General features: G+C 34.4%; 6 protein-coding genes and 1 pseudogene across 7 annotated transcripts; 4 read left to right on the forward strand and 3 right to left on the reverse strand.

The window, feature by feature from the left end:
- Positions 1-2290: 2290 nt before the first annotated feature.
- On the reverse strand, positions 2291-3817 carry MTACP2 (mitochondrial acyl carrier protein 2). Its single transcript, XM_047299279.2, has 2 exons — positions 3514-3817; positions 2291-2674 (listed from the first exon to the last, which is right to left on the reverse strand). The coding sequence occupies exons 1-2, from the start codon at positions 3721-3723 to the stop codon at positions 2498-2500; spliced, it is 387 nt and encodes a 128-aa protein (XP_047155235.1). The 5' UTR covers positions 3724-3817; the 3' UTR covers positions 2291-2497.
- A 750-nt stretch (positions 3818-4567) lies between these two features.
- On the forward strand, positions 4568-9028 carry LOC124826451 (NAD(P)-binding Rossmann-fold superfamily protein). The gene is made up of 12 exons (XM_047299277.2): positions 4568-4800; positions 4884-4939; positions 5032-5065; positions 5511-5609; positions 5728-5876; positions 6343-6381; positions 6526-6618; positions 7120-7218; positions 7401-7487; positions 7915-7998; positions 8531-8596; positions 8734-9028. The coding sequence occupies exons 1-12, from the start codon at positions 4734-4736 to the stop codon at positions 8818-8820; spliced, it is 960 nt and encodes a 319-aa protein (XP_047155233.1). The 5' UTR covers positions 4568-4733; the 3' UTR covers positions 8821-9028.
- Positions 9029-9309: 281 nt separating this feature from the next.
- HCF109 (high chlorophyll fluorescent 109) lies at positions 9310-19983 on the reverse strand. 2 transcript variants are annotated; one of them, XM_047299275.2, is made up of 7 exons: positions 19700-19949; positions 19472-19549; positions 17870-18090; positions 11715-11918; positions 10932-11147; positions 10498-10684; positions 9310-9705 (listed from the first exon to the last, which is right to left on the reverse strand). In XM_047299275.2, exons 1-7 carry the CDS (start codon positions 19854-19856, stop codon positions 9401-9403), a joined length of 1368 nt encoding a protein of 455 aa, XP_047155231.1. In that variant the 5' UTR covers positions 19857-19949; the 3' UTR covers positions 9310-9400. The 2 variants fall into 2 exon arrangements, with proteins under 2 accessions (XP_047155231.1, XP_087967486.1); XM_088111360.1 differs by lacking the exons at positions 9310-9705; positions 10498-10684; positions 10932-11147; positions 11715-11918 and adding an exon at positions 15487-16334 and having other exon boundaries at positions 19700-19983.
- Positions 19984-32530: 12547 nt separating this feature from the next.
- On the forward strand, positions 32531-46418 carry LCAT3 (lecithin:cholesterol acyltransferase 3). Its single transcript, XM_047297889.2, has 11 exons — positions 32531-32797; positions 32884-32975; positions 33068-33195; positions 33944-34079; positions 34174-34225; positions 35300-35400; positions 35967-36146; positions 37097-37254; positions 37654-37708; positions 45573-45626; positions 45916-46418. Exons 1-11 carry the CDS (start codon positions 32593-32595, stop codon positions 46093-46095), a joined length of 1341 nt encoding a protein of 446 aa, XP_047153845.1. The 5' UTR covers positions 32531-32592; the 3' UTR covers positions 46096-46418.
- A 7090-nt stretch (positions 46419-53508) lies between these two features.
- Positions 53509-54285, forward strand: LOC124825296 (homoserine kinase-like). The gene has a single exon (XM_047297886.2). It carries the CDS (start codon positions 53519-53521, stop codon positions 54248-54250), a length of 732 nt encoding a protein of 243 aa, XP_047153842.2. The 5' UTR covers positions 53509-53518; the 3' UTR covers positions 54251-54285.
- Positions 54286-54763: 478 nt separating this feature from the next.
- LOC148199175 (putative starch synthase 4, chloroplastic/amyloplastic pseudogene) lies at positions 54764-55555 on the forward strand (annotated as a pseudogene).
- A 691-nt stretch (positions 55556-56246) lies between these two features.
- On the reverse strand, positions 56247-60748 carry LOC124825303 (AP2-like ethylene-responsive transcription factor BBM2). Its single transcript, XM_047297890.2, has 9 exons — positions 60293-60748; positions 59576-60131; positions 59262-59344; positions 59082-59090; positions 58873-58961; positions 58460-58533; positions 58321-58371; positions 57970-58046; positions 56247-57541 (listed from the first exon to the last, which is right to left on the reverse strand). The coding sequence occupies exons 1-9, from the start codon at positions 60531-60533 to the stop codon at positions 56634-56636; spliced, it is 2088 nt and encodes a 695-aa protein (XP_047153846.2). The 5' UTR covers positions 60534-60748; the 3' UTR covers positions 56247-56633.
- Positions 60749-60948: the final 200 nt, after the last annotated feature.

The following is a 60948-nucleotide window of genomic DNA, read 5'->3' on the forward strand; positions in this document are numbered from 1 at the left end:
ACATATTTCACAATTTGGGGAGCAATTTGTTGTGAATCTTGAAAACAAGGACTGCAGTTGTAGAAAGTGGTTAATTATTGGCATTCCTTGCACTCATGCCATAACCGCAATGAAATTCTTGAATTTAAATGCAGAAGACTACATTAGCCATTGGTTTAGGAAGTTTACTTATGAAGAGACCTACAACACCATCATTTATTCTATTAATGGTCAACTTGTGTCGGACATAACTTCATATCCAGATGTATTACCCCCAAAGAAGAGGACAATGCCAGGAAGACCCAAGAAGAAACGAAGGCTAGAGCCTTGGGAGTTGAAGAAGAATGACACTGAATTAAGAAAGGGTGGGAGCAAAAAAGCCTGTGCTGTCTGCAAACAACTTGGACACAATAAAAAATCATGTCCACAATGACCTACAACACCATGTGCCTCCACCAGATGTGTCTGCTGACCAACCTACTCAACAAACACTAGACACAATACCTCCACCAACAGATGTGCCTATTTCTCAGGAGTCTGCTGAATGTCCTTATCATGAATGAAGCCCTATTTCATTCCATTCTGAACACAGTCTTTTAATCTGTACTGATGAAGGAACAATGTAATATGACCTTTTTTTTTGGTGTAATGTGTATTGCTCAAGACATATTTAGTGATGAAGACAATGTAGTATAACTTTTTTTGGTCTAAGTGTACTTGATAAAGACATTTTGGTGTATTTTGTACTGATCAAATAATACCAGGTTTCTATTCTTATGTTATTGACTGAGTAAGATTGATGAAGTAATATCAGGTTTCTTTTATTGATGTCATCGTCATATGTTTATGATGTTTATTGACCATTGATTTATGATGTTACCTTTGCACTTCCTTTAACAACAATAACCCATATGAAATTTCATAAATCAAATAAGACAGTATTAAAGATCATTAGAAGTCAACTTTATAATTAAAACAAACAACATTCCAAAGATCATTCCAAAGAGCAAATTACATTCATATCAACCTACTTTCATCCTACTTTCATCAACCTAGTTTCATTAACATTGATATCACAATTACATTACAAACACATGTAACACACACCATCCCCATTAAAACCTTCATCCTTTTCTCCAAAATAACTACACTTTTCTCCAAACAAGCAAATTTTAAGCTTTTCAACATCTCTTTCTTCCATCTTCATCACACTTTGTTCCATCTTTATCAAACTTCTACCCACTTCTTCATTTCTTACACTAGCACTACTGTCTTCTACATTCACCACATTTCGAGAATCAATTACTTCTTCAGTGCACCACTCAAAGAAGTTGCATCCAATGAAATCTTCACTCCCAACCCGTGGAAGAACAAAACACACTCCCTCGTCAACGAAATCAAAACTCCCACCCTGTGCAAAATCAAAACCACACAATAACTCACATTTGTGCTTCCATTAAACTCACCTTGAAGTTAGGGCAACCCTAAAATCTTTTGCCCTTGTTTTTAGGGGTTATGGCAATGCGGAACATTGCAGGCTGGCCACAAAAGCAACTAGGTTTTACACCCAACATGCTCCCACTGCCAGAACTATGTTCAAAGCCCCAACCCGTACATTTGCAAGCAGAAGAAAAAACAAATATTCCCTCACTTCAACAGTGCTTCCACAACTCTTCGTAACGAAAACGAAAATGTTCAACACTTTCGAAATCAGGATTACTCTAAATAATAAGTTTTAGGACTAACAACATCACACGTGGCAATTTATTCACACAACACAACACCAATCAAATTTAATAAACAATGACTCATTTTAACAAGTTTATAGACCCGATTGAAACCGAAAAAAACATGATGACCCACTTGAGATTGACACACAAATACGAAAACCAAACGAGGGTTTAAACCTATTAAAAATTTTGCACATGTTAAAGTTTTTGAAGATAAAATTGACATAAAATTAAAAACAAAGATAAAGTTGATACGCTCCACAAAAGTGGAGACATAGAACGTAGATAAGTATGTCGTACATCTCATGGGTGGAAAGTTCAACTTCTAATTTTTTTTTTCGTTTTTCGTGTTTTACATTCCGTTTATCCGTGAAGAGGAAAACAACAGAACCAATGGGTAAAAGAAGATCTTCCTTAGAACGGGAACAACTCTTCGCACATGAAGCATCCAGCCATGTATAACATCGATCTTGGTGCGTGGATACTAAACAAGAGTATGACTATTACAAATGAAGTAAAAAAAAAACAAAGCAGAAGAGAATAATAGCACAAAGCATCTGTTGCTGAGGAGAACTAAAGAATAATCAGAAATTCAACACAATTCTTATTGACATGAATAACGGAGGAACACAAAATGTGAAGTTCGGTGACGTCAATACCACCAAAGGAAGCTGGCACATTCCCAGCAAACACTCTTCTAAGGGATGAGAAAACAATATCACTTTGGTAGCAAAAATGTCTGATGCACCTAAACTAGATAATGGGAAACAAAACAAATAGTATACACTCTACTTTGCCTGAGGATGGGATGCAATGAAGTCCACAGCATGTTTAATAGAGTTGATCTTGTCAGCCTCATTATCAGGAATCTCAAACCCAAACTCTTCCTCAAGAGACATCACAATCTCCACAGCATCCAAACTATCCAATCCAAGGTCATTTTGGAAGTGAGCATTCGGGGTAACCTGACAAATACAAATCCAAAAGTTAGCTAAATAAATAAGAAAAAATGGTTTCATTCATACATAGCATAACAGAGTCCGGTGATTAAACAGTGAAAACAAAAATCCATCATCAAATAAAACCATCCATTTATCCTTAAAATATCATTCTCTCTCTCCTATATAATCCTTATAAGTAATTTCTTAAGTATTAGAACGCATGCTAAACCGGCCCATAAACTAACTTAAATACGTATACTAAGGGACTAAATGTGTTTTCGAATTCCTATTTCTGTGGAACCAATCGTCTATTTGCATTTTCCAATTCACAAAACGGAGAAGCAACAGCACTTACGAGTTGGTAAAATTATGGGGGTTACATACTCACATTCACAATTAAGGTATTACTTTTACAATTTTAGATTTATTTAGATAATCTTCTGCATAAACAGTTCTGAAAAAAAAAGGTAAAAAATAAAATGAAATAAAATAATTTGTTCCCTCACCTAAATTTAACATTATGCACAATGAAAACCACCTTGTAGAGATGTCGATCATGCCTTTTATAACTTCAGAAATGGCGAAAAAATTAGTGGTTTAATTATTCTAATATTCTAAATTAGCATCTCTTCATACTGCTCTAACTACGCGAGAGATGCAATCAGTAACCGTTACGGTCAGGAAACAGTTGAACATCATTGACGTTGCAAGTGAAACGACTATGCGGAAAAGAAAGATTGAAACTAACGTGAAGAAGAAAGTGACGTGGCATTTGTCTAGGGTTGGCAACAATTGAAAATATAACAGGATCAATAAATTAGGCGTGAATTGAAGCGGTAACAGACGGAAATGGAGAGTAGAACCTTGGCCGGGTCGACTTTCTGGAAGTTTTTGACGCAGGAGATGACGCGATCTGCGACCTCGGACTTGTCGAGAAAACTGCCACGAACCTCTTCACAAAAACGGCGAAGGAAGACGGTGGGAGCGAGGGTTAACGGAGAGTTGCGGGGAAGAGCGTCGACGCGCACTCTCAGGTATTTGATCAATGGTAAAGTGCTCCTACTCGCCGCCATGGATCTGCTGCAACTGTGAAACCAACCTAGAACTCACTCTCTACCCTCTTCTCGTCTTTTCGATTCTCTCTTCTTTCTTATGTTTTGTTGATGATGGATCACAATAACCAAAACACACTCTTCTCTTCCATCTGCACAACCTGGGCTCTACAATTACGACCTCAGGCCCAACAGTGTGTGTGGCCCAATCTATCTCCAGGAAATACGTTTGCACCTCCATTTTTCTTCCTATACCCCAACATTTTATAATCCCCATTTTGCGCTTCGTGATTTATTTCTCTTGCCATTTTTGTGCTTCAATAGGAATTATGTGCATTATGTGAAGTGTTGGAGAATTTAGTTATGTTATGGTAGACACAACAAATGTATAGTCTAGGATATATTTTCAAATTTATAATCTAAAAATGAAAAAGAATAATAATTTCTTGAATTGTACGATAAAATATTTGAAATTACGTAATACAAAATTGTATTTTCGGATTCTACAATTTAAAAAAAAAAAGTTTTGTAGTTTGGATTAACACACTTTAAATTCTTAACTTTCAAATGTACAATTTTGTTGAATCATTCAATTTTTGTTAGAAGAATTCAGTACTTTTACATTAGAAATTGCAAGCTTACTAAAACTATAAAAAAAGAAAAATGATAATTATAAAAGTTAATGACATTTTGGAAAGTTTAATAACCCTTTGTTAAATTATATTGGCCAAGGTTAAATAACAATAATTTCTCCTCCTATTTTTAAATATTTATCCCTTCTATGTTTAAAATTATATTCATTATTCTCTTTATTTCACTTTAAAATAGCATATTAATCAATAAAAAAACTGCAGATGTATTGTTTGATATAATCGCCATTAAAGTATCAAAAAACAAAATCGGGCTCAGTGACGATAGCTTTTGCGTTAGAAAATCGCGTTGGAATTTCAGTCACCAGCAACCAAAACCAGAAATAACTGCACAGCTTAAGCTTCTGTATTGTATTGTATTGTTTTGCATCGCCCAGCCCCATGTTGGTGTTCTTCATTTGCGTATTGGTTTTCTTCATCTTTCTGTACAAATTCCTCACCGCTTATGGTATTTCATTTTTTTCACTACATTGCTTTCTCTTTTCATTTATCCTTTTTTTTTTGTTCTAATTCTCGTTTTTGATTTAATAGGCGATTTCACTTTGATGTCTAAGAAGCAACCTAAACGCGAAGAAATTGAAGATAAGGTTGCGAGAATCACACATACACATCCTTGAGTGTTTTCTTCTTCGTGTCTTACATAAATGACTTTGTCTTTTCATGTTTCATTTCCACCCAGGTTGTTTGGATTACTGGCGCTAGCCGTGGAATTGGTATGACAAGAACTCTTCTTTTTTTATTTTAATTTGATTTTTCCATTTCAGTATTATATTTCTGTTGGGTTGATTCATTCACTCACGTTGACCTTGGACTTCGATCAAATAAATATTGAATTCTAATTCGCCCAGAAATCACATTGATAAGTGAAGGAATCAAAATAATTGAACTTTGAAGAATGTAATCGAGGATGATTAATGATTGCAACCCACTTTCTAACTCATTTGTTTGAATGCGCACTCATTAGTATCTAATCTGCAATGCCTTATAGTGCCCATTTTTACTTATTTTATTTTATTATTTCAGATTTCCTTTTTGCTTACTTTGTTCTGTATAATCCTAGAAGGATTCCTTCAAAAAGCCAGAACTTTTCCCATAACTAATTTTGCTTGCAGAGCTGATTTCTTCTTCTTTTTGGTTCCTTCAATGATGTATGTAAAGGGGAGATTTTGGCTAAACAGCTTGCAAGGTTAGGGGCCAAGCTTATAATCTCTGCGAGGAATGAAATTGAGCTAAGCCGAGTAAGGACACAACTGAAAGGTATTTTTGTGTTGTGTTACTGGAAGTTTCATGTGCTAAATTAGTTTGTAAGTTATGTCCAAATAATGACATAATTCACATACCGTGATCTATTAATGTGTGGTTCGCATACCACCAGGTAAGCATGCACCTGATGAAGTCAAGATTTTACCATTGGATTTATCCTCTGGAGAGGATTCTCTAAGGATAGCTATTGAGAAAGCAGAATCCTTTTTTCCGGATTCCGGTGTTGATTACATGATCCATAATGCAGCTTTTGAGCGTCCTGTAAGTGACTTACTGCTTTATCCAATGGTTTATTTAGTACTTCAATATGCTTGTAAGTTAAAATAAGAGGAAATAGAGGTTGACTGTTATCCTTTAATTTAGAAGAACAATTTGTCAAGGCAGCATTATTAGTCACTATTTCATTCTATAGGGTGTTTTTGCATGCGTGTCTTTAGCCCTATGAGTTTGGAAACATTTCATCAGCAGAAATTCCTACTTCAAAGGTGATACTTTTTATTGGTTAGCATGCATTTCAGGATATGTGTAGCAACCATCTACATTAAACGAACACCAGCCCCGAAAAAATTTCATCGGATGATGCTAGCTTATCATTTCATGCCAGTATAATATAGTTATGATGCTTTTTTGAAAGCTGATAAAATTTCTCTTCACTTATCTGATAAAATTTTCTGATCATATGCTCATTGGATTAACTGTATTGTTAATTGATTATTTTGTTGTGCAGAAAACATCAATTTTAGATGTAACTGAGGAAGGTCTTAAGGTATTTTATAAAGGAGACTCTCACTCCTGTTGTTTAATTACCAATCCTTTACTTTAAAATTTGTTTTTATCCCTTTGTTAGTTTTCTTCCAAAACTTTAAAAGTAGAAATCTGAAGTTTTATATTACACTTTTCTCCTGATTAGGCTACATTTGATGTCAATGTTTTTGGGACAATAGCTCTTACAAAGCTCTTGACACCTTTCATGTTAAAGAGGGGGCATGGTCATTTTGTGGTGGTAAGCAGCAATTCATAATAATATCTTATTTTGGTTATGAAATCTGAATGGCAATAGTATATTAAATGTGTGTTTGTTTTCACGTTTATTTCCATTGAATGGCAATCCATGGATTTCTTCCATTCATGTTTGGATGCTTTGAAAAATGCACTAACCGCAAACCAGGCACACTCGTCTTAGCAGTAATCAGAAACTACAGCAGCTGGAGCTTTCAGGAAGATGTTTGTGACTGCATTGATTTATTAACCAAAACAAGTGCAACTAAAAAGAAGAGAGTAGTCACGAACTAGTCAGCTTTGCTGCTACATATTATCTGTCAACGATTGATAATAAATTTAACTTTTTTGGTAAAATTATATTGACGTGTTATATGTTTTTGCATTAATTGCTGAATATGCTAAGAACTAATGCACATATTTTTGGAGAACTTATTCAATATTTCTTGTAACCCCTTTCCCATTCATAAACTGATAATCTTTTGTTCCCTTCATTTGCAATAAGATGAGTAGTGCAGCAGGAAAGACACCTGCCCCAGGTCAGGCTGTATACTCTGCTTCCAAATATGCGCTCAATGGTTACTTCCATACCTTGCGTTCAGAGGTATGTAGACTGTGTACAGGAAGGGATGCAATTTACCATGATAAACCATACTATAGTGCACAACTGGAAGATAAATGTAGGTTTTGTCTAATGAGAAAAAAAAAAGGGTATAGTGGATGTTGTTTTATTGTAATTATCATACTGTACATAGTCATGCACTACTAAACATTTAATGGTGACAGCTCTGTCAGAAAGGGATCCGAGTTACTGTGGTCTGTCCTGGTCCAATAGAAACGTCAAATAATGCTGGATCAAAGGTTCCATCTGAGGTTTGTGTATTTGTTAATTCATGCATTACTACTGCAAAGAAAGACAAAACTTGAGTGAATTTTTCTTTACTTTCTTCCAACCATAGTACGTAGTACGTGTATCTTTGGAGACTTCTAATACTATAGAGTGATAAATGAAGATACACAACATTTTTTTCTGAGCTTATACATGCATGCTTTTCAAGAATGAAGAAAAAAATTTCCTTGCTCATTTTTAGCAAAAGTTGATGAATGTAATTTTTACTAAAGAAAATGGCATGTATTCAAAGAAGCAGCATAGTGGAAGATGTTGGAGTTTATATTATTCTTTCCCTTTTGCCTTTTTATTGTTGATATTGTTCACTTTAACTAATGTCATGTGTTCTCTGGATATATCAATTGAGTCATTGACAGATTGTTTCATTCATGTGAAATTCTGACTCCACAGAAGCGTGTGTCATCTGAAAGGTGTGCTGAGCTGACTATCATTGCTGCAACCCATGGCTTAAAGGAAGCTTGGATATCATATCAGGTAAAAGCATTGATTAGAAATGTACTTCTGTTTCAATATGTCGCCATTTTTAAACATTTATTCTCTGCATTTTGTGCAATGAATCTGCTTCATACTTGTTCTGCCGTTTTTCGTACACGCCACTTTGTTTGCCTCTTACACAAGTGAATCTCAGGTGTCTGTTTAGATAAAGCAACTTCCTTACAATTTGTCATTAAATGTGTCAGTGTGACAGTGTCTTGAGGTACATTTCATGCAACTGTTCGAATAATTATGTAATTGACGTGAAGATGTAATAATGCTCCCTTGTCAATTTGTTACATCATGGAATTTAAGTATGATGCTGGGAATATTTGTTCATGCTTTACTTTATGGAATCTAGAAGAGTTTTTGTTCACTCCTCCCGAAATATTGAATGCTTTCATCAATTTAAAATTTGGTTGCATCTAAGCATTTGGCTTCTCACGATAAATAGTCTAATTGATGTTTTCAATTAGCATGAATTAAAATTTCCAGTTTGCAACTTTAATCCTTAAATTTTTTTTGCGTGCAGCCTGTGCTTGCTGTCATGTATCTTGTTCAGTACATGCCATCTGTTGGTTATTGGCTCATGGACAAGGTATTTTCTATTAATTATATAGTATGCATTTTTGTAACTTTATTACGTATTTTTTTTCTTTCTTTTTTTTGCTTATGTGCTACTGGACATCGATCAAAATGAATACAAATATTGATACCTTGTACAAATGACTGTAGGTTGGCAAAAATCGAGTAGAAGCTGCCGAAAAGAAGGGAAACACATATTCTTTGAGCTTACTGTTTGGAAAAAAGAAGGCCACTTGATGCCCATCTGTGCATGGTTTTCAAAGATTTGCATCAAATATATTTTAGTTAAAGGTTCTCTATCAAAATGAATAACACCCTTTCTGGCAATTGACAGAATAGTGTTATATATTATTCCAAAACGAACAATGAAGGTTTATAAACTTTCAGTGGGCGAGCCATTCTGCAATACTCCACATTACTTCTCAAATACAGAACATTTTTTTTATGTGCGCGAGCCTACGGTATATTTTTGTTGTTGAAGATGGAGCTGCAGAAAACTTGGATGATGTAAGGAGTCTAGTTCAGTAAAAACAAATGGCAGGTGATACTCAATTTCCAAATATCACTGGAAGAAGCCATTGAAAAGTGTACTGAACTCGATACTTCGAGGTCCAAAGTTGCATTAGTTGTCCATTATATACAACACCCAGTTAAGATAATATTAATAATTAATGCAGTCATAACCAACAATTAAAATTATCAATGGAGAATACTTGCAAAGCAGCATACTATCTAAACATAATTTTGCATTGGAATTGACTACAGAGAGCACCTAATATAACAACCAATCCGTAATCCATGAATACAAGGGGGTATATTAGTTAACCCCGCTTGTAGACAGTGACATATTGAGCTTGTATTTGAGGTAAGATTTGATGAAAGGGTCCAACTCGCCATCCATTACAGAGATGACATCTGTGGTTTCATGCCCTGTTCTTACATCTTTGACTAGTTTGTATGGGTGGAATACATAGTTCCGTATTTGTTGTCCCCATTCAGCCTTGACTGCGTCCCCTCGAATCTGCTTAATCTCTGATGCGCGCTGCTCTTCAGCTATAACCAACAACTTGGCTTTCAAACGGCTTAAAGCTTTGATCTTATTCGCCAGTTGCGATCTCTCCTCTGCACCATGCTTGTTTAATTTTAAAACTTGCAATTAAAAACACATGTTTGAATTGGATGCAAACTAGAAAAGGCTCAAGTAACCCTCAAAATTTAACAAAAGCATTGGTGGACATACACAGTCCATACCAAATATTAGTGAACCTAGACATACACAGTCCATACCAAATATCAACCGGAGTCCATCTTTAACAAAAGTCCAAATACACTACATAGTACCATTCACGCAGTATTTTGATCTGTTAGATGTATGCAAATGTGCAATGCACAAAATAAATTATTGATAAAACGTTTTAACACAAACCAAGTAATCATAACTGAAAATTCAGAAAGTCACCACAAACAGTTTCAAGTTCGATTATCATATACGTGTTCCAAACAAAGAGGGCTGTAGTGATTAGCTTACTGGACATTACTGGGATCACTTTGTGCTTATAGATTAGTTTCCTAAATGACTACTTCTAGATTCTGGTCATACTGAAAGGGTTAGAGTGGGGATCAGAATTCCCAAAGAGGAACAATTAGCGGCATATATTTGAAACTTTGGTTCATTGAAGTAGATTGACACTAAATTATTTTCAAAGTATATTGTCTCCAAATATGAGTTATCTTTATCTTAGAATTTATGATGTATTTGAAACTACGAGCAGGCATATTGCCAAATGCAACATGGAAAAGTACTTTAGAAAGGTGTGTAATATATCCAGAAAAATATACTATTGGGATTAAATAATTCCCAAAGGAGCTGAACAAAATAAATAAATAAATAAATCCCAAAGGAGAAAAACGAACCTGTGCAGCGAACAGTGACACCAGTTGGAATGTGTGTAATCCGAACTGCAGTTTCAACCTTGTTGACATTCTGACCTCCCTTTCCACCTGCTCTTGAAAAACTAATATCCAGGTCCTCCTCGGGAATTTCAACATCCATAGATTCCTCTGGAAGAAGAGGCATAACCTCAACACCAGAAAAGCTTGTCTGTTTATAGATATTAAAAAATTAGAGTTTAAAAGAAAATATTATGAATATGATAATTAAAGGGAAAATAATATTAACGATTCATCAAATATCTAATAGCAAATCTGTAGAAAATGAATAAGAACTTTTTTTTATTGTATTCGTGAGGCAAGGAGGGGAGGAGTGGACATTACACTAGCATCATTGTCATTCACAAACACGGTATTTCAGCTATCTGAAATTCAGCCACCAAAATGTTGGTTATTACCTGACGAAGCCCTTTGGCATTAAAAGGTGATTGACGAACAATGCGATGCGTTCCTTTCTCCCCAGACAAATACCCATATGCATAACGACCTTCAACTTCAACAGTGGCAGACTTAATTCCAGCTTCTTCTCCGGGGGATTTCTCAATCACTCTGGTCTTGTATCTTTGTTTCTCACTCCATCTCATGTACATTCTAAGAAGCATGTCTGCCCAATCCTGTTCTGGAGATGATAAATTTTGTACAGAAGTTAAAGCTGAATAGGCAGAATCGCCATTAAGTACTCAAATTTCAAAATATGATACAAATAAAAAAAGGAACTGGAAAGATGGATACGTTGGTTTCATCATCTCACACTAGACAGGGCAAATATCCTGTAAGCTGGGATGGAAATAAAATCAGTAAAATAGGCCCCACATATAACTACTTTTTCTAAACGGTGGAATTTTACTTCCGTAACAAACCCACGCCCCATATATTGGGAGATCGACTGTCCGGATTTATTGCATGTGATATGACTGTTAATAATCAATACTTGGTAGTATAGATCAACAAATAATGCCAAAAGGCGGGAAAGGTTAAATGTGTTGAGACATATAGGTAGTATTCTAAAGTCATAACTCAACAGCAGGACAAGGAAAAAGACAAATTGTAGCTTTTCTGGGCATTCAAGTTCTGACATTCTACCAGTACAATCTATCAGACTAAAATGTTTTCTTTTCACCTTGAACTAGGAATGGCAGAAACAAGTTCATTACTATATCTGAATAAAGATAGCTATTTACCTGGGCATCAGTACCACCAGCACCTGCTGTAATAGAGATAACAGCGCCTTCTTTATCATAAGGACCAGAGAGAAGTTGAGTCAGCTCATATCGATCTAGTGATTTATTCAGTTCTTTAATAAGATTGGTGGCCTCATCAAAAAGTCCTCTATCAATGGATTCCATTTCCTCAGTCAGCATAACTATTGTTTCTGCATCCTCAACCTACATTCATTGTGACGAAGATCCATATTGGCACATAGCTTAATTTGCATTAGAGTAGAAGTGGGAACAATATGAGCCCGCAGAGAGAAACGAAAGATTTAGGCATACACCATACATATATCATGATCCAGCCCTCTTTAAAAGCCAAGTCTACAGATGGGATGATTTCCTTTTCCCCAGTCTGCTAGTCGATTAGTTCCTTTCGGTTTTGATGTTCTTTTACCACTAAGTTTTCTTTAATTTCCTTTATATAACTATTGAATAAAATATAATAATTTTATCAAATGTTATACCAATTTGAACACTAAATGTTTAAGTTTCTTGGCATGATGGAAGGACTTCGCATTGAATGGCTCTGAATAAACTTTCAGGTCAGGTCAAGCTTTTATATTTTCAAAAAAGCCCCAGTCAACCCCTCCTAAGATGTGTAACAAGTCCGGCTTAAACCAATGTCTTGAAGATAGGACCTGTTTAGGCAACTGCATAGTTTAGTCTAGTCTAGCTTTCTAGCTACTCCCATCCTATTACAGTAAATATAATAAACATATTTAGCACATATGGCCAACATACGGGACAAAAAACCTAACAACTTTTATAATAAGTTCATCACTGAAACCATCGGATCAATCTGAATGAAACCCGTGAACAAATCTATTTTTAAAATTTGCCATTTTCTTTTAAATGAAGGAATTAGAGAATAGATTATAAAAAATAAGGGCAAGAAAGAATAATTGGGAGATTTAAAGAAAGGGTCAGGGACAATTTTTGTGCATCACTTAGAAAAATAGATCAATCCTTTTCCTTTCAAAAGAAGAGGCACCCAAAATGCAGGTACACAAACAACATTTAAATATTCTAATTTATTTTTACAATTGTAAACGTAAATTCATTTTAATTAGTAATGTAAAAATAATTTTAGAGAAGAGCGTGGTTGTAACACCCTGAATTAGGCGTTACAATTTTTGTTCCATAAAATACATATATAATTTTTTTTTTACCACCAACAAAATATTACGTTATTTATTACAGCACAAGTCTTCTGAAAATAAAATTCCATACAGTTCATAAACTTCTGAAATTTAAAATTTCACACAGTTCGAAAATTCAAACGTAGATTTATTTTAGAAATTCCCCATGTCTCCTTTTTCCCACAGATCTCTCATCTTCTAAGCAAGTCTGGAACCATCTGCTAATTCATCTAAAATAGTTTCTGCTCCCGTATAATATCACACATTATACGTTCATTGCATTCACATACACAAACACAAACAGTAGGGTGAGCTAAGCAAATCAAGAAATATACATTATCCACAATCCTACTAATATCACAAGTGTGGCAATCAGTCCAATACATGCATCTCGAACATACTCAAGAACAGACTATTACATTGATACTATATAATATTTCTCAAGTCAGAACTATCAGTATATTTACTAGAGTCAATGCAACATATTATTAACCTGCCTACTTAAGCAAAGCAGTCAACAATCCTTCTGTCTACTTACCAAATGTGATACTGACTACTTATCAAAGTAATCTAACGAGGTGATCTACTTACCAAAGTAGTACAACAAGGTGATATTGTCTACTTACCAAAGTAGCACAATAAGGTGATATCGTCTACTTACCAAAGTAGTACAATAAGATGATATTGTCTACTTACCAAAGTAGCACAATAAGGTAATATTCCGCCTACTTACCAAAGTAGTATGGTTTATGTCAAATTAATCTCTCATTATCTCACCTACTTACCAAAGTAGCGTCCGACTTCAAACATCTTCCCTCCCGACTTACCAAAGTCGTAGGAAAATAAATAAATTTCGAATTTACAATTATGACAATAATTCTTATACTATCCATCAAATTTTACCATAAACTTATTTACAATTCATGATTTAACTCAAATAATTATTACCAACTCAGTAATATTCAATATAATTTTATATTCTAATATAGAATATATTATATTACTTATCTTCAAATTTTCAAAATACAACTATACATCCAATTTAAGAATATAATTATTCAAGAATTTATCCAATACAAATAAATTTACTATTTCGTGGAAAGATTACTCTTCACTCATATCAATAATTAAAATCTGGACCAATCAGACTAACAAACAATATGTTTAAATCATATGGTAAAATTTTCAGTCCAATCTAACGGTTAATGAGGCGGAAATCATAATTTATGTATAAATGATCCAAAAACATAAATTAAGCAGTATTGAGATCCCTGAGAAGATACGAAACTAATATCTATAAATCTGTATCTCCGATTTAAAATCTGAACGGTCAAAGTATGACACTATCTTTTAGAAACAACATATTAAAATTTCAGGGTAATCTAACGGCTAACTAAGTAGATATGGAGGTTTTACCGAGGTAACTCAGAGACAGAAGTTTAAGTGGTTCTCGGTTAAACTCAAAATGCGGAATGAATTCCTCTAAGCACAAACATCTAATTCCAAATCTGAACGGTCAAGATCACCTAATATGTCTTATGAACTACATACTAAAGTTTGGGCTCAATCTAACGGTAAATGAAATATATATAAAATTTTTACCATTATAACTTAAGAACATAATTTCAGTGTTCATCAAATATTTCAAACTTTCGAAATTTCTTTCTCTAAACATAGACCTTCAATTACAAATCCGATCAGCCAAATTGTATTAATATGTCTTAGGGATCATATATCAAATTTTGAGGTTGATCTAACGGTCAAATAGGTCAGAATCTATATTTTACCGAGACAACTTAGTAACAGAACTACAGGGGTAACTAATTTACTCAAACATGCAGGATTTATTTCTCCAAGTACAGACTTCTATTTTCAAATCCGAACGGTCAAAGTGTAGAAATAGGTCTTAGGATTCACATATTAAAATTTTAGCTAAATCCAACGGTGAAAACAATTAATAGAAAAATTTCACCACAGTAACTCGAAAATAAGAAATTATAATCATGAAAACCAAATTTTACACAAGTCAATAGATACCTACCATTACCAAAATTTTGACATATTCATACTCATATTCATGATCATAACAAGAAAGGATTAGCTCCCCTACCTCTTCTCCTTGCAAGCAATTCTTCACTCTTGATACTCCTAGACCACCACCTTTGCTTGTTTTCACTCTCAAATTCAAAGAAAATTCTAACTTAAATCCCTCTTCTCTTCTCCTCCTCTCTTTTGGCCTTAATAAGCTTATATCAAGAGAATGAAGCCTCTTGGAAGATGCTTGCAGTAATACAATGGAAAGAAAAAAAACAAACAAATGAAAGGGATGGGTCCCCTTAACCAAAACATGCACCCATGTTTCACGGGAGACAAAACATCAACCTCCATGCTTCAATATTATCTTCTTATTTTCTATATTAGTATTAATTTCTTTTTTATTATTATAAATTTATAATTATGTCCCTCCTTTTAATCTTTTTGCCAGCACAAATTGCATCAAATTCAAATAATTAATACAAGAAAAACCAAGCTAAACAAAATGCTAAAAAAATACAAACAATAGTCTTTATCTTACATATGCAGAATATGTTTGAAACTAATTACACTAACCAAAAATTTATTTATTTATTATTATTATTTTTTTCGTACTTTCTACATACTAATGCACACCATAATTAATTATTCAAAACCACAACATACATAAAATTACTTTTATTTTTCTATAGGTCTTAACCCACAGGTCCCTGGATCCTCTAATAAACTTGTTCTTCTGAGTAACTCCACCTTTTATGTCAACTCGGTTTCGGTTTATTTCCAGTAACTCCACCTTTTTTGTCTTCTCAACTAAGGCTGGAAATTTCTTGATTTCAAGAGGTACAATCATTCTCTTCAGGTCATATCTCAGACCCTGCTCAAATCTTTGACACTTCCACCCTTCCGTCATGTGCTGACTATAAAAACGGATAAGATACTCAAACCTATCGATGTACTCTTGCACCGACATCCCATTTTGACGCAAGGCCAAAAATTCTTGCTCCCTTTCGATCTTGGCACTAGTCGGGAAGTACTTTTCCAAAAACTTGTCCTTGAAACTATTCCAAGTAATAGCCTCTTCATCATATTCCATCAGTCGCTTCATACCATCCCAACAGTACTTTGCTTCCTCTTTCAGTATGAAGGTTGCGTAATCTAGTTTTTCCTCATCTGTGCACTTGATCACATGAAAGATCTTCTCAATGTCCTTGATCCAAGCATCTGCTTTATCTGGCGTAGCCCTTCCATTGAACCTTGTTGGGTCGTGCCTCAAAAAGTCATTCAGCCTCGAATAATTCCTTGGTTCCTGAGTGGTATGCTGCCTCTCCATTGCGTTGATCATCCGATCAACAGCCCGATTAAAATCATCAATTGGAGGTGTTTGACCAACATTGTTAGATCGACGTGCCATGTTCTACCATATATGTCAAAAGAAAGTAATTCAAACACAAGTCAAAACAATGCATATCTCTACCTTTCAAACCAGTGCTCTCCAAAAGAGCTACATAATCATCACAACAAATCACAAAATCACACAACACAAGTTAACGAGCTCACTTCCCAAAAGCCCCAAAAGATTTTCGAAAACCATTGCTCTGATACCAAACATTGTAATGGTATCAGAGCCTGGTTTCGATCCAGGGACCTGTGGGTTAAGACCTATAAAAAAATAAAAGTAATTTTATGTATGTTGTGGTTTTGAATAATTAATTATGGTGTGCATTAGTATGTAGAAAGTACGGAAAAAATAATAATAATAAATAAATAAATTTTTGGTTAGTGTAATTAGTTTCAAACATATTATGCATATGTAAGATAAAGACTATTGTTTGTATTTTTTTACCATTTTGTTTAGCTTGATTTTTCTTGTATTAATTATTTGAGTTTGATGCAATTTGTGTTGGCAATCTTTAGTTAAAAGGAGGGACATAATTATAAATTTATAATAAAAAAAAAATTAATACTAATATAGAAAATAAGAAGATAATATTGAAGCATGGAGGTTGATGTTTTGTCTCCCGTGAAACATGGGTGCATGTTTTGGTTAAGGGGACCCATCCCTTTCATTTGTTTGTTTTTTTCTTTCCATGGTATTACTGCAAGCATCTTCCAAGAGGCTTCATTCTCTTGATATAAGCTTATTAAGGCCAAAAGAGAGGAGGAGAAGAGAAGAGGGATTTAAGTTAGAATTTTCTTTGAATTTGAGAGTGAAAACAAGCAAAGGTGGTGGTCTAGGAGTATCAATAGTGAAGAATTGCTTGCAAGGAGAAGAGGTAGGGGAGCTAATCCTTTCTTGTTATGATCATGAAAGTGGTATCAGAGCCTAGCCTCTCCCAGTACGGTGTGGTTCGAGGACGAACCATGCGGAAGCTGGTGGGCATGTGACACCCGGACACTGACGAAGGCGGGGAGTGATCGCCGGTGCAAGAGACATGAGGTGCAAGAGACATGAGGTGCAAGGGGCACAGACAAGGAACGGCTCCTGGCAGACCTCGAGTGGAAGGGACACATGGATGAATCGAACATACACCGGAATGAGAGGGATCTAGAGACTGTATAGGTATGGGACTATACAGTTGAAGGATAGCTTAAAGGGATTGATTTGGCTACTCATATCACCAAATGCATTTGCTTTTCGGTAGCCTAACTCATAAGAACTCCATGGTTAAGCGCACATTGGAAAGCCTCGTGGTGATGTGTGGGGGCAGTCAATACTCTCTGTAAGTTGCCGGATGAATCGAACATACACCGAAATGAGAGGGATCTAGAGACTGTACAGGTATGGGACTATACAGTTGAATGATAGCTTAAAGAGATTGATTTGGCTACTCATATCACCAAATGCATTCCCACTAAACCTTGGGGTTCCCCATTCAGCCAGGACTTTTAGAAAGGACATGCTGGTCCTTCCTAAAATAATTGTTGAGAATCAATATAAGTAAATCTAACCTGGGTTTTAAAATCATTGAGTAATTTTATCTTCTCTTTGACATCAGCCAAGGTCGAAAGAATGTTTTGAGCTTTGGCCCGATTGTCCCAGAAAGAGATATCTGCTGCTTGCTCCTCCAAATTGGCAAGTTCTTGCTCCAATAGTTGTAGACCAGAAGACTCTCTAATCTCTTCAACACGTTGCAACATAATTTCAACATCCCTCCTCAGGGAGTAAAAATCTGCAAAAATAACACCAAGTTATGTGCTACTTTATGGCAGCAACAAATCCATAATTGTTAGCAAGTTTCCTCTGATTAAACCATTCATGAACTATTATGAATTATATGATTATGATCATGAAACAGCAAGAGGGAAAGAAGAAAATTTCAAGCGCCTTATATCTAAAGAAGTTCACAGGATAATATGCAAATCTACTTATTTAGTTACAAACTATATCTTAGATTGCATCAATTTGGAAAATTGAAAATAATAAACATCCAAGGTTCAAAAGTGGTCTTTTTGTGTTGGCATTCCTTTAATTAAAAGGCTTCCGACTCCCAGTAATTGAATACTAAAAATCCAAGGAACCCCTTCCACTCAACTACAAGTTAATAGAACAAAACAATTGAACTTGTCACACAGGGGGCTTGGTTTATAATTGGAAAGAGATAAATGCCGAAGCCATGTTAGCCGTACTATAAACACTGAGTGTGTTTATCCAATATGCACATACAGAAATGAAACCACATCAAATTTTCATTTAGTTAAAGCAATAGTTTATAGCTTCTAGAGGAACGCTACATGGCCATTGACGTGAAAAAAAATACGCTATAGTAACATCATGTCACCTCAAATCCAATGCTCGGTTTGCAAAATTTATTTTGAATGAGATTGATTTTGGTCGTGAAGATTAATTCTCAATTGATGTGATTTACGTTTGAATGTTTTAATTTAAAGACAATATAGTAGTACAGCTCAAGACAAAAATTTTATCCAACACAACAGCTGACCGAACATTTTCCAACTCAAAATCAATTCTGGATGCATCAATTTGTTGACGTTAAACCAAACATAGACATTTTGATTGATTTTTCGAAGGGATCCATTAGGGAGATTCAACAACAATAAAGTCACGTCTACATACACTTTAAATCCAAAACCTTAACACATCCCCTTCAACCCAAACTTTAGACCTGTTTTATCAAACAACAAGACACGCTTATGTGAAACCTCTGTCAAGACTTTTGATACAAGAAATCATAAGATTCTTCTCCTATTTGATTCTCATGTGAGCCGGTCATCATGTTCAGTTGTTCATCTTTACCTCAACATCGACTTAGCCTCGTACTTGAATTCCCAATTCATTTGCCTATAACAATTGCCTATAACATTTATGTGAAATCACGATAACTAATAAAGTTAACAGCCAGATTAGCACTTCTAGAAAAATATATGGCAGATGTTATCTTAGAGAAATTATGCGAGAGTTTTTACAAATTAGTTTATACATAAGTTAATTTAAACTTTTGAATTCAAAACACTTACTAAAAGGTTAAACTAAAATAAGATAAAAAAAATAAAAAGAACTTATATTTTTGACTGAAGACGCAGGTAAAGTACCTTGCAGAGCCCATTCACTGGCATCGGTGTTCTCTCCTTCACCGACACTCAACTGGTTCTCCGGCGCCGCGAACAGAACTGCCACAAAATCCACAAACACAAGAATGTATACTAATTCAGAGATCGGAATATTATAAAATGTGAAAATAAATTGAATAAACAAAGAAAGTAAATAGGAGGAGAAGAAAATGAATAGTGAAAAAATGGCGGAAAAGAAAATGAAATTACGAGACGGTAGAGAAACACGCGAAGAGGAGAGAATGGTGGCGCGAAAAGATAAGAAGGGGAAGTGCTTAGAAGGATTGGGGATTTGTTTTGGAATGAGAAGAGAGCGTTTGCGCGTGGCGAATAGAATGGTGCACAGAGGCTGAGAAACAACCTCCATGGCTATCGAGCTCGAAAGGTAAGGAAGGGAACAACCAGATAAGACACTGCTTCACACTCTTCACTGCTTATTTGGTTTGTCAAAAAATGGATATTTGTGTATTAGAGTTCAATAATAGTAGAAAATTTACTTTATGAGATATAATAGCACGACTTAAGTTTATAATGGTGAAAATTTGGATTTTTGGGTGTGTTGATGATATGGGTTATGAGAAATATAAAATGGTAGTCAAACCTTTGAGAAAAACACAAATGAAAGATAAAGATGTTGCAAGAAAAATAATTTAGTTGTAATTGAAAGAGGTGAATTGGGAAATATTTGAAGTTAGGAAAATAAGTATTTCAATGAAGTCTTTTTTGTTACAGCTAATTAGGTGCAAGTGACCAATTTTTGTAATAATTTATGATATTCGAAATTAGTTAAAAATGTGTAATGAATATTTGATCAATTGTTGTTAGTGGTTTATAATATAGACAAGTATGTGAGTTTTAATTAGAGGGGCATAATTACTCCTAAAAATGTTGAAGATTTATTGATACTTATATTTGTATCAGAGTTTCATTCATATAAATGTAGTTGATTCCACAAATACAAAATATGTAATATAAGTATTAGTATGTTAAACATTTTGTAACTATACGATTGATTTCATGTAGTTACAATATGAATGTGATTGGTTTCACATAATAGTAAAATGTTTACTTGAACTAATCTTATATTTTCATCTTGAATATAATATATTTGAAGTCTTGAACTTTGAAGGATTATTTAAATATTGGACATACTTTCCATTTTTTTATTTTGGAAAAACTACTTTTGGTATTTGTATTTGTTTAAATAAGGTTTAATATTTATTTTGATTTTTATTTTTATAATTTCTATTTAATGTGGTTCTTACCTTTTTTAGTGTTCAAAGTGTTTTATTTTTTTTAACTTTTGTTTAATTTAGTCATTTTTTTTACAGCATCTAAATCGTTAACATAGTGTTTATCTGAGCTCAGTGAATACGTGGCTGTCATTTTGTCTAATATACTTGCCCATGACATTGAAGTAATTAAGATTTTCTGGCTTTCCAAGGCTGGCAGTGAAGTAATTAGGGTGTTTTTGGTTTCCCATGTCAGTGAAGCAATTAAGGTTTTCAGGTTTGGGTTTTCATTTTGCAGGTTGTTGCTATTTCGCAGTGGTTCGTGATGGTTCTGTGTTGCAGGTGCATGGAGGACACGCGATTATGTGGTGGTCTTCTCTAGTGACGCGACAAAACGTTAAACTTGAAATTTGGGATTATTTTTGTTTGAAGAATATGACAAATGGCATTGTGCATGGTGAATGCAGATAGGTTTTGTTGTAGTTTGGAAAGGGAGATATGTGGTAGTGCGAATAGGAATTGCGATTTGAGTTTGCAGGTTTGGGATGTGATTCGTAATTTGGGTGCTTGTGATTTTGGGGTTTTGTTTTTTTTTATTTTTTTTTATTTCAGGTTGTGATTTCGAACAATGATAGCTTGTGGTAGCTCTTTGTTGTTATGTGGTGGTTGACGAAGATGGAAAGTGCAAGGATGGTGAATCATTGACATAGTGGAAGGAAACCATGATGATATGGTGGTGAGAAATTGAAGATGATGAGGTGGAAAAAGTGTTGTTGAAGCTTACAATAAAGAATAAAGATTACGAACAAAATACTTCCTGAGGCGTGTAGATCATTGTCCTTAAGGACTTATCCGCAGTGTATTGCGCAAGCCCCCCAGGATACAACAAGAACTTCTCAGAATTTCTGAGGATCTCAAAACTGGCAAGGATCTCTTAAAAAGAGAATAAATAAACCCAAAATATTTTTAGGAAAAGAGAGAGAGAATGAAACTAGGAGAAAAGAGAAAGAGAGAAGAATGATTCTGATCATATCTTCTGAATGAAAGAAAAGCTCTATTTATAGAGCCTATGATGGAACTAACCCTCCTTAGCTTGAGGAGTACTTCACGTAAAAGTGGCACCAAACCTTAAAATTAAAGCACAAAATCGGTGGTTATGGAGAGAGAAAAGCAACGTTAGAAACAAACATGAACGTTGCACACCAAAAGTGACGTTGGCTGCGAGCATATAGGAAAATATCTCTAAGGCAAAGACTTGCGGTCCAATCTCAACTTCCTCCGCAAGTGATGGCACATATCTTTGCAATATTTTATTAATAAATAATAACAATCCCCCACATATTGCAAAAGATAAGAAACAATGATTGAAAGAAAGAAAGAAGAAAAAAACCTGGGTTTTATACGATGTAATGCATCAGAGCTGGTATAGCAAGCTATATGAACCAGTCCTAGAAAGAAAAACTTAACACACAGTATAGTTGGTATAGCAAGCTATATGAACCAAAGATACTTGAGTGTGTTAGAGGTTTATCAATCACAGTATACCCCAACAATCCTTGCTGTTATCGTTGTGGTGCGCTTACTAGGCCATGCCCGTGCCCGGTATTCATGAGTGCTCTAGAGATCATGCCAAGATCTCATGCAAGCGGCCCCACTTGACACTCATACAGGTGATTTCATCAAGTGTATGCTGCAAGTCATACACCACCCGTAAGGGATATGAAGATCATTAAAAACTTTGTTTAATTACAAAGTTTAACCTCTAAATTATGCAGTCTCTAGCACTTTCACACACACACCATAGGAATGGACATATTTGATTTGAAATCAAATTAGTGCTATCAGAACTAACAAATGACTTGTTTTTACCCATATGAACCTTATTCATGGGATCTCCAATCACAAAGGTTGGGTTACCATCACTTGTTTGTTTGCTAGTGGCTTAAGTCTCATTCCCCTCGATGTTTCTAAGATCATATTTCTTCCCAAGGGTTTTGTCAAAGGATCTGCTAGATTCTGTTCTGACTTCACATAGTCAATGGAAATAGTTCCACTCTTTAGCAGCTGCTTCACCAAATTATGTCTCAATTGAATATGTCTATTCTTTCCATTGTAATTCTTGTTTTTAGCTATAACTATTGCCGATTGACAATCACAGTGTATTGACACCGATGGGGTTGGTTTCATTCCTAGTGGAATGTTTGCTAAGAAGTTTTTCAACCACTCAGCCTCACTACCAGCCATCTCAAGAGCGAAAAACTTAGATTCCATTGTTGATCTTGCAATAATAGTTTGTCTGGCTGATCTCCATGTAATCGCACCACCCCCAAGAGTGAATACATAACCACTAGTGGATTTTGTCTCATCTGAATCAGAGATCCAGTTAGCATCACTATACCCTTCTAGTACAGCGGGAAATCCACTATATTCAATGGCATAATCCATTGAACCTCTCAAATATCTCATAAGCCTGGAAAGTGCATCCCAATGTTCTTGATTTGGACATTGAGTGTACCTACTCAGTCTACCTACTGCATAAGCAATATCAGGTCTAGAAAAGCTCATCAAGTGTAGTAAGCTCCCAATTATCTGGGCATATTGAGGTTGAGATAATGATTCTCCTCTATTTTTCATTAATTTAGAGTTAGCATCATAAGGGGTACTCACGAGTTTGAAATCATAATACCCAAACTTCTTAAGAAGTTTCTCAATGTATTGTTCTTGAGATAGTAATATACTATCTCTCTTCCTTATGATTTTAACACCTAAAATTACATTGGCTTCACCCATGTCTTTCATTTCAAAGTTCGATCCTAGAAAGAATTTAGTTCTAGTAACAATCTCATTGCATGTACCAAAAATTAACATGTCATCCACATACAAACATATAATGACACAATCACCATTTTCAAATTTAGAGTACACACATTTATCAGCATCATTAGGTGAAAAACCATCACATAGCAATACATTATCTAGTTTTTCATGCCACTATTTTGGTGTTTGTTTCAACCCATACAAAGATTTTAAAAGTTTACAAACTTTATTCTCTTGACCAGGTACTACACACCCTTCAGGTTGAGTCATATAAATTTCCTCCTCTAAATCACCATTCAGAAAGGCAGTTTTAACATCCATTTGGTGTATCACTAGCTTATGGATTGCTGCTAAGGCTAACAACACTTGAATAGAGGAAATCCTAGTCACAGGGGCAAAAGTATCAAAGTAATCTATGTTGGGTTTTTGAGTAAAACATTTTGCTACTAATCTTGCCTTATACTTCTCTATAGATCCATCAGGATGATACTTTTTCTTAAAGATCCACTTACAACCAATGGGTTTTGCTCCTTTAGGCAAATCTACTAAGGTCCAAGTATTATTTTTCTGAATTGATTCAATTTCAGTCTTAATGGCTTTATCCCACTGTTTTGCATCAGGAGTACTAATGGCTTCTACGAAGTTACTTGGATCATTATCAACTAGATAGGTATAGAAATCATTACCAAATGAAGTTTCCTTCCTTTGTCTTTTAGTTCTTCTTAATTCCTCACACAAGGCATCACTATTATTATTATTTTCTATAGGTTGAGACGTCTCACTAACCTTTAAAGGAAAAACATGTTCAAAAAACTCAGCATTTTTCGTCTCCATTATAGAATTTCTTTCAAGTGTATCACTTTTAAGAACTAGAAACCTATAGGCAACACTATGTTCATCATAGCCTAAGAACATACAATCAGAGGTTTTAGAGCCTATTTTCCTTTTCTTAGGATCGGGTAACATCACTTTAGCTAGGCACCCCCACACTCTTAAATATTTAAGGTTAGGTTGATAACCTTTCCACAACTCATACGGAGTTTTACCAGTTTTCTTATGAGGTATTCTATTTTGTAAAAAACACGCAGTAAGCAAGGCTTCTCCCCAAAGGTTATCAGGTGCACTAAAACTAATAAGCATAGCATTCATCATCTCCTTAAGAGTTCTATTCTTTCTCTCAGCTACTCCATTAGACTCAGGTGAGTATGGTGGAGTTACCTCATGGATGATACCTTCTTTAACACAATAGTCATTAAATAACACATACTCACCACCTCTATCTGATCTAATCCTCTTAATTTTTTTATTTAATTGATTTTCTACTTCTGCTTTATAGGTAAGAAACACATCAAAGGCTTCATCTTTATGTTTGATTAAGTAAACTTTGGTGTATCTAGAATAATCATCTATAAAGGTCACAAAATAATTTTTACCTCCTCTAGACATTGTTTGTTTCAAATCAGCTAAATCAGTATGAATTAACCCTAACAGTTCAGTTTGGCGTTCTACAGAGAAACATGTTTTCTTTGTTATTTTAGATTCTACACATATATCACACTTACTACTCTGTTTATCATGCATATTAATTAATCCTAGTCGTTGTAATTTCATAACATAGGAAGAATTCAAACGTCCTAATCTAGCATGCCATATATCATATGAGTCAATAATATAAGTAGAAGAAGATGATTCATTAATATTTTCAGAAATGTTAAGTACAAAGAGACCTTGATCACAATATCCCTTCCCCCACAAAAACATTTTTTTTTGTCATTACAATCTTGTCAGATTCGAATGACACTTTAACCCTCGCTTTTCCCAGTAGTGCTACAGAGATTAAATTAACTCTGATTGATGGCACATGTAGCACATCACTCAAGGCCAGAGTCTTTCCAGATGTGAGTTTGAGAAGAACTTTCCCTTTTCCCAGAATAGGAGTGGTCCTGGAATCACCGAGGTAGACGTGTTCTTCTCCATCCCCTACACTAGTGTAAGAGGTAAAGGCACTTATGTTTGCACAGATATGCCTGGTAGCACCAGAGTCTACCACCCACTTGCTCACATTTGTCATCAGATTTACTTGAGAAACGACCGCAACAATAATGTCATCTCCTTCGACTATATTAGCCTTAGGAGGATTGTCGTTTCTTACTCTACGCCTGCACTGCGGTGCATGATGGCCCGACTTCCCACATACGAAGCAATTTCCTTTCTTCTTAAAGGTGGAGTTAGATGTGTTGGGGCGAAATTTTCGAAAATTATTTTTCTTATTGTGATCAGGTTTGTGTTCGTACCTTTTTGGAGCAGGTTTGTCTTCTACCATGTTTGCTTCTACAGACAATGCTTTGGCCCTCACAACAGCACATTCTTTCCTGTTGGTATCTTCAATAATTATGTGAGTGATCAGCTCTGAAAGTGACATTTGCTTGTGCCTGTGTTTTAGTTGTTGCTTGTAATCAGTTCAGGAAGGTGGCAGTTTCTCTATCAGAAGCTCTCAAACAAACTCATCTGGAAGAAGAACGTTCTCTGCTTTGATATCTTCGAGTAGCTTGTGGTACTCATTAATTTGCGACTTTATGTCCTTATCTTCAACCATTTCCCAGCGATAGTAATTCCTAATGATGAATCTTTGCCTGACTATATCTTCAGCAGTGTATTTGAGAATCAACGAATCCCAAATTTCTTTCGCTTCCTTATAGGAACAATATACATCGAACAAATCGTTAGAGAGTGCACTAAGTAAAGTATGACGACATACCTTGTTTGCATGAACCCAGTCTTCAACTTATTTTGAATTTGGAGGAAGAGTGGAGTCGGGTTTTGAAGAAGAAAGGGAAAAAGCGACTTCATACATGTCTAAGAGGGTTGACACACGTTCTTGCCAACGCCGAAAATTCTGACCAGAGAAGACTTCAATTTTTGATACATCCAGGAAAGGTTTCGCGAAGACCGTCTGAGTTCCGGAAACAATATTCTGATTCTTCGGGATTGAGTTGTTGTTGTTGTCAGCCATAAGTCCTTAAGATTGTTGTTGAAGCTTACAATAAAGAATAAAGATCACGAACAAAATACTTCTTGAGGCGTGTAGATCACTGTCCTTAAGGACTTATCCGCGGTGTATTACGCAAGCCCCCCAGGATACAACAAGAACTTCTCAGAATTTCTGAGGATCTCAGAACTAGCAAGGATCTCTTAAAAAGAGAATAAATAAACCCATAATATTTTTAGGAAAAGAGAGAATGAAACTAGGAGAAAAGAGAAAGAGAGAAGAATGATTCTGATCGTATCTTCTGAATGAAAGAAAAGCTCTATTGATGGAACTAACTCTTCTTGGCTTGAGGAGTACTTCACGTAAAAGTGGCACCAAACCTTAAAATTAAAGCATAAAATCAGTGGTTGTGGAGAGAGAAAAACAACGTTGGAAACAAACATGAACGTTGCACACCAAAAGTGACGTTGGCTGAGAGCATATAGGAAAATATCTCTAAGGCAAAGACTTGCGGTCCAATCTCAACTTCCTCCGCAAGTGATGACATATATCTTTACAATATTTTATTAATAAATAATAACAAAAAGACCATGGACAACCACGTCAGAAATAATGATCACGTCTTCGACCAAGACTCACGTCAATATTGTGATTATTTTAAACGTTAAAAACACATTAAACAAAAATTACGAAAATAAGGATCTAACCCATATTAAACCTTTAAATAAATTACTTATTGGAATAATATAATTTAAGTTAATCTCAAATTTTAATTTTAATTTTATTTAAAGAACTCCTAATTAGATTATAGACTTTTCATTTATATGATAACTTGTTCGTATGTGTCGGCACACAAAGAGAGATCAAAGGAATTTAATTGTTGAAAAAGTTAGATTGTTAAGATTGGTACCATGTCGTGGTCATGAAAATTTAGCTTATAGGAGTGACTTAAATTCATTATAATTATAAAAAATATACGTCAGATTCAATAAAGGTTTAGTTTTTTTAGCACCTCGTTTGATTATTCGCAAAAGTTTGAAATTTTCTAAATAAAATAAATGGATTCCTAAGTCTTATATTTAAAAAAAATGTATACCTGTTGGAGAATTCCTAAAATATAATTTTTAGATAACAATGGAAACATCTCTTTAATTTTTTTTTGCATGGTTAATTAATGAACCATGCAAAAAATACGAGTAAAAGTAATTGTTTTAATAAATACGAGTAAAAGTAATAAATAAAAAAATAACATCATATAATCAAAGTGAAAGATTTATTAATTTATGTAATTAGACTCAAATCTTATTAATATTATGTATTTTTCATAAATCTTTTATAAATCTTTTATTTTTCAATAAATCTTTTTTGAGTGTAATCAAGGTTAACAACAAAATTTTTTTACTTATCAAAGTAATTGTTTTAATAACATTTTGTGATTCAAGTAAGTATCAAATGCAATAATTATTTTATTAGAAACTATTGCCAAAGTAATATTTTTATGGATTTAAAATATGTTTTATTTTATTTAAATCATCCTTAAATTGTTACATTATTTTATTACAACATAGTTATTTTTTCATAATCAAGTAATAACATGATTATACCATAACTTTGTGATATTTATTGTGACAATACATATAAATATGAAGATGTTACAAATGGTAAATTTAAATTTCTTTATATAGTATCTACTTATTAAACTGAATAAAATTTTTATCTTAACTTTTGGTTTGTTAATTTGTCATACATTTATGTTATACTGCCACTGTGACAATAATATAATGAACATCCACGATAAACACAAATATCAAAAGATTAAATTGTGCATGTTATGGTAAAGTATATGTAGGTTTACTTTTATTATTATTATTAAGTAGTATGGCATTTATGTAATATTAGATATTTGTCATCATCAAGACATTTCTATAATTAATTAACTATATTAAATTCAATATTATAAGTTGATTTTCACGGTTTGCCAAACAATAAACCCATCACAAAATAATATAAATTTTTTTACAACGTTAATGTTAATTAAATCTTTTTGTTATCGTAATAACTAATTTACATTATTATCTGTGTAGAATATTTAATTAAATTTTATTGCACAGTATAAATAATAAATTTATGTGAAATACTTTTTTTCCAATTATGTTTTTTCTATTAATAAGAAAACGGAAACATCATTAAAGATACCACTCTCAGACCAATTATTTATTGGTGTGCGATAATTAATCTCTTAATTATTAATTAAGACGCGTGTTAAAAAATGTGATAACATTAAGGAAAGTGTTAAGGGATATACCATTTAGAATTTTATAGATGCTTTGAACAAGTAGGTATCGTACCAGAATTTTCTACAAGTGTGTCACAAAACACGTGGCTTGTGTTTCTTTTTAATTTTTTATGTTAGGAATGCACGTGTCTACCTATTTAATTGTTTCTTGGTGGAAAAGGAATATCATATCTTTTAATATTAATTTATTATTTTCCTCCTCTCATTTTCTTACATTTAGTTTTTTTAAATAATTTATTATTTGCCCCCTCAATTTTATAATATTTTCCTTCTGACCCTGCCATCTTGTTTTTCTTACAAAGCTTCGCACATCTTTTCCCTCACTTACTGAATAATTAAATATATTAGCAATAACTTAATTCTTAACTATATAAATGAAAAACTTTATTTGAAAGAAATGAAACTTACTTCAATGATCTTCACTTTCAACAAAAAAATAAAAAAAATTGAGCCCATTTTAAATATTTATAGTTGTAAAAGTTTTAAACTTTTCTAGACACTAAATTCGGATTTTAGTTTTAAAAAATATTTTTTTAGAAAATAGTTTACCAAATCAAAAAATTAGGCAAAAAAAAATCCATAAAATTATACGTGCTTTATTATAAACAAATTAAATTTATTATAATGTAAATAATTTGATTTATATTTATATTGAATTTGAATTTTAAAAAATCATGCCCTATTCTATCAAGAAATGTGGAAAGAAATTGTTTGGATGAACAAAGAAAAAGTGATTGCACATATTTTGGAGAAAAGTGTGTGCTTGGTTGTGTTCAAATTAAAGAATATTGATTATTTTGTACAAGTAATTCCTATAAAGGTGTATAGTTGAGGCATGTGATATATTTAATGGAAGTGTTGAAATTTGATAAAGTATATTGTGGGTGAAATGAATGTTATGCACGAGGCATGTTATAATACTTAAATTCTTAAAAAGTCAGTAGTAAATATTTGCAAATATTTCTTATGTCACGAATATCAATGTTATATATCTTATTTTTTCTCAAAATTTATATAATATATATATATATATATAATTAAAGAAAAATAAAATAATAAAAGCCGAAACTTATATAAAAATAGGTATAAGTAATATAATTTGTATTGAACATTAAGGTTTATATTCATCATATATTTAATACTACAAATGTTATTAATACAAAATACTCAAATATATCCTCTATTTTAATAGTATAAAATTATTAAAATAAAACGTTACAAAAGATAATAATAAAACAACTAGTTAAAACAAATTTACCACAAGAAAAATATTTACACATGTAAAATCAGTTAACTAAGTTTCTATTTCACTCTCACCCCTCGTTAGAGTAACTAAGAAACATATTTATATGCTCTATCAGTAAGATGATCATCGCAGAAAATGACAAACAAACACAAAAGCAAGGCTAAACTAATATTGTAAAAGAAACAAACTTAACATATTAAAATTTCATTATACATTTTATTCCAAACAATTCACACCAATCACTGTAATCATGTAATTAACCTAGATAAAATCATCTGAATAAATGTATTGATATCAGATTATATCAAGTTTTGCACATGTAGTGGTGAAACAACTGCCCCCAAGCTACCACACAAGGTTAATCTGTCTACCACATTTGGACAAAAAACACCAAATCATATACTAAAACCTCCTACTACTCCTCACCACATAATCTCCTTCTTTATCTAAGTTGCCGCGATTATCGAAACGTCATGATAACTTCCAAGGCTGAGTCCTTACATCAATACATTACTTACTTGAAACTACCACTGAGAATTTCACCATAAAAATTCTTTCCAAACCATACCTGAGTTCAATCACAAATTTCAGACCATTATTCATTGAAAATCGATTCATGCAATTGAAGTTGTAAGCTTACGAGTTTAAAATCTAACACAAAATAAAATGTTATATCTCTAATGAAAAATACTTAATATGAGTATTTAGAAGAGTGTGAGTTTCTTTTTATGAAAATTGTGTACGTTTTTACATAAAATACCAAAAAATGAACATTTAGAAAAAAAAATACTTTTAGGCAAGTTATGCCTTATGAAAATGACTTTAACATTGAATTTGAAAGAAGTCATATGTTCTATAAACAACTTTTGATTTATATTTTTGTAATGAGAAGTCATGTATTTTTTATTATATTTTTGTGTACATCTATTTAACCAAAGCCTTGAAAGATAAAAATGAAATTTAATTTTCTTTTCAAATTAAAAATTTTGTGCAACATTTAGGACGTCAAGTGTTATAATTTAAAGTAAATTGGTGATAAGGACAAATAGTTTTTTTATTTTATAATTGTTAATTGAAAGTTGTGATAAGTGTACATTATTTTATTATTCCTTTTGTGTATGATTTATAAGGAGTAACCATAAAAGGTTACTATAATGGTATTTTTCACTTTAATAAAGGTAGACATAAGAGTAAGAATATGTTATACGTGTGATATAGTGAAAATAATAAGGCTTAATTATTTGGATGAACCCTATTTTGGGACAAAGGGTCAACTTGATCTTCGCTTTTAAAAAAAAATCAATTTTATCTCTAAATTTGTTAATGTGCATCAATTGAATCATTATCATTAGTTTTCCAAAAACAATGTTAAGAGTGTAGTATGTGGAAAAGGACAATGCATACATGTAAAATTTTGTTAGTGTACAATGGAGAGGTTGAAAGATTCGCAAGATATCCAGAGAGCTTAGTTAATAGTAGGAAGAACTCAAACAACTTGACAAGACATTCATAAAGTTTATGGAGAACTCAAATAGCTCGGTAAGACATTTGGATAGCTTGACTAAGTTTATGGAGAACTTAAATAGCTAGGCAAAACATCTGGATAGCTCGGTAAAGTGCATGAAGAAGTCAGATAGCTTGACCATTCGAAGAGCTCGACAAGTCAGACCGAGCTTATTGAACTTCTCACCGAGCTATTTGACTTCTTGATGCACCTTATCGAGTTCTAGAGATGTCTTGTCGAACTATTTGACTTTTCCATACATTTTATCGAACTCTCTGAATCTGAGCTATTTAAGTTTTTCATGCACTTAGCTTAGTTCTTCGAATGTTTTGTTGTTTGAGTTCTTCATACTTTTAGCCGTACTCCCTGACTGTCTTGTTGACCTATCAACCTCTCACAATATAATTACAATTTTTTACAAATATATATTATCTTTTTCTACACCACAACACTTTTAACATCATTTTTAAAAAAAAACTAAAAAAATAACTCGATTGATGTACATTAACAATTATAGGAATAAAATTAAAATTTATTTAAAAATAAAAACCAAATTAAGAGAAAGTAAAAATCATATAAAAATTTAAGCTAAATAAAAAATAATATAAACCAGCTGAAAAAAAGATAGGAACTTCGATTTTTTAACGTTAGGGACTAGAGTTGTAAATTCGGACACTCAACAATGAGCCAAAGCAAATAAACCAAAGAAGGAGAATGCAGATGCAAAATGGATGTCCGGATGGAGTACATTGCACACATACGCAAGCAGTTGAGTATTTTCCCATGCACAAAGGATAATGCCTAAAAATCCAGAATCCAATGACATCTATTTCCAGCTTGGACACAAAAACAAAACTCTTCTATTTTTATTTTTTCCATTTTCTCTTCACCAATAACCAAAATTAATAATAATTCTATTATTTATTTATTTATTCGTACGTTAATAAATAATTGGTTCGTGTGTTCGCCCGGTAGTTGAAACTCCACACCAGCTTCAGTGAGAAGAAGAAGACGAAGCCATGCGTTTTTGCCCGTGCTTTGGATCCGACGAGGCCAAGGCGATCGCCGATCGCGACCCGGTTCTGCTGGTTTCGGGCATGGGCGGCTCCATTGTGAATTCCAAGCCCAAGACATTCGGGTTCACAACCCGGGTTTGGGTCAGGCTTCTGCTCGCTGATATGGAGTTCCGGAAGAAGATTTGGTCCCTTTACAATCCCAAAACAGGTCCTACCTCTACTTCTTCTCTTTCCACCATTTCTGAGTTTTCGGTTAAGTCGTTGTTGGTCTCGCAAATTGACGCGAACTCTCAGGCTACTGTGAAACGTTGGACAAGAAGTCTAAGCTTGTGGTCCCTGACGATGATCATGGCCTCTATGCGATCGATATTTTGGATCCATCGTGGGTCAGTGACTGATTATACATTATTTTACTTGTAATTATTTCGTTCTTTGGTGTGTTCTTGTGGCTGAGTGTTTCTCTCGTGTTGTCTGGCAGTTTACGAAATGCGTGCATTTGACAGAGGTGTATCATTTTCACGACATGATTGAGATGCTTGTTGCTTGCGGTTACGAGAAGGGAACCACGCTGTTTGGGTTCGGATATGATTTCCGCCAAAGCAATAGGTAACGCTATGAGCTATAAACTTCATTTCCTGAATTTGTTATGTACCGTGGGGAGTGTTTTTTTTTTTTTTTTTTTTTTTTTTTTTTTTTTTTTTTTATAGACTCTAATAGGGGAAAAATTACAAAAAATGAACTGGGCGTCTTCCATGACTTCAAGTCAACTTATGAATTATTCGGATAAATTCTTCCTTAAACACTTACCTGATAAGAAAATAGGAAACAAACTTCTTCTTTAAGTTAAAATTAATCTTCGAATTTGGATTTAGGACTTAATTCAATCCTACGAAATTTACTTGTAAGATAAACAGTGTCTCCGCTTATCTACTTTAATTTGACCGTAACAGTGAGATCTAAACAATCATCTTTGAGGTTGTAATTAAGGTAACCCCTCTACAATTAATGTGATTTTCCAATAATTAGGTTAGGTTTAAGTTAAAAATGGAGAAACTAATGAGAAAATTTTTACAAGTTAGTTTATGGATAAGTTAACTTTCATTCTGGAAAAAATCATTTCATTTTTTTCTTTTTATTAGAGAAATTTGTCCAAACAGATCCTTATGCCCTAGTTTTACTATGTCTCATTTAAATTTTCAAAAAGTCCTGTTACATAAGTTGATTTCAATTTACAAGAGAAGTTCCTTTCATTTTACCGTCTGTTTCTTTTTTCTGCTATACATGCTTATGGAGGAGTTTAGGGTCTAACTTCACACTATGTACTCATTGTTATTATTGTTATTGTTGATGGTAGGATTGACAAGTCAATGGAAGGTCTTAAACATAAGTTGGAGACTGCTCACAAAGCTTCTGGTGGAAGAAAAGTCAATTTAATTTCTCATTCCATGGGAGGAATTATGATCTCGTGTTTCATGTCGCTTCACAGAGATGTGTGCATAATTTTTCTCTATGATCTTGTCCTATGTATATATAGGGAGGGAACTTATATTGTAACTAGTGATTGTTTTCATTGTTCCTTGGCAGGTGTTTACGAAATATGTGAATAAGTGGATTTGCTTGGCTTGCCCTTTCCAAGGTGATTCCTTTGCAGTTGCGTGTTTTCCTTTCTTTTGGCCCCTGTTCTTTTTGGTAAACTGCACTCATTTGAATTGGTCTATAATAGAAAATTTAAAAACATTAGGTTTGCTGAATATAAACTTATCATATGTTGAGTTTCAGAGAGAAGATTCTGTCAATGAAAATGAATTCACTCCCCAAGAATTTCTGAGTTGCATCAGGTTTATATAATCAGTGACATTAGCTTCTAACAGAAGGTACTAACAGAATCTAACTATCTCTTGGTTAGTTAGAGAATTCAACTGTCATAGAAGCTACTAAATTACTACTTAATAAGTAAAGTAAACTTGTGGAGTAAAACTATGCCCCCAATACCCCTGCAAGCTCATGAGGGGTGAGAAGCATGCAAATCAACCACCTTGAGCTTGGACTGAAGAGCACAAAACCAAAAGGGAGAGAGCTTTAGTGAAAATATTTGCACATTGATCAAGGTCTGGCACATGAACGGAACCATAAGAAGCTTGCTGACAAAATTCTCTTGAATGAAAAATAGGTCCAATACCATATGATATAGTCAATGTGAAAACTCGTAAGATGAATTTGAAATAAATTCTTAACAGCGTGTGATTTATGGACAACCTGCTATTCGTCAAATTTTGTTAACTACTTATACTAATTATTTACTCTTTGTATTCAAATGGATGTTTTCATCTCATTGATTTGATTAGCACGGGCCCTATTAAAGTACATAATTTTATGTCTCTGTTCTTTATAAGAAACTCGATTTTTTTCTGACATTTTTCCACGCACTGGATTGAAATAAACACTGAGCCATGATTGTCTTACAACATTAGTTACCAAGAGAAACCAGTCTCTTTTCTTGTCGACCTTTTTTATCTAGGGACCCTACTATAAATATACTGCTGAGATGAAAGTTTTAGAAAAATCTGCGACTATGAATTTATCGGAATATTGCCAATGCTCTGCGTCACAACTTAAAGAGCTTAGGATACTTTTCAATTATATGCATCTATTTCCATTTTCCCAGATGTCTTAAACCATCCTTGCTTGATTATGAATTCCACATGAACAGGAGCCCCAGGGTGCATCAATGATTCTTTATTAACTGGATTAGAGTTTGTTGATGGCTTTCAAAGCTACTTTTTTGTGAAAAGGTGGACTATGCATCAATTGGTAAATTCTTGTTCCCAAGTAAATTTTTGTGAAAAGGTGGACTATCTTTGAATTGAACTTTGACTGTTAGAAAAAAATATTTTTCCAAGGACAGATTTTCTTTGTATTTTTAAAATTTTAAATCAGGGCCTTGGGGGCGTGGTCCAGTTCAAATGAACTGCCTTTTCAAAGGAATGGATTGGATGGTGACTTATCTTTGAATCCTTTGGAACTAGTGGATATGAGCTACATACGGGGCAGAATGACTGAGGGGTTCTGGAGTTGTTTTCTGCTATGAAGCTTCTAATGGCTAAGACCATTCCCCATGTATACACTTTCACACTTTCTCGGAGTGCTTCTCACTACAATTAACTATTCTGAATTAGCTATTGAAGGCCCCACACTGTTGAACCTGGCACCCATTACAGTGATTCACTGATGTCTGCAGCTCATATCTATTAGTTCTTCAGATCCAAAGCCTGGTCACAGTCTTATTCATTCATTTGAGAATAGTCACAATTTTCTTACTTCGTGTAACATGTGGTAAAACCACTAAGTTTTTTGGAATGATCTTTCTTACACATTAGCTAGTGGAGTGTCCATCAGTCTATGAAATGTTGGCAAATCCATCTTATGAGTGGAAAAAGCAGCCAGAAATTCTAGTCTGGCGAAAGCATACAAAGGACGGGGACAATAACACCAATTTGGAATCTTATGGACCAACCCAGAGTATATCTTTATTTGAAGAAGCACTGCGGAATAATGAGGTAATCTATTTCAACTTTTCTTTAGGTTGATGAGTCTAAGATATGTGGGCATATATGCTTTAAAATGTTCAAAGATTTATATGGTAAAGCTTTGACTTTTCTTGTATGATTACTAAGTAATTTGTTGGCATATATTAATATTCTGTTTGTGGTTTGACTTGTTTGTTGTATTCTTGAGGCTTTTTCTTTCATGTTTCTTCTCGTATCCTTTTTCTGGTTTTGGAGGATAACTTGTTCTCCCTTAGTTTTAGTTATCCCTTTCTTTGTATACTTTTTTTTTCTGTAAAAGAATCAGCATTTCAGACTATATGATTACACTTTTCTTTTATAATGTAAAAGAATGTTATTAAGGCAATATTAGTGATCACTAAATCTGATTTATAGATATATTACTGCATCAATTATTAAGGTGTTTTTGGCCCAAGGGCTAATTCCTTAGCGTCACATGTGAAGTTCTTGAGTTAAGCTCCTAACCATTTTGTGTCACGGCACTTCATGAGCTGCTATGCCACACTGATGTATACTGGTTGACCCACCTAGGCACTGCAGTTTGTTTGACTGGTTCTGAAAAAACCAGCCTATTTGCATATTCTTTGACCAGTTATGACCAATTATGATTATTAGATAAGAACTGAGCCTTGGATGAGTTCCGAGGTCAATCAGGAAAACTGGTTGTTTTGATCTGGTCCTGTTCTCAGAACACTTGTTGTATCTCACTTGACGTCTCTTTAAAGGAAGATCTGAAGTCAGCATGATATCTATTGCTTAGTAAGCTAAACAAATGTCATTATGCAAGTTTTATCTCTAATGCCAAGTGAAAAATGATTGTGTTAGTCATGAAAACCATTCAATATGACAGATGTTATCTTTCCTTTTCTGATACAGAAAATTTATCCTCGTGCAATTTTCCTTTTGCTTGTACCAAGGACTTATGGGTGTTATTTTTGCAGCTAAGTTACAATGGGAAAACAATACGGCTTCCCTTTAACTTTGATATCCTTGACTGGGCTATTAAAACACGACAACTTATCGCAAATGCTAAATTGCCAGATGGAGTCAGCTTCTATAACATTTACGGGACATCGTTGGACACACCTTTTGATGTTTGGTATGTTACTAAATTGTTGTTGGAAAATAGTACATCTATAAACCCGAAGCATTAATTTAGGCTTTTGTTTTTTTACCGAAGCATTAATTTAGGTTGAGAGATAAGAAAATTGGTTGAAACTGGATGTTTATTCTCCCTACATCTTTGATCTGAATTTTACAAAGCCCCATATCAGTTTCTTATATTTTCACGTTATCTGGACTTCTTTTTATTAAGTTTAAACCCGTTTCCATATTTTGGTCTACATAAGAAGGAGAATCTTGTCATTAGAATTTGAGCTTGATACGAAGGATAATATTATCCTCTTGATAGTTTAGATGCAATGTCCACTTCTCGATATTCAAAGGTTTCTATATTATGTTTGCTTCTGAAATGTCCTGATTTTCGTGCTAAATGCAGTTATGGTTCGGAAGATTCTCCAATTGAGGACTTATCCGAAATTTGCCACACAATGGTGAGTCACTTAAATCTCTTACATGCCTAAAAGGAAGACCGCTAACGAGACTCTTCTATCTATATTCTTTAAAAATAGTCATTTATTCTTCATCGTTGTTTTATATTTTTACTGAGAGGCTAGTATTTGTCATAATCCTAAATGAGACCAGAAAATCCTGAATTTTAAAAATAAACTTAAATCAATTCTAGCTCTTGGGAGTTAGGGCTTCCTCTACAGATTGAATAGAAAACTATCAACAAGAACATGATTACTTTCTTGTAAACAAAATAAAATCTTCAAATGATAGTAAATCTAGTTTTATTGAACATTAATAACTCATTACTCACGAGTTATCTCTTTGGTGCCCCTATGATGGACCATTAGAGGTATGCAAGGGAAAAAGAGGAAATTTTCACTAATCACCGTATCTACTATAGAAGGTATAAAGATGTGAGGTTTGAGTTTTACAAAACAACCTTATATCCTATTCATATGATCACCTCATTAAATTATTCAAATTAATTTCTTATACAAAAGAACCTAAATTGATTGACTATAATCTCAATCCCGTGTAAATTATAAATGATCAATCAACATTATAGATCAAAAATGAAAAAAATCCCAAACTAAAATCATTTTGTTCCTAGCATTAATTCCAATTAAGTGCTCTTTACAATAATATAGTTTAAAAGCATTTCAAAATTTCAATCAAATCTTAATTGTTTAAGTAAACTGTGATCAAACTAATAAATTATTGAATGTATATAATAACAGTATAATTGAAATAAATCTTTGATAAATTTTAAATATGGTGTTTACACGAGTTTAAGTCATGTTACATCCAACCCTAACAAAAAGGGAAATTAATCACCAATGTTATAATTAGAGAGTAATTTCTTATGATCAAAAGTTGGTCCGTGATGAATGCTTGGAGAGATGTTTTTCAGTCGTTGCTTTGAGAATTTAGGATCTTCTTTACCCATCAAAAGTTATCTAATCCCTCTCTCTAGGTCTTATTTATAAGAATCCTAATGGCTGAGTTCACGAACTTCTTATCTTTGCAGCTAATATAATACTTAAGCGACCAACGCGTCTTCGCTTGAGCAAGCAGAAACCATGCTTTAAGCGAAAGTCTCTCTTTATATCTTCTCGCCAAAATGATTGAGTTTGTTTAAGTGAGAAGATTCTTGCTTTAAGTGAATTTTCTAATGTTGTTAAATCAACAAACCATCAAAGTTGCTCCATTTACCAACATAGATAAAAAACTCTAAAAAAATATTTTTTAAACAATGAAAGTCCAAAAGCTTAAAATATATGCTCAATGATTATTGTTAAAAATATGATTGTCAATGGAAGGCTGAATGATCTATGATCTATTTTTTTCGTTTCTGTTTGTTAGAAATGGTATGAAAAACAAGACAATTTGTTTTTAGTTGACTGAACAATTGGGAAAAGCTCCCTAGAAAGCAATATACTGGCTCTAGATGTTTTGAGAAGTCTGGAGCCACACCTTATTCTACTCGATCATTCACCTGAAGTTCGTAACTTGCAGATCTTAAAGGGTCTGCACACCTCCCAGTACCCAAAGTCTTTAGTTCTCTAAATTTTGACCAGAGATCTCTCTTCTCCACTATTATTTATAAGTAACATTCCTTATTTCTTCAAGCAGATATCCTAACTAATTAACTAACTAAAGGGTATCCCTCATCACTCCACCCCTTAGCCAAGCAATTTGTTGTTGCTGAAATAGAGTCCCATTTGTTGTGGCAAGGTAGTGATTATGCAGAGAAGAGAGTAGAGCAGAATGCAGAGAAGAGAGAATGTGAGAAAGTGAGTGGTTTTTTCATTAAACAACAAAAGAGAACATGCAACGTATATAATAGAGAATGAATATGTCAAACTGTAACAATGAAACAGTTATGACAGTTATAGTTTTTGTTTTAAACTCTTCAACACACCCCTCTTAAAACAAAACTTCTACAAGGTTTAACTCCAAGATAATCTCTAACTTCACAAATTTGCTTTGTGAGATGGGGTTTTTAGATAGATTGATAGCCGATCTGTTATCTATCAATAGTTGGATTGGTTTGCAGCATTCAATCATCAATTCATCCAACATCGTTTCTATCCAGGCACACTGACATGCGGTTTCTGATGAGGCAATATACTCAGCTTCGCAAGATGAGAGTGCTACAACACTCTGCTTTTTCGAACACCAGCTAAACGACGCTCCCATGTATTTAAATACATAGCCGAACGTGCTCTTTCTATCCATTTGATCTCCACACCAATCCGAATCACTCCAAGCTTCTAACATTCCTTTCATTCCGTCAAACTTCTTAGGATAGAAAAGACCATAATCTGCCGTCCCCTTTAGGTAGCGCAGTATATGTTTAGCAGTGAAGAGGTGAGATTGTCTGGGATCACCCATGAATCTACTAAACAGCCCAACACCATAACTAATATCTGGTCTACTATTGCACACATACCTGAGTGATCCTACAATCTGTTTAAACAAGGTAGCATCAACTTTCTTGTCATCAGCTTGGAGAGACAGCTTGGTATTGGCCATCACTGGTACGCTCATGCTGTTGCAATCTTCCATGCCAAACCACTTCAGAATTTCACCAATATACCTACTCTGATGCACAAGCATTCCATCAGATGTACGCAAGAATTCCAACCCAAGGAAGTAACCCAGACTACCAAGGTCAGTCATCTCAAAGTCTCCTTTCATTCTTGTTTTAAAATCTTCGATAGCCTCTGCTGTGCTTCCTGTTATGAGTAGGTCGTCTACATATAAACAAACCAATAAAACACCTTGCTGTTCAACCTGTTTCACATAGATTCCAAACTCAACCGTGCATTTGTGAAATCCAAATTCAATGAGCCAAGAGTTGATGTGAGTTTTCCAAGCTCGGGGTGCCTGTCTCAACCCGTACAAAGCTTTATTCAATTTATACACTATCCATTCTTCACCTTCTTTCTCAAATCCAGGTGGTTGTGTTACGTAAACTTCTTCTTGTAGAGGGCCATTCAAGAAAGCAGATTTTACGTCCATTTGGCATATCTCCCATCCTTTTAGATTTGCAACAACTGCAACAAGTCTCACTGTCTCCAGCCTTGCAACTGGTGCAAACACCTCATAAAATCAACTCCAGGCTTTTGCAGGAACCCCTTAGCAACCAATCTAGCTTTCAGCTTAGCTATGCTACCATCTGGCTTATACTTTGTTTTGAATACCCACTTGACCTCAATTGCTTGTTTTTGTCGAGGCAATTCCATCATTTCCCACGCTTTGTTTTTCTCTATAGCTCTCAACTCTTCTATCATTGCTGCTCTCCAATCTTCCATATTGATAGCTTGTTCGCACGTCAGTATTTCAGCGTTAGCCAAGAGTGCAGAGTGAACCAGATCACCAGTTTCAGCTATCTCATTATCCATGAACACCTCGTGATCTGTAAGCCTCGTTGAAGGAAATCTAGTCCTTCGAGATCTTCTTTTATTTACCTCCAGACCAGCTGCTACTTCCTTGACTTCGTCAGGTTTCTTATCTTCAAGCCAACTTGACACGACCCCACCACTGATTGAACTTGTCTCTACATCCAGCCAATTAAACGTGGCTGATTCATCTATCAAAACATCTCTGCTGATCACTATCTCATTCTTCTTTGGACTATATAGTCTGTATGCCCCAGTTGGATGAAAGCCTACCAGTATATAAGCTTCGCTTTTATCTGCAAGTTGCTTTCTCTTCTCGTCTGGTACGTGCATGAAACTCACTGATCCAAAGATTTTCAAATTATCTGCTGATGGCTTAATCCCTGTCCACGCCTCTTCTGGAGTGCAATCTGCTAGAGCCTTCGTTGGACATTTGTTCAACAAGTAGGCTGCTGTGGAGACAGCCTCTCCCCACAAGTTGTATGGTAGATTCTTTCCTTTGAGCAAACACCTTGTCATTTCAACCAGAGTTATGTTCCTCCTCTCGGCCAAGCCGTTATGTTGAGGCGTGTAAGGAGCTATAATTTCGTGTGTGATCCCTTTTTCATCACAGAACTTGCTTATCTCTTCAGAATTGAATTCTCCGCCTCTGTCAGTTCTTAGAATCTTTACTTGCAGAGCCGATTGCCGCTCAACCATTGCATAGAATTTTACAAAACATGAGAAGACTTCTTTCTTTTCTTTTAATAAATAAATCCATAACTTCCTAGTCCATCATCAACAAAGAGTAGGAAATATCTATTACCTCCAAACGTCGTTACTTAAAAAGGACCACAGACGTTTGAATGAACAACCTCGAGTGGCTGTTTGGCAAGTTTGGGTGCTACCGTCTTGAACTTCGATCTGGTCTGCTTTCCCATAGCGCATCCTTCGCAAATTTTCTTAGGTATTTTTATTAGGGGCACACCTTTGACCAGTTCTTTGCTGCTTAATAGACTCAGACTTTTGAAGTTTAAGTGTCCAAATCTGTAGTGCCAGATCCAGCTCTCTTCCTCAACATTTACCGAAGATAAGCATTGTATTGCAACTGCATTCAGGTTCACCTTGAATGTTCTATTCTTGGCCAGCGGAGCCTTGATCACCAAACGTTTCCTCCTATCAAATACTTCTATAAGATTCTCGTGCATGGACATGGTATAGCCTTTCTCCAGGAGTTGCCCAAGGCTTAACAAGTTTCTCTTCATCGTGGGAACGAATAACACATCGTCCATGTAAGCTACTCCTCCATTCTTGCATTTGATCAACACTCTACCAATCCCTTCTGCCGTCACAGTGCTGTCATCCGCAAACCTCACGTTGCTTTTCTTTCTCGGATCAAGATCAACAAGCCACTCTCTTCTTCCAGTCATGTGATTGGAACACCCTGTATCCAAGTACCAGCTCGTTTCATCCTCTACATGACTCGAATCTTTTGCAACAACGACTGCTCGGTTTCTTTATTATTTCCCATTCGGTTTTTGTCAATGACCATTCGGTCTGGAAATGATACATGTCTCTCAATTCTCGTTTGGCTTGATGATTCCTGTCACTCCCGTTCGGTTTTTAAACAACAACCGATCGTCTTCATCCGTTCGGTTTCTTACTCGAATCTTTTGCAACAACGACTGCTCGGTTTCTTTATTATTTCCCGTTCGGTTTTTGTCAATGACCATTCGGTCTGGAAATGATACATGTCTGTCAATTCTCGTTTGGCTTGATGATTCCTGTCACTCCCGTTCGGTTTTTAAACAACAACCGATCGTCTTCATCCGGTCGGTTTCTTAACAGCAACTGATCGTCTTCATCCGTTCGGTTTCTTAACAACAACCGATCATCTTCATCCGTTCAGTTTCTTAACAGCAACTGATCGTCTTCACCGAGACTCGATCGGTTTGAAGAAAACAACCTTTAGTTGTGCTCATCAGAAGTACATGATCAGATTCAGAATCATCTGTTTCTTGTACAAGATTTGCAGCTTCATCGTTCTTGTTCTTCTTGGAAGACTCGTTGTGCCAGCACTCTAAAGAATAGTGTCCATGCTTGTTACAAGTGTAGCACTGAACATTTCGTTTGTCTGAGCCCTTTCTTCCTCTTCCTCTTGAGTATCTACCTCCTCTGTTGCTTCCTTCTTTCTGCTCATTTCCATTTTCTTCACCATTCAGATCGGAGGATTTCATGTTTCTTCCTCCGCTGCGTCCACCACATGATCTCCCTCTACCTCTGCCACAATTCTTGAAGTTTTGTTTACTCCTTGCCTGTAACGCCTGACTCATTCCTTGTGTCACGGTGTTTTCTGTGTTCTTCCTCTCTATCAGTCTTTGTTTGTGTGCTTCGAGTGAATTTTGCAACTCCTCTATTTTCATCACTTCCAAATCCTTGCATTCCTCTATCGCAACTACAATGTGATCATATTGCGGTGTTAGGGTTCGGAGTATTTTTTCAACTATCTTCTTATCCTTCACAATTTTGTCGCATGCTCTCATGGCATTGACCAAAACCTGGATTCTTCCAATATACTCCATCACCGACTCTTGCTCGCCCATGCAGAGAAGCTCGTACTGTCATTGAAGAGATTGCAAACGGATCTTTTTCACCTTGCCGGAGTTTCCATACCCTTCTTGCAGGATATTCCAGACTTCTTTGGTTGTGGTGGCTTTTGATACTTTCTGAAAAATCACAGGAGAAATGCACTGGTGCAGCAGCATTCTTGCGTTGCAATCAAGGCATATATTTTCTTTCTACAGCTTCTTCACCTCTTTTGTGTCCTCTTTCAGGGGTTCTTGGAGTCCCTTGTTTACCACCTTATCGACTTCTTGAAACCCAAGAATAGCCTCCATCTTCACACACCGGTCATCATAATCTTTGCCATCAAAGATCGGGAGATTACTATGGATTAATCCAGCCATCACGCCACTCCTTGAACGTCACCTAAATTCCACCAGTTTTCGAAACCTTCAGCTCTGAATACCACTGTTGTGGCAAGGTAGTGATTATGCAGAGAAGAGAGTAAAGCAGAATGCAGAGAAGAGAGAATGTGAGAAAGTGAGTGGTTTTCTCATTAAACAACAAAAGAGTACATGCAATGTATATAACAGAGAATGAATATGTCAAACTGTAACAATGAAACAGTTATGACAGTTATAGTTTTTGTTTTAAACTCTTCAACACCATTGGTGTTCCAACTCATTGAAGCATGGTGACCGAGCTAACCAGATTTCCACAACCCAAAATAAATTTCAATTGTCCCGTGTCAGAAACAAATGCAATAGTGTCTCCATCCATTAATCTATATTTCTTTGTTTCCTGAGGTATTTTTGGCTATGAAGCACAGTGTTTCATGTTGCAGCTGAAGGTTGTCAAGGTTGTCCACGGTACTCTGCTGGGTCTTGCCTATGAGGAGACATGTGGACAATTAATCTGTTTTCTTCTCTCTCCCCCCTCCTCGTTGCCATTGTACATAGTATTGACATGTTGGACAATTAAACAGTCATGTTTTTACTTGATTTTATCCATTTTGTCCTCTGCTCACTCATTTAGGTATGGATGTTGGATTCATCTTGTGTATTTTCATGCATGTCATTTTTTCTGATTTTCCAATTCATCATTGTCACAATAATTAAAGGTTCCTTTTTTACAAAGATCTAATCTTGTTTTGGCAATAATATATAATAATAGGCTTAGTACAAGTGACATGTAGCTAAATTATAGACTTCGGGCAACCCTACCTACTTAAGTCCTTACGTGTAGATACTTAAAAAGAGAAGATCTGAGTATTATCGGATAAGATGATCCTATACAAGCTCTAAGCCATATTTATAAAATTAAACTTGTTAAAAGGAAAGATGGAAAATTTGAACAAGATAAACTTATTAAGGGAAAGATGGAAGCTAGGAGTAGGCTAATCCTACTAAGGGAAAGATGGAATTATTAATAGGCTTAACCTACGAAGGGAAAGATGGAAAATGAAAATTTTCCTGTAATAATTACAAATATAATGTGAATATTATATAGAGATATTCTCTCGTAAATTAGTGCCAATTTACAACACGACTTTTGTTTCCTTTTTTTCGCTATTAAGGGTTTTGATAAAAATAAGGATACCATAAGTTAAGAGCCGGCTGCTGCTTTTGCAGTTCCTTCCATATATTTAGTTGGAGAGAAATGTGCATATTTTAGAAAGGTGTATCTTTTTCCCTCGCATTGTTTTAATTCATGTTAGTTTTAGGAAAATATCTATAACTGGTGTGAAAGATATTAGAAAGTTCACTTAATTTTTTCTATTTTGACTCTGTATTTTGTTTTTCTTTCCGTTCCTAGGATATATTTCATTTCTTGCTAATAATACGCTGCTGTGTCCGTGTTTACATGTATTAAGAAATTTCCTCGTCTATGTTTCTTTCAGCCACTATATTCTTACGTGGATGGGGATGGAACAGTTCCTGCTGAATCTGCGAAGGTACATTCTCCGATCTTTCTGTATTTTGTAGAACGCTTACCTATAGCCATATTCAAATTTTTGTAAATTACTTTGAGCAGATCTGTAATGCCTTCAAGGGCATTTGGAAGTAGTAGTCCAAATAGAAGGGCATTTGTTTGAACTATGTGATGCTCTCTTAATGTAGTACTACCAAATTTATCTTCTGATAGTAATTACTTATTCTATAAACGTGTGATGCAGTAAAATAAAATATAATGGATAGTTTATTAGTAGTAATTTGTGGAGTTCTTGTGTTTTCATATAACAGGCTGATGGACTGAAAGCCACTGAAAGGGTGGGAGTTGGTGCTTCTCATCGTGGAATATTACGAGATGAGACAGTATTTCAACATATTCAAAAATGGTTGGGTGTTGAGCCAATGGTTAGCAAGCAATCTAAAACATCTAAAGTTGCAGATGCTCATCGAATCTTGCCTATGGTTCTATAACTGTTACTTTCGTTCCTCATTTACCAAAAGAAAATGCCATTCCTTGCTTTACTTTTTCTTTCTTTTTTAAGAAAAAGGAAAAAAGGCTTATAAAGACTTAAAGTGCTGGTCTTGGTGCGATAAATAATTTGGCGAATGTTCGGGTAATCAAAATTGCCTAGCTGTAGTGTAATTTCATTGTAAACTTTAGGGTAAATGACCCATTTGATTCTTAAATCTGACATGCTATCTATTTAATTATTGAAAGAACAAAATATTTACTTTACTCTGGACCTGTATATGTAAAAAATAATGTAATTAATCTTTATTGTTTAGTTTTTTTATGATTATTTTGTCATTAAAATATAATGTCAAGAACTATTTTGTAATAGAACTGACACTATGGAGGAATTTGAATTTGAATTTTTTATACATTTAAGGATTAAATTAAAATTTTGATTTTTTTTTCAAGATTTAAATTGTCAGTTTCATATATTCAAAAGGCGAAATTGATAATTTACTTTAGGCTTTATTATTGAGTTGTGTACTATATTTAGTGGTTGGAAAGCTAATTGAATATAATCACATCCCTTGCCTCAACATGCAAAAATTCTGATTTTACTTTTTTTTTTAAAAAAAGACCTAACATGTTAAAGATTCTATTTTCGCCAAATAAAAATAAAAAGTAAAACTAAAGCTCTAAAATATTGCAGTCTATTTTTTGTCCCGATTTTGACACAAGGTTGTTTTGATATATATTACATTCTTGTGTTTTCTTAGTTTCATTGAAGGAAGAGAAAAAATTGAATCGAGTTAGTTTTATAGTTCAAGGTTTACTCGCAATTTACTTTACCTTGATGAGCTAAACTAAAATCTTGCATACAACGTTTTTATTTTCATTGTGTATGTAGCTCGGGAGTTAATGATGTCCATGATTGATTTCATGGTGTCTTTGGAAGATAAGCCATTTTCTTTCTGCACCACCATACTTTTTCAAATGCTTTTTCATGGTGTGGTGAAAAGATCAAACTATTATCTTGCTGTCCCCTCTTTCATTGTCATGATGAATTCAAGAAGAAAAGTGTTCTATATTATTTAATTCAAAAAACAAAACAAAAAAATCTTTTGAATTGTACATTTTAAAATACATTTCAAGAAATTGTGCTATCCAAAAGTGTTTTTCATGCAAAGAATAAATTGTGGATTACATAATTTGGAAGTAAAAAAAATATTCGGATTACATAATTCAGAAGTTAAAAATAATATAATTCAGAATTACTTTTTCATATAAAAATGAATTCTAGGTTCCAGAAGTAAAAATAACTTCTGAATCATGCAATCTAAAAAATATATATTCTAAATTATACCATCTCAAAATTATATTTTAAAATAAAAGTTTCCAAATTATATAATCTGAAAATTTTTATATTTATAAGAATGCAAAAGAAAAATTGTGAAGTGTAAAAAATATATTCTAAAAGACAAAGATAGTTAACCCGTTGCATTTCTCATTTGATTATTTCAAATTGACTCAATATAAAAGATTATGACACTGGATAAGAGCAATATGTTCCCTCAGACACCTTTTACATTATTTGAAGGCAAAAGCTTATACTGCTAATCACTTTGGTGCTATAAAACCAATTATTGTTCCAGATGATCTAATATGAAATATTGTTCCAAATTATCTATTCTAAAATATATATTTTTATTATTTAATTTCCATTTAATTTTTCATCAATTATAAATATAAATTGAAGAGGGACAATGGAATTACTCTAATTCTTATAAAAAAAACAGAAAAAGAAAGTCCATTCTTCCAAATTTCACATAACAAAATAAGCCACCAAAACATGCACTGGATTTGTAGTATTAGGGAGCAACATTAATTTTTTATAAAATTTGATGACAATGTATTATTGTGTTTCAAATTGAGTAACCTTATAATTATATTGTGAATTACGTAATTCTAATATTTTAGATTATATATTCTAATATTTTATTTCAAAATACGTAATATCAACATTCTTGATTATATAATGTAAAAAGTATTCTGATTATAATCTGCTTAAAGCATATTAGTAAATTTTATTTATTTTAGGAAGGTGGAAGGGATAAAGGAAGAAATAGCTTTGAAAATGTTTCTTTGTGTTTCCTCAAGTTCTTCTATTGGACCCCAATTACATCCTTTATGTAAAATGCAATTGGGTCGTAATTATATGGTCCAAGTTTAGTTTTGGGTAATTTCTTTCAAAACCTTCACACTTTCTTTCTGTTCTTCGATAAAGTTCAAATTGTTCATGGATTGAAAATATTTTGCATTGGAAAATTTGATTTTCTATTTTAGAAGAATGTACAATTTAAAATCTAAAAATATATTTCAAATTACAAAATCCAAAAACTCAGATTATATCATCTATAATATATTTTAAATTAGAAAATATATTTTGAATTATTTAATTTATAATATGTTTTTAAATTGAATAATTTAAAATACATTTTAAATTATATAATCCAAAATATGTTTCATGTGATTTATTAACTTAGAATACATTTCTAGACCCATTAATAATTTTCAAATAAATAATGCAATCCAAAAAGTATATTTTTAGATTTCGCAATTAAAAAATCTTTAGACTTTTTCAATATCCTTTTGTTGTGCATAAAAAAAAAACTGAGTGGGTTCATAAAGAAACTAGAAGAGTAGGGTTAGAAACTTGGGATGTCTTTTTTTTGGGGCTTTCTTTCTGCACCCCATATTTTTCTTCAATCCTCTCAAATTTCATCGTGATGTCCATTATAATCCTTTTGGATTTTGAAATTCCATTCTGGATTGTTTTCAGATTTCAAAATCTGATCATGATTTTTTTAAAATTTTAAAATTTGATTTTGGATTTGGAGATTTTGAAATCAGATTTTAAATTTTTTAAGATTTTGAAACTGGGTTTTGAATTTTCAAATTTAAAAATCTGATTTTGGATTTTTTTTTTCAAATTTTGAAATTTGATTATAGATTTCACGAATTTTGAAACAGTTTTTCGAATTTCAAAATCCGATTATGGATGTTCATAAATTAGATTTTAAAATTTAGTTCTAGATTTTTTTTAATGGATTTTGAAATTTGGTTATTTTGGATTTTTATTATTTATTAAATTTTGAAATCTAATTATGTATTGAGTTTTTTTTGTGTTTTGAATTTTGAAATTTAATTTTTGTAAGGAGAAATGAGACGAAAGAGATGCAGAGACGGAGGTGTTGTTAGAGCACTGAACATCACAAAAATAGTTTTTATTCAGTATCTTAAATAGATACAACATTACATTTTCTAATTATATTTATATTTAAATGGGTGGTATCCTAGCCCAGCTGAAAAGATAGCATTATACATACTTGGACTCCCACTTCAAGTTTTAGAGCAAATAAAGTAGAAAAGCAATTTCAGCCCTTACACCACCAAATCATTAGTAGAGATATTCCACATTCTAAGAAATATTCCACTAGAAAAGCTATTAAACTAAAAATGTTGTAAAGTTGAAGCTATAACTTATGTGCAGCATAATTAATAGATGTATATTTGAAGTGTTTGACAAGGCAAAGAGAGTAACAACGTTATTCATTGTTTTGGGACAGAAGTGATGATGTATGCAAAGTTGAAGCAGAGTAAAAAGTTGCATGTGGGTGTTGGTCAATGTGTCTTGATGGATCTTGTGCTATAGCTTCTGCATCTTCATCTTATTTGCTGGCCAAGGCATCATGTTTCATACCAAACAAGTGAAACTAAATTGGTGAATCTATTATTTTTTTAGCTTAAATATTGCTTATAGCGAGGTTGATTGTGGTATTATTGAGAGGACAAGGATTAGACAATGTAGAGCTTCATTAGTGATTGGGACACATTGTTGGAACTAGGAATATTGAAGTTCAACAAATTATACATTTATTTAACCATTTGCTTCATGTGATTGTGAGGCATTGCCTAAAAAAGTTTTCAATTCTAATTCTCTATTTTTTTCTCGTCACTTAACTGATAAATCAATATTTTACATTCATTTGACACATCTAACAATGATAAAATAGTCATAGAAGAGTGAACTTTTGTAGTTTTTCGAAAAAGAAGAAAAATAATAATACTTTGACATGATTATTTACTTTGACACTCAAATGACACGCTGTGGATCCCAGTAATAATTTTATTCAGCCAATTACATTGCATTATTTTACAAATTAATTACATGACACCGTGTGAAATGAATATATTCGATACATTGAGATGTCAAGGTACTAATACTCAAAAAATAAAGTGAAAATTAAAAAATAATAATATCAAATGAATGTAAAAAAAATGTGTCAAAAGATATATTTCTTTAGTCATTGTACAAATGACTTGTAGTAAAAATTTTATTTCATCACTACGTTGATTTGTGATAGATGTCATTTAATAATTATTTCAATCACAAATCATTTGGTCACTATTTTTTTATACAAATTAGTAAAATGGAATGAATGACTTAATTAAATTATAAAAGAAATTTAATAAGAAGAAAAAGGGAAAAAGGTGTGTCTAAGAAGTAAATTTGAATATAGTAACGAAGAATCGCTAAGTTATTAGGGTTGGGATAGCTGTGGGGAATATTTTATTATTATATAAAGAATGTTGATAAATGGTGGAAGGAAGGGTAGGTAGTCAAAGTCAAAAAAGTTGAAATCCCAAACAGAGTTTCCACAAGCACAAAGCTAGGGCATTGGATTTGATAAATTAATAAAAGCCCCAACAAAAAGACATGAATGAGCATTCCTAGAGCTTGTTAGCTTACGATAGGATTCTATTTGAGAACTTAGACACAGACGCACATGCATGAAGCATGCATTTTTTTAATATTCGACTATTCCAACCCAAATCCCATCATCTCTTCAAACTTCCAACATCAACATCAAAACCCTTTTAACTTCAATAAACTAAACTTTTTCTTTTAACACTCTAAATTTTTTTCTTTAATTATTGTCTTTATTGTAAATTTTAATAGGATGTCATAATATTTTAAAAATTTAATTTTTTAACAAAATTAATTTGTAAAGTGATGTGAAGTCATTTATATATTATAAATTTTGTGTTATTTTTTTGTCTGTGTGAAATCTCGAATAAATTTATGAATTCAACTAATAACTATCGATATGATAAGTTTTCAATGATTATAATAAAAAATAAATTTTAATTTTAACTCAGTTTTACGAAACTAACTTATATAGTGACGTTTTGTTTCTAATACGTGAATCTTCAATCAAATTAACAAAATAACCTTCAAATTTCAATCATTATAAACTCTTGTTGAAGAAAAATGTAGTAGTAAGGCACCTTTTTCTTATTCACTCTTTGAAACAATGAACATTGGATAAATTTTGTTGAAGTTCTCATTAAATAACCCAAAATTATACACTTTATTCAAAAAGACTCGTTTATAAGTTATTAAATAAAAGAAGTATATATCGATGGAAGCGTTAAAGAAAGGTCTTGCCAACACTATTTTAGTTGCTTTTTTAGTAAAAGACAAAAGTTCAAGCTAAAGATGTCACTAGCTATATATTGCTCAAGTCCAACAAATTATATCCCATACCCCAAAAGCATGAAAATAGCTTAAAAAATGGAGGCTTTAAGTCCTCCAGAGGTTAAATAGGAACCTCTGGGCCCCTAATTTGCTGGTTCCATCACTCACCCACTAAAGCCATGCAGTGGGGTCAAAACCTAAGGATTGAGTTAGCAAGTGATGAGACATGTTAGGGTGAGCTAATCAATATTAATCATACATGCAAAACTTTAGAATAATTGCCTTTTAATTAATACTTACGATGGCTAATGTTTGCATGGACATCATAATCTATATAATTCCATATACAGTACAATAGAATCTATAAGCTTATATTTATACATTTGTATCTCAATTGATTGCAAGCAACTACACTAACACACTAATTTTTTTTAAAAAAAACAACTAAAAGTTCACATTTTTTTTTCAAAAAAAATATTTTTGAAGAATTAATGTGAATTGTGTATAAATGAAAATGGCGGGTAATTGGAATTTGTTTCAGGGTTAAAGTTAATTATGAATAAATTTGCTTTATCTCTTAATTGATTGCATGCAATTACTAACACACTAAAATTTAATTTTTTTTTTCAAGTTTACATCTTTTTTCTCAAAAAAAATAGTTTTTGAAGAATAAATGCAAAAGGGTGTATAAATGAAAATGGGGGTAATTGGTAATTGATATGGTTTAGGGTTAAAGTTAATTAAGAATAAGTAGTTTAATTATATTGATGAAAAGTTAGTAGTGTAATAAATAGAGAGATAAAGCATGGGAACAAAAAGTAAGGAAAAGGATTGCGACCCACTACACTAGTACATGCTACAACACTTTAACAAAGTTCACTTTTCTTGGAAATCTCTTTGATGAAGAAGGGGGCAGTGTTTGTGCATGGATAAAGGTGAAAACAATCTGCAAGAAGCAGATGCTCAGACACAGAAATCATTCATAAAATAATATTAGGTTTTCTTTCCGAGGAGGCACGGGTACTCCGCTGATTTCTCCGATGAATTTCGATTTCCTTCCCTCGTTGTTTTCTTCACTTGTTTTCATGCCATCTTATCACTACTTATTCAACCCTTCTTATTATATTCATTCATCATTTTTATCACCCTCACTACTCCAACAATCACAAACAAACAAGGAGTGAAAAAGGCCACATAAAAAAGAAAGATTCACTTTGTTCTTTTCTCATTGAATCAAAACACCCCTACCAGCTATGTAATAAAACCAAACAACATTGTTTTTCGACTGTCACATTTCTTTCTCTCCTCTCCTAAATCATTTTTCCTTAATTAGTATTCATGTGTTTCCGAATAATCAAGTTTAGTTTTTATATTATGCATGTGCTTACAACTTTAGTTTTTATACCTTTATGCTCATTGTCTCACTTTATTCTCATTGCATCATATTGACATTCCTCTATCACTACAAGAAAATGATTAATTACCGAAGGTATATTTCCGACGGTCTTTTGACCTTCGATAAAGTTGATTTTACCGAAGGACTTTAACCTTCGGTATTGGTATAGTGATTTTACCGAAAGAATGTGGCCGTCGGTGTAAGGTTCGACTTATGAAATTAGAATTTGAGATTTTTCTCTCTCGTTCTCCCAAATTTTGTCTTCCTTAAAACTCTCCCGCACTCCCTCGCCTACCTCCCGCGCCACCCAGAGCCGCCTCCGTTCCTACCACCTCATCGTCCGGCTCCGCCGACCGCACCGTGGACTCTGCCGACCGCGCCGTCGACTCCGCCCTTGCCGCTGACCTCGGCCTTCGCCTCGTCCACGTCGACACCTCGCGCACCGAGGAGATCGCAGACACCGTCATGGGGCTCTTCCTCGGCCTCCTCCGCCGCCATCGAAGTCATGAAAATGCTCTCCATTCGATCCGTCGGCCTCTCGCTCTCCCTGCAGAAGGGCCTGCCTTTGGGAAGCGGTCTGGGATCGAGCGCCGCCAGCGCCGCCGCTGCGGCCGTGGCGGTGAACGAGATGTTTGGGAAGAGATTGAGCGTGGAGGATCTTGTTGTGGCGTCGTTGAAATCGGAAGAGAAGGTTTCGGGGTATCACGCGGACAACGTGGCCCCATCGATCATGGAGGGTTTCGTGCTGATTCAGAGCTACGAGCCGCTGCAGTTGATAGAGCTAATGTTTCCGGCGGAGAAGGAGCTGTATTTCGTGCTGGTGAGTCCTGAATTTGAAGCCCCGACGAAGAAGATGCGGGCAGCGCTCCCCAGCGAGATTGGGATGGCGCACCACGTTTGGAATTGCAGCCAGGCTGGCGCTCTGGTGGCGGCGGTGTTGAAGGGTGACGTGGTTGGTTTGGGGAAGGCTTTGTCCTCTGACAAGATCGTTGAGCCCCGGCGTGCCCCCTTAATTCCCGGCATTGAGGCTGTTAAGAAGGCTGCCCTTCAGGCTGGGGCCTTTGGCTGTACCATCAGTGGCGCTGGCCCCACCGCCGTTGCCGTCATCGATGATGAGTCTACCGGACATGCCATTGCCCAACACATGATTCAAGCCTTTCTCAGCCACGGCAATTTGAAGGCTTCTGCAAAAGTCTTGCAGCTCGATCGCCTTGGTGCTAGACGCATTCTAGATTGACTTCTATCTCAGTGCCTTCCTTCTAATGGTACCTTCTCTTCTCTTCCCTCCTCCACTGTTTGATCACCCTAATAACATTTCATATCTCACATACATTTTTCATCATTGCTTCTGTTACTCTCTGACGCCACCATTTTACCGTAATGCTTCTTACATCCTTTTGCGTTTTTGGACTACTTCCTTGCACAAATTGTTCTGTTATGATGAATCACTCTACTGACTCTCTTTGTCAAAGAAAAAACGGTTGCCATGTTCTTGCCATGTCTCAACTCTCCACTTTTCTCCTTCGCATCAGAAACTTGAATGGATTTGTTGTTCAGTCCGTGCAAACAAGCATTTTTGTTACTGGAATAGTGTTAGCTGGAATAGTGTAGCGACCATTGATGTTGATATGGTGTGTATTGCTTATTCACTGTAAACTACTGACTTGCTATTTATTTAATTTTATATTATGTAGTTAATTTGCTTTATAAGTGAACTATTGTCATATACTGTCATGTGTTGGTAAGTCATATGTATGATTTGTGTAGACCTGCACTGCAAAAGAAAGGACACCTTGTTGAAATTGTGCTTCCCAAATATGATTGTAAGCAATATGATCGTGTCTGCAACTTACGGGTATGCCATTTCATTAAGAAAATAATTGAACGTGTTGATAGTCTTGGTAGTTGGTATCCTGCACTACTTGAAATAATGTGATTATTCATTCAGGCTTTGAGCGTGGAGATAGAATCATACTTTGATCACCAATTATACAAAAGTAAAATCTGGGTTGGCAGTGTTGTAGGTATTTTATTAGATATTTTCGTTTTAATTGATTGTCTTTTACTGGTTCAGTAACTTCACTTTGACTGTGCAGGTCTTCCTGTTTATTTTATTGAGCCCCAGCATCCTTCTAAGTTCTTTTGGAGAGGAAAATTTTATGGCGAGCATGATGATTTCAGACGATTTTCATTTTTTAGCCGTGCTGCTCTTGAGTTTCTTCTACAAGCTGGCAAGAAGCCAAATATCATTCATTGCCATGATTGGCAGACAACATTTATTGTTCCAATAAAAATGCAGGGAGGACATGGTCTCCATTCAACACTCTCTTCCCACTCCAGAAAGTTCATTGGCATTCTTAATGGTATTGATACTGATGCATGGAATCCTGCCACTGATGAATTTCTTCCAGTCCAGTACAATGCAACTGATCTGCACGGGAAAGTAGAGAATAAGCAAGCCTTGAGAAGGAAACTAGGTCTTTCATCTGCAGATATTAGGAGGCCATTGGTAATTGGTAGAATATTAAATGGTAGTTGGTAGAATATTAAATGTTTTACTGGAAGGTACTAGAAGTTGTTATAGGTTTTTAGAAGATTATAGAGATCTCTTTGTAATTATTACTGTAGGGTTAAGTTCTCTATTTATAGAGACCGCTGTACTGTTTAAAATTAATCAATTTGAATAACAATCTTCTTTCAAGTTGGTACTAGAGCTCCGAACTTGTAATTGAAATTTGATATACAGGTCTGGGTTGCACAGGAAATGCCATTTCTCTGAAACCTGCTCTGCAATTTACCGAAGGCTTTTGCCCTTCGGTAAATGCCCACTGTTGGTCATTACCGAAGGCTTCTGCCCTTCGGTAAATACCCTCGTTTGGTCATTACCGAAGGCTTTTGACCCTCGGTAATTACCGAAGGCTTTTGGCCCTCGGTAATTACCGAAGGGCGAAAGCCCTCGGTAATTGTTAGCGACAAGGGATTTACCGAAGGATTTTTGGCCGTCGATAAGCCTTCGGTAAACACCCATTATCGACGGCCTGTGGCTTTTACCGAGGGCTTCTGCCCTTCGGTAATGCCCTACTTTTTTGTAGTGTATTTCCGAATAATCAAACAAGAACATATACATATCAACGCACGTTTGTTAGATGTATAAATTTTAAATCTAATTAATGTTTTCGTGAGTTAACATTAGTAGTAATATAAGGTGCAAAATAATTTTCATATTGGTCATTCCATATGAAAAAGGAAGAATTCTTGTTAAGAAAAAGCTAGTGCCAAGCATATACATTGATGAAAACTCCACCCTTTGTATGATCCTTGTTATTCCAGAATTACAAAATCCGGTGAAAATAAAAAAAGAAGCATCCCAATGATCTATCTGTCCACATGTTAATCACCAAAATTCACAGCAAATGGTTCTGCCATGACTAAACTTGAGGCTAGCTAGATTACTTAGACCAGACCCTAGTGAAATAAGGATCTGCAAGTTAGAGATGATGAAAGAAACACTATATTCTCGTCTTCAAAAGGTGCACACTGTCAAATTAGCAACTTCATATAAGGAGGAAGAAGGAAAGTCAGAAATATATGCATCATTGTCATCATCCCCAGTTTTCCACCTATTCATGCAATAACGAGAAGGGTGGAACACCATGGCAGAGAGTCATGCTGGTAGACCTAGGTGCAAGAGTTGGAATTGCAGTTGGAACCCAAGTGTTGCATGCAGAGCCTTGATCGTATGCACTACCCTTCACTGCATCTACAGAAGCTGATTGTTGTTGGGAAAGATAATACAAGTTCCTTGCATGTGCATGATAAGCATCATTCGATCCATAAAGACCTTCATAACCAAGTACCTTCATCTCATTATCACCAAAACCATTACTTCCTCTTATATTACTATGATCACCGTCACTTGCAACAACAGTACCAGTCCCAATAGGTATCAGATAGCCCCCACCAGCTCCATAACCATCATAAACCACCGAGTTAGACGAAGAGCTATTGTCAATGGAAGCAGAATCCATGTTCATGATAGGGTGCAAGCCGGAATTTGCGTGGAAAAAGTTGTGTGTGCCGTTATTCCCTAGCTGTAGTTGATGAATCTCAGGATAAGACAAAGGATGAGAGGTATCAGAATTGTCGTGCTGTTCTTGCTTGCACCATAGTCTCTGTCCATAAGGGTAGTGCATGGTGGTGCAAGGCTGAGGTTGGTGGAATGAAAGACCGTTGTGCCAGTTATGATGAGCTGTTGCTGTTCCTCCTGCATAGTTGTTACTGATACCTTGAGTAAGGTGAGAGTTCAAGATGCTGCTGTGATCTTCTTGGTCTGTTCTATGAGCTTCCACGTTCAGTTCCACCTGTTCCATGTCCTTCAAACGCTTGGCGGCACCACCAATCGGCAAGGTAGTGCTCTCAAGTATGCTCTTCACATCGTATCTGCTCATGTCGAAGTTTGTAACGGCACTCAGTCCTCGGAATTTTATGGCCGCAACATCATAAGCCTCTGCTGCTTCTTCTTGAGTGCCTGAAAATTTTATCATCATCATCAGTAAAAAAACATAGATGCAGTTTCATAGGTTTTGGATCAAATGCATGCACTGCAACTGCGTTAATTTCGTCAGTTATCAAACATGCACATTTACTTTATGAAATTAATATTTCTGCAGATCATTATTAACATTTGGTCATCTGAATGGCAATAAATGTTGTCTTTAATTTCTTCATTTTTGTTGCTTCGAGGTGATGTTCACTTTTTACCTACCTTCGTCTATCTAGTTGCTTCTCACAACAGACTCTATGATTAAGTTTTTCAAAGTTCTTCCTTTAAAAAATAAAATCGGATGACTGAAATTATTCTATGTATATGCATCTTCAAATTTGATGAAAGACTGTCATATCTGCTTCAAATGATTTTGGGTGCAAAACATATTAATATCTAAAATATAAACTTACTGAATGTTCCCAAGTAAAGATCCTTGTTGCCTGCAACTCTCCCAATCCTTGCTTGCCATCTACCATGTTGATGGTGTCTGCAATCATATCATTTAAATTAACACAAGATATAAACATAGCATATTCATATACATATTATAACTTCAATATTACAAATGACACAGTGGGTTAACACAAATGACATAGTGGGCTAACAAATTTTTGCAAAGCATTGCCAGTTAAAATTCAAATACCAAATTATTGCAAATACTTCAAATAAAAAAAAATTAATAATTTTAATTTACCATTGTGATCACATATATATTATAGACTTTTGTGTACATATTAGAGTCTATATAGTCAACTATATACCTTGTTACTCCTCGATAAATGGATGCACCGCGAGAAAACCCACTACTCTTCCTGCATCAATGAGATTTTTTATTGTGAATAAGATAGTTTAAAAAATTAATAAAAGTTGTATTTGGTGAGTATAGACACTTGCAAATACCTTCTCAATGACGCAACGTACTCTTGCCTGGTCATGTGCTTCATTTCTTCCACCTCTTTCTCATAGTGGCTAATCTAAAATGCATTGATTGTTGAGGGAGACATAAATTATTCCATGTCAAAAGATTACATCAAGTGATCATGTACACATACATAGTTTGCATTATCAGACAAATAACAGTTCCTCCTAGGAAAAGACACATCCCATCAAATGAGGAAACTTTTTTCATCCCACAGGGACACCAACTAAACAATGTGCCCTCGAGTACCATGATGCCATAACTTGTTTCGTTAATACCGATACCAACTTTGTATAAAGCAATGTGTGCAAACAACAACCTTAATTTAGTGAACATAAACAGGAAAAAAAAAGCAAAAAAAGTGGCAAAACAAAATCAAGAAATGACAGCTTACTGGAAAATTTGTTGTTGTGGTTGTTCCCCAGTATTTTAGTGCTGCCAAATCATAGGCTCTAGCTGCCTTTTCTTCTTTGTCATAGCCTCCTGAAAGTAGTGACGACAAATGATCACCAATAATAACTAATTTTATGGTTCTTTTCTTTACTTTTTAAGGAAAAAAGATAGAGATAATTCAACATAAGAAGTGTATATTCTTTTACTCACCCAAGTAAACTAAAAGGTCATCATGTTGAAGAAAGTCATTGTCCCATAATGGATGTCGAGACGAGGAACACAGATTAACAGTGTCGGTTAGTTATAAAGACTCAAAAGGCAAAGAAAGAAAATGAAAAACATTGACAACATTAACCATAGAACTGTAGAGGAACACGGTAGATCATTTACCTTGTCTTCCTTTGCGAGTTTGTCCCTCTCTTCTGCAGCTATTATCCCATAGATGAGCCTCGTATCTTCCAGTCCACCTATGCCTTCGATAAAGTAAAAACAGAACGGAATAATTTCATCATCATTTCAAAATAAAAAGTAAAAAAAAAAAGAAAAAAGAAAAAAGAAAAAAAGGGAACTTGTTCCAACAACAATGAAACTGACTGAGGTAACCTTTTAACTGAGATTTGAAGCAGTTATGAAAGATTTGGGACAGTTAATTTAAAATATAGTAATACAGATTTTTTATTAGGGTAAATAAAATGAGAAAAAACCTTGTTACACCACGGTATATAGAAGTTCTTTGTCCAAACGTGTCAATGGACTTTCTGGGTGCAGATTCAGTGGCTCCTGTTGGGATGGTATCAAGTGCAGCAGTGGTTGGTGGTTGTTTGTTATCTGAAGAACTCTCTCCATTTTCCACATTTGCAGAGAGAACAGGAAGTGAAGTGTTGGATTGTGAACCAGTACTCATAGAAAGTGAGAGAGTCTGCACACTGCTTCCACTGTTCCCACCACTTTCATTGTTGTTGTTTTCTGACGGTGGCGGTTGGTTCCTCAGCCATGTCTTTATCATGGATAACCCTATGGAGTTACTATTGCCTGTGCTACTGCCGCCACTGGTGGCCACTGGCTGACTCGGAAACATGTAATCTGTTGAGGCTGAGTTACCGCCGTAGGTTTGGTCATGTTCTCCAAAAGAATGTCCTCCCAGAAAGTTTTCAAGCTTTGGTTGCTGTTGTTGTTGTTGATGTTGATTGTTGTTCATGTTTTGGTCACTGCATGAAGTTCCTAACAGCAAGTTCTGACTGTTGTAGTTCTCTTTCCAATCTGAGAAATGAGAAGCAAAGATTAAAAGAACAGCAAAAGACCAACCACTTTCAAATATATAGTATTAACCAAAAATAAATCCTTCTTAAGATTTGCACTGGTGGAAAATCCAAGAAAAGCAAGATATGTTATATGTAAAGTAATGAAAGAGAAGTGAAAACCTTGAGGGGTGTTGTGAATGTCATTGTTTCTGTGAAATGCTTCATATATGCCATAAGAAGGAAGATTGAGTAGATGAGGAGTTGATTCAGAAGTGAGATCAAAACAGTTTCCTGCAACATCAGTGCTTGAGATTCCAGCAGGGTTGAAGCCAAAACGGGAAGGTGGTGTTTGAGAGTGATCTTGACTAGAAGGGTGTTCTTGAGGAGAGAGAGAAAACCCCAACAAGTTCATAGACCCCATGTGTGTGGTGTGATAATGGTTATTGAATATCACAAAGAGATCACAAAAGCTTGAAAGAACTCTTGAGAAGTAGATTATATATAGGATGAAAGTAGTAGCAGTTTTGCATGTAGAAGAAGAAGCAGCAACAGCGTATAGTTTTTATATGAAAAGGGTATGAAGAAAAGCAGAAGGAGGAGAAGAAGAAGGGTCAAATTCTTGAAGAGCTCAAAGATTGAAAAAAAAACATTTATAGCATAGAGATGAGAGACCATTTATAGTATATTTAAACTATATTTATATACTCTGAATTTTCTCTTTCTGGACGATATGCATACACACGCGCATACAATAGAAAGGAGACGCGTAGGAGATATCCTAGGGCACTTTGAAAATCTTTGAACCACTTCGGTTCAAAGGCTAATGAAAAGATATA

This window comes from Vigna umbellata, chromosome 4, assembly GCF_029865625.1.
Source record: "Vigna umbellata cultivar VRB3 chromosome 4, Vumbellata_1.0, whole genome shotgun sequence".
Taxonomy (NCBI): Eukaryota; Viridiplantae; Streptophyta; class Magnoliopsida; order Fabales; family Fabaceae; genus Vigna; species Vigna umbellata.

Excerpts from the sequence above, each read along its gene's own strand:
- MTACP2 (XM_047299279.2), bottom strand. The coding sequence starts at position 3,723 with ATGGCGGCGAGTAGGAGCACTTTACCATTGATCAAATACCTGAGAGTG. Across the intron at positions 2,675-3,513 it reads AGAAAGTCGACCCGGCCAAG|GTTACCCCGAATGCTCACTT; the intron begins GTTCTACTCTCC and ends TGTATTTGTCAG.
- LOC124826451 (XM_047299277.2), top strand. The coding sequence starts at position 4,734 with ATGTTGGTGTTCTTCATTTGCGTATTGGTTTTCTTCATCTTTCTGTAC. Across the intron at positions 6,619-7,119 it reads GGCATGGTCATTTTGTGGTG|ATGAGTAGTGCAGCAGGAAA; the intron begins GTAAGCAGCAAT and ends ATTTGCAATAAG. Across the intron at positions 7,488-7,914 it reads GATCAAAGGTTCCATCTGAG|AAGCGTGTGTCATCTGAAAG; the intron begins GTTTGTGTATTT and ends CTGACTCCACAG.
- HCF109 (XM_047299275.2), bottom strand. The coding sequence starts at position 19,856 with ATGGAGGTTGTTTCTCAGCCTCTGTGCACCATTCTATTCGCCACGCGC. Across the intron at positions 19,550-19,699 it reads GCGTGTTTCTCTACCGTCTC|TTCTGTTCGCGGCGCCGGAG; the intron begins GTAATTTCATTT and ends ATTTTGTGGCAG. Across the intron at positions 11,148-11,714 it reads CTGGTGGTACTGATGCCCAG|GATTGGGCAGACATGCTTCT; the intron begins GTAAATAGCTAT and ends TCTCCAGAACAG.
- LCAT3 (XM_047297889.2), top strand. The coding sequence starts at position 32,593 with ATGCGTTTTTGCCCGTGCTTTGGATCCGACGAGGCCAAGGCGATCGCC. Across the intron at positions 32,798-32,883 it reads CCTTTACAATCCCAAAACAG|GCTACTGTGAAACGTTGGAC; the intron begins GTCCTACCTCTA and ends GCGAACTCTCAG. Across the intron at positions 37,709-45,572 it reads CCGAAATTTGCCACACAATG|CCACTATATTCTTACGTGGA; the intron begins GTGAGTCACTTA and ends TGTTTCTTTCAG.
- LOC124825296 (XM_047297886.2), top strand. The coding sequence starts at position 53,519 with ATGAAAATGCTCTCCATTCGATCCGTCGGCCTCTCGCTCTCCCTGCAG.
- LOC124825303 (XM_047297890.2), bottom strand. The coding sequence starts at position 60,533 with ATGGGGTCTATGAACTTGTTGGGGTTTTCTCTCTCTCCTCAAGAACAC. Across the intron at positions 59,345-59,575 it reads ATATACCGTGGTGTAACAAG|GCATAGGTGGACTGGAAGAT; the intron begins GTTTTTTCTCAT and ends ACTTTATCGAAG. Across the intron at positions 58,047-58,320 it reads ATTTATCGAGGAGTAACAAG|ACACCATCAACATGGTAGAT; the intron begins GTATATAGTTGA and ends ATATGATTGCAG.